General features: G+C 50.0%; 1 protein-coding gene across 2 annotated transcripts; it reads left to right on the top strand.

Annotated features, from left to right (window-relative positions):
• Nucleotides 1–23,117: 23,117 nt before the first annotated feature.
• On the top strand, nt 23,118–66,564 carry LOC141229222 (isovaleryl-CoA dehydrogenase, mitochondrial-like). Of its 2 annotated transcripts, XR_012295951.1 has the most exons (5): nt 23,118–23,431; nt 27,732–27,818; nt 57,251–57,326; nt 61,179–61,251; nt 66,075–66,564. XR_012295951.1 is itself a non-coding variant. In XM_073667423.1 (4 exons), exons 2-4 carry the CDS (start codon nt 27,774–27,776, stop codon nt 66,206–66,208), a joined length of 252 nt encoding a protein of 83 aa, XP_073523524.1. In that variant the 5' UTR covers nt 23,123–23,431; nt 27,732–27,773; the 3' UTR covers nt 66,209–66,564. The 2 variants fall into 2 exon arrangements, 1 of the variants encoding a protein (XP_073523524.1); XM_073667423.1 differs by lacking the exon at nt 57,251–57,326 and having other exon boundaries at nt 23,123–23,431.
• The last annotated feature ends 5,525 nt before the right edge of the window (nt 66,565–72,089 follow it).

The raw sequence follows: 72,089 nt of genomic DNA, 5'->3' as shown, positions 1-72,089 counted from the left end.
ACACCTCGAACACGCGCGGCTCCGCTCCGTACACCTCGTACAAGCGTGGCTCCGCTCCGTACACCTCGTACACGCGCGGCTCTGCTCCTTGCACGTCGTTCACGTGCGGCTCCGCTCCGCACACCTTGTAAACGCGTGGCTTTGCTCCGTACACCTTGTACACGCGCGGATCCGCTCCGCACACTGGTACTAGCGCGGCTCTACTCCGTACACTTCATACACGCGTGGCTCCGCTCTGCACATATCGTACACGCCCGACTCTGCTTCGTACAGCTCGTACACGCGCGGCTCCGCTCGGCACACCTCATACACGCGTGGCTCAGCTCCACACACATCGTACACGCTCGACTCCACTCCACACACCTCGTACACGTGCGGCTCTGCTCCACACACCTCGTACACGCGTGTCTCTGCTCCACACACCTCGTACACGTGCGGCTCCGCTCCGCACACCTCGTACACGCACGGTTCCGCTCCGTACAGCTCGTACACTTGCTGCTCCGCTCCGTACACCTCATACACGCGTGGCTCCGCTCCGTACACCTCGCACACGCACGGTTCCGCTCCGCACACCTCGTCCACGGGCGGCTCTGCTCCACAACCTCATACACGCTGGGCTCCGCTCTGCACACCTCGTACACGCACGGCTCCTCTCCCTACAGCTCGTACACGCACGGCTCCACTCCTTAAATGTCGTACACGTGCGGCTCCGCACACCTCGTACACACGCGGCTCCGCTCTGTAAACCTCGTAAATGCGTGGCTCCGCTCCGTACACCTCGTAAACTCGCGGCTCCACTCCGTACACCTCATACACGTGCGGCTCCGCTCCGCACACTCGTACACGCGCTGCTCTGATCCATACACCTCGTACACGCGCGGCTCCGATCCGTACGGCTCGTACACGCGTGACTCCGCTCCGTACAGCTTGTACATGCGCGGCTCCGCTCCGTACACCTTGTACACGTGTGGATCCGCTCCGCAAACTCGTACACACGCTGCTCTGCTCTGTACACCTCGTACACGCGCGGCTCCGCTGTGCACACTCGTACACGTGCGGCTATGCTCCGTACACCTCGTACATGCACAGCTATGCTCCGTACAGCTAGTACACGTGCGGCTCCGCGCTGTACACCTAGTACAAGCGCGGATCTGCTCCGCACACTCGTACACTCACTGCTCTGCTCTGTACACCTCGTACACATGCGGCTCCGCTCCGCACACCTTGTACATGCGCGGCTCTGCTCCGTACACCTAGTACACATGTGGCTCCGCTCCGTACACGCGTTGCTTCGCTCCGTACATCTCGTACACACGCGGCTCCGCTCCAGCTCTGCACACTCGTACACATGCTGCTCTGCTCTGTACACCTTGTACATGGGTGGCTCTGCTCCGCACACATCGTACACACGCGACGCTGCTCTGTACGCCTTGTACATGTGCGGCTCAACTCCGTACAACTCGTAGAAGCGCGGCTCCGCTCTATACACCTCGTACACGCGCGGCTCTGCTCCGTACACCTCATAGACGCGCAATACCCCTCCGTACACCGCGTACACGTGTGGCTCTGCTCCGTACACCTCGTACACGCGTGACTCCGCTCCGCACACCTTGTACACTTGCGGATCTGCTCCGCACACCTCATACACGCGTGTCTCCGCTCTGCACACCTCGTACACGCACGGCTGTGCTCCACAACTCGTACACGCGCGGCTCCGCTCCGCACACCTCGTACATGCAAGGTTCCGCTCCGTACAGCTCGTACACGCGTGGCTCCGCTCCGTACAGCTCGTACATGCGCGGCTCCGCTCCGTACACCTTGTACACGTGCGGATCTGCTCCGCACACCTCATACACGCGTGTCTCCGCTCTGCACACCTCGTACACGCACGGCTGTGCTCCACAACTCGTACACGTGCGGCTCCGCTCCGCACACCTCGTACACGCGCGGCTCAGCTCCACACACCTCGTACACGCGTGTCTCCGCTCCACACACCTCGTACATGCGCGGCTCCGCTCTGCACATTTCGTACACGCGCGGCTCTGCTGCGCACACTTTGTACATGCGCGGATCCGCTCCACACACTCGTACACGCGCTGCCATGCTGTGTACACCTCATACACACACGGCTCCGCTCCACACACCTCGTACATGCGCGGCTCCGCTCCGCACACCTTGTACATGCGCGGCTCCGCTCCGCACACCTTGTACACGCGCAACTCCGCTTTGCACACCTCGTACACGCGTGACTCCGCACACTCGTACATGCGCAGCTCTGCTCCGCACATCTCGTACACGCACGGTTCCGCTCCATACACTTTGTACACGCGCAGCTCCGTTCTGCACATCGTACACGCACGGCTCCGCTCCGTACAGCTCGTACACGCGCGGCTCTGCTCCGTACAGCTCGTACACGCGCGGCTCCACTCCGTACACCTTGTACACACACGGATCCGCTCCAGCTCTGCACACTCGTACACATGCTGCTCTGCTCTGTACACCTCGTACATGGGTGGCTCTGCTCCGCACACATCGTACACACACGACGCTGCTCCGTACGCCTTGTACATGTGCGGCTCAACTCCGTACAACTCGTAGAAGCGCGGCTCCGCTCTATACACCTCGTACACGTGCGGCTCTGCTCCGTACACCTCATAGACGCGCAATACCCCTCCGTACACCGCGTACACGTGTGGCTCTGCTCCGTACACCTCGTACACGCGTGACTCCGCTCCGCACACCTTGTACACTTGCAGATCTGCTCCGCACACCTCATACACGCGTGTCTCCGCTCTGCACACCTCGTACATGCAAGGTTCCGCTCCGTACAGCTCGTACACGCGTGGCTCCGCTCTGTACAGCTCGTACATGCGCGGCTCCGCTCCGTACACCTTGTACACGTGCGGATCTGCTCCGCACACCTCATACACGCGTGTCTCCGCTCTGCACACCTCGTACACGCACGGCTGTGCTCCACAACTCGTACACGTGCGGCTCTGCTCCGCACACCTCGTACACGCGCGGCTCAGCTCCACACACCTCGTACATGCGTGTCTCCGCTCCACACACCTCGTACATGCGCGGCTCCGCTCTGCACATTTCGTACACGTGCGGCTCTGCTGCGCACACTCGTACATGCGCGGATCCGCTCCACACACTCGTACACGCGCTGCCATGCTGTGTACACCTCATACACACACGGCTCCGCTCCACACACCTCGTACATGCGCGGCTCCGCTCCGCACACCTTGTACAAGCGCAACTCCGCTTTGCACACCTCGTACACGCGTGACTCCGCACACTCGTACATGCGCAGCTCTGCTCCGCACATCTCGTACACGCACGGTTCCGCTCCATACACTTTGTACACGCGCAGCTCCGTTCTGCACATCGTACACGCACGGCTCCGCTCCGTACAGCTCGTACACGCGCGGCTCCGCTCCGTACAGCTCGTACACGCGCGGCTCCACTCCGTACACCTTGTACACACACGGATCCGCTCCACACACCTCATACACGCGTGTCTCCGCTCTATACACCTCGTACACGCGCGGCTCCACTCCGTACACCTTCTACACGAGCGGCTAAGCTCCGCACACTCGTACACTTGCGGCTCTGCTCCGCACACCTCGTACACGCGTGGGTCCGCTCCGCACACCTCGTACACGCATGTCTGCGCTCTGCACACCTCGTACACGCATGTCTGCGCTCTGCACACCTCGTACATGCACGGCTCCGCTCTGTACAGCTCGTACACATGCGGCTCCGCTCCGTACAGCTCGTACACGCGCGGCTCCGCTCCGTACAGCTCGCACACGCGCGGCTCCGCTCCGTACACTTTGTACACTCTCGGATCCGCTCCGCACACCCCGTACACGCGCGGCTCCGCTCCATACACTTTGTACACGCGCAGCTCTGCTCTGCACACCTCGTACATGCACGGCTCCGCTCCATACAACTCATACACGCGCGGCTCCGCTCCATACACTTTGTACACGCGCGGATCCGCTCCGCACACCTCGTACACGATTGGCTCCGCTCCACACACTCGTACATGTGCGGCTCTGCTCTGCACACCTCGTACACGCGCGACTCCGCTCCGCACACTTCGTACACGCGCGGCTGTACTCCACACACCTCGTACACGCGTGTCTCCTCTCCACACCTCGTACTTGTGCGGCTCTGCTCCACATACCCCGTACACGCACGGCTCCGCTCTGCACACCTCGTACACGCTAAGCTCCGCTCCGTACACCCTGTAAATGCGTGGATCCGCTCCGCACACTCGTACACGCGCTGCTCTGCTCCGTACACCTCGTACACGTGCGGCCTGCTCCGTACAGCTCGTACACGCGCGGCTTTTCTCTGTACACTTTGTACACGGGCGGATCCGCTCCGCACACCTCGTACACATGCGGCTCCGCTCCATACAACTCATACACGATTGGCTCTGCTCCGTACACCTTGTACACGCATGGTTCCGCTCCATACACTTTCTACACGTGCAGCTCCGCTCTGCACACCTCGTACATGCACGGCTCCGCTCTGTACAGCTCATACACGCGCGGCTCCGCTCTGTACACTTTGTACACGTGTGGATCCGCCCCACTCCGCACACCTTGTACACGATTGGCTCCGCTCCGCACACTCATACATGTGCGGCTCTGCTCCGCACACCTTGTACACGCGCGGCTCCGCTCCGCACACCTCTTACACGCGCGGCTCCGCTCCGCACACCTCTTACACGCGCGGCTCTGCTCCACACACCTCGTACACGCGCGGCTCTGCTCCACACACCTCGTACACGTACGGCTCTGCTCTGCACACCTTGTACACACCTGTCTCCACTCCATACACCTCGTACACGCGCGGCTCCGCTCCACACACCTCGTACACGCGCAGCTCCACTCCGCACACCTTGTACACGCGTGTCTCCGCTCCACACACCTCGTACATGCGCGGCTCCGCTCCATACACTTTGTACACGCGCGGATCCGCTCCGCACACCTCGTACACGATTGGCTCCGCTCCACACACTCGTACATGTGCGGCTCTGCTCTGCACACCTCGTACACGCGCGACTCCGCTCCGCACACTTCGTACACGCGCGGCTGTACTCCACACACCTCGTACACGCGTGTCTCCTCTCCACACCTCGTACTTGTGCGGCTCTGCTCCACATACCCCGTACACGCACGGCTCCGCTCTGCACACCTCGTACACGCTAAGCTCCGCTCCGTACACCCTGTAAATGCGTGGATCCGCTCCGCACACTCGTACACGCGCTGCTCTGCTCCGTACACCTCGTACACGTGCGGCCTGCTCCGTACAGCTCGTACACGCGCGGCTTTTCTCTGTACACTTTGTACACGGGCGGATCCGCTCCGCACACCTCGTACACATGCGGCTCCGCTCCATACAACTCATACACGATTGGCTCTGCTCCGTACACCTTGTACACGCATGGTTCCGCTCCATACACTTTCTACACGTGCAGCTCCGCTCTGCACACCTCGTACATGCACGGCTCCGCTCTGTACAGCTCATACACGCGCGGCTCCGCTCTGTACACTTTGTACACGTGTGGATCCGCCCCACTCCGCACACCTTGTACACGATTGGCTCCGCTCCGCACACTCGTACATGTGCGGCTCTGCTCCGCACACCTTGTACACGCGCGGCTCCGCTCCGCACACCTCTTACACGCGCGGCTCTGCTCCACACACCTCGTACACGTACGGCTCTGCTCTGCACACCTTGTACACACCTGTCTCCACTCCATACACCTCGTACACGCGCGGCTCCGCTCCACACACCTCGTACACGCGCAGCTCCACTCCGCACACCTTGTACACGCGTGTCTCCGCTCCACACACCTCGTACACGCGCGGCTCCGCTCTGCACACCTCATACATGCTCGGCTCCGCACACTCTTACACGCGCGGCTCCGCTCCGCACACTCGTACACGCGCTGCTCTGCTCCGTACACCTCGTACACGTGCGGCCCGCTCCGTACAGCTCATACACGCGCGGCTTTTCTCTGTACACTTTGAACACGCGCGGATCCGCTCCGCACACTCGTAAATGCGCAGCTCTGCTCCATACACCTCGTACACGCGCGGCTCCGTTTCGCACACATCATACACGCTCGGCTCCGCTCCGTACAACTCGTACACGCGCGTCTCCATTCCGTAAAACTCGTACACGCGCGGCCCCTCTCCGCACACCTCGTACACGCGCGGCTCTGCTCCGTACACGTCGTACACACGCGGCTCCGCTCCGTACACCTCGTACTTGCGCAGTTTCGCTCCGTACACCTCGTACTTGCGCGGCCTCGCTCCGTACACATTGTACACGTGCGGCTCCACTCCGCTCCACACACCTTGGACACGTGCGGCTCCGCTCCGTACACCTCGTACATTCGCGGCTCTGCTCTGCACACCTCGTACACATGCGTCTCCGCTCCTTACACGTCGTACATGCGCTGCTCTGCACACCTCGTAAACGCGCGACTCTGCTCCGCACACCTCGTACACGCGCGTCTCCGCTCCTTACACGTCGTACATGCGCTGCTCTGCTCTGCACACCTCGTACACGCTCGACTCCACTCCGCACACCTCATACAAGCGCGGCTTTGCTCTGTACACCTCGTACACCCGCGGCTCCGCTCCGCACACCTAGTACACGCGCGGCTCCGCTCCGCACACCTCGTACACGCGCGGCTCCGCTCCGCACACCTAGTACACGCGCGGCTCCGCTCCGCACACCTCGTACACGCGGGGCTCTGCTCCACACACCTCGTACACGCGCGGCTCCGCTCCGCACACCTCGTACACGCGCGGCTCCGCTCCGCACACCTAGTACACGCGCGGCTCCGCTCCGCACACCTCGTACACGCGGGGCTCTGCTCTGCACACCTCGTACACGCGGGGCTCTGCTCTGCACACCTCGTACACCCGCGGCTCCGCTCCGCACACCTAGTACACGCGCGGCTCTGCTCCGTACACCTCCTACACGCGCGGCTCCGCTCCACACACCTCGTACATGCGCGGCTCCGCTCCACACACCTCGTACACGCGCGGCTCCGCTCCGCACACCTCATACACGCGGGGCTCTGCTCCGCACACCTCGTACATGCGCGGCTCCGCTCCACACACCTCGTACACGTGCGGCTCTGCTTCATACACCTCGTACATTGTTGAGTTGATCAAAAATGTTGTGACGTTTGGTGTTTTCACGTCAGTTTTGCCCAGCTTCACCAAAATGGGCAGAGTTGGGGCAGGATGGAAGTGTGGCACCACAGCTTGTCTAATTCATAGCGAACTGTGGCTTCCCTTACACCAGAAATCTTACTCCAGTCCGTGACTGGAGTAAGATTTGTGGCAAGGTGCACACACCACTTGTCAGAAGTGCATAATTCATGCTCCACTTAATGAATCTGTACCGTGTGACTCCAGCACGCTCCCTCATCAAGAGCAGCTTGAATATGGCCAGTCTTAATGAATCCGTGTCCTAAGTGCTTTATTAGTTAAGGAATAACCGTTGTTTTAATTTTTGTTTTGTAAATTAATATTACACATGAAAATAAGTAATTTTATAATCTTATCAGAGAAGTCTTCTTTTTCCTGCTGGATTGATCTTTCAGTCTCAATTCGCGGTAACATCTGTAAAATCTGTATTCAGTGAAGACAAACTTTCCTATTAGTGAGATAGATGACAGTTAGTGCTATTAATACTCTTTACAGAAGGAAGGGGAGGAGCTAGCGGAAGGGGGAGGAGCTAGCGGAAGGCACAGACCTTCTGCTGCAAGTTCTCCTGAAACCACAGTTACTTCTCCATGGAAGATTGCAGCTGGTGTTTATACATAGAATCCCAGAACATTAGAATTGGAGGAACCTCCAGGGTCCTAGTGTCCAACCCCTGCTCAATGCAGGATTCACTAAACCATCTCAGACAAATGTCTGTCCAGCCTCTGTTTGAAGACTTCCATTGAAGGAGAATTCACCACCTCTCGTGGCAGCCTGTTCCATTGAAAAACGCACCAAATCTGCAGCGTGTGCACACAGCCTTGTTGTTCTTTTGGTCACAGGCAGGTCTTTGCACAGTCCTGAATGATAAGTACAGCACATACACGCTAAGGCTATGTGCCCACGTAGCAGATTTACATGCATTTTTTCTGCCAGACAGAAGTGTTTTTTCAGCATTTTTTCAGCGTTTTTTCAAGCACTTTTCCAAGTGATTTTGAGCATCACCTGGAAAAGTGCTTGACAAGTTGGTCACACAATATAAATCCATGGAACCGGCATGGATTTATATTGTGTGACCAACTTAGATGCTTTAAATGCTGCATCTATAGTAACAAAAAAAAAGAAGTTAAAAATAAAAAAAACCCTGTATACTCACCTCTCCAGTCTCCTCCCGGCGGCGTTCTCTCTCTTCAGCGTCCCGCGGTGTACTGGCAGGACCTGCGGTGACGTCATTTAGTCAGCTGATGGTCACGCGACCATCACCTGACCTCTGACGTCAGCGGTCGAGTGACCATCAGCTGACTAGATGACGTCACCGCAGGTCCTGCCAGTACACCGCTGGACGCCGAGGAGAGAGGATCACCGCCGGGAGCAGACCGGAGAGGGGAGTATACAGGGTTTTTTATTTTTAACTTATTTATTTCTTTTTTTCACCGCTTGGTAGCCGGGATGAAGAGGAGTTGTAGTCTCTTCTTCATCCTGGGTGCCACACGCACCCCGATTACGCTGCAAATTCTCGGCCATTGAATTTAATTGAAACGCAGCAAATCCACATATACCTGCGGGTTTGCTGCTTTTCAATGGCCGCGTAATCGCGGTAGAAATGGTCATGCTGCGTTTTGCAACGCAATGCGAATTCGGCACGCTAATTAGCGCATCATGTGCACAGCACATCCCAATTCACATTGCTTGGCATGGCAGACGGTTTTACATGGGCACATAGCCTAAGAGCGGGGAGCGGCTCTAGTGTCACCTGCTGGGATGGCACAATCACTGTCAGCAGGATACAGGGGACATTATCAGAAAGGAGGAGATGACGTCTCTGCCCTCTCGCCTATCAGAGAATAGATGGCTGTATACGGGGGGCCTTATCCTCCTCTATTACACAGCACTCAGCTCCTAAAGGGAATGATTTGACCATAATACAATATATTTGAGTGGGGCCAGTGCTCCAGGTTTACCTTCATAATGTTGAATGGAGATTGATCAGTTCCAGTGTGTCTGAACAGGGTCCGAGCCCACATCTCCTGAGCTCAGGCTTTACACTGAGCATCACTGTCACGGAGGTCAGATTAGAAGGGCATGGAGCACGATGTGGATGGTTGCCTCCGTATCCGCCATTACCTGGACTGCTAGCTTTCCCTGGACACTCTGGATCAGCTCCTCCGTCTTGTCGAGACCTCTAAGGGCCTGTTCACACAAGCAGATAAAATATCATTCAGAGTTTCATCCAGAAAAGTGGGAGAATTCTTTTCTCACTTGTCGTCCATGTGCAGTCCAGATCTAATCTGGCTTTTTAACCATTTACAGTTTCCAGGGCTACAGGATTGCAATGTATCTGTAAAAAGCAGATTTTTTTCTGTACCCATAGACTTGAATGGGTGAATCTTGTCTGACGGATGAAACGAGGACATGCTGCCATTTTCTTTCTTTATTTTTTGCTCACACACAGATTCGATCAGTGACAAAAAAGAAAAATGACTCCTCTGCACTTTCCCATTGAATCCCATTGGTCTGAGTGCCGTCCATTTGTTCCACAGACAACTTTCCTACTGAAAATACATTCGTGTGAACGAGTCCTAAGAAAGACATTGGAATTGGTTATTAGATGTTGACTGAAGTTTGGCTCTGAAAATGCAGGGCTCTTAAAGACGTTCTCTAATACTTTAATGCAGATGATTTATGCATAAAATAGGTGGTCTATATCAGATGGTTGTAGGTCCGACTCTTGGCTCCCCACCAATAAGCTGTTTATAGCTCTGGCAACGGCCGGATGTAACTTGTGAACAGAACGCACCCCAGTGGCCACTGCCTGGTGCTGCAGATCACCTCCGGTACTCCTCAATAGCTGGTCTGCACCCGGCAGCGGCCGCAGTGTACGGAGCGGTTTTGTTCCACTTTGAACATTGCCTGCATCTTGCCAGAGGTGATGACAGCTGATCATCGGGGGGCCGATGGTTGGACCCCCACCTATCTTATATTAATGACCTATCCAGTGGAGTATAAAAGTGTTTGATAAATCTTGTTTCCATCCCATTGTCTTATACAGCGTGTATCTGTGTTCTTTCTGTAACCAGATGGGCCTGACCTCTGATGGTTCTTCTAGGCTTCTATTACAGCTCTTACAGCCCCAGCATGCATCATTTGTGCTGGAGAGGAATATGAAGACGCAGGAGCAAATAGAAGAACAATTAGGAAAGCTTGGATTATTAGAAGAGCAAAAAATGCTCATAGTGGAGGTGAGCCGATTATTTTTTTTTATTTTTATTTTTTAACTTTTTTTTATATTTTTTTATTTTTAGGACATTTGTTTCCTCTCTTCAGAAAATAACAGTAGATAAGATTGATTAAAGCTTCTGGAAAGGTGTTCAATAACGTCTGATCAGGTGGCTGGTTTGTAATGGTTGTCCCATCTTACCAATCCCTCTCTTCTACCATGAATGGGACATTGTGGGATGAATATATATATATATGTGTATGTGTGAAAAGTTGTTTGCCCCTTCCTGATTTCTCATTCTTTTGCATGTTTGTCATACTTAAATATTTCAGATCTCAAAACAAATTTTAATATTAGACAAAGATAACACAAGTAACCACAAAATGCAGTTTTTAAATGAAGATCCTAATTATTAAGGGAAAAAGAAATCCAAACCTACAGGGCCCTGTGTGAAAAAGTGATTGCCCTCTAAACCTAATAACTGGTTGAAGCACCCTCAGCAACAACAACTACAATCAAGTGTTTGGGATAATTGGCAATGAGTCTTTTACAACACTCTGGAGGAATTTTTGCCCACTCATCTTTGCAAAATTGTTGTAATTTAGCCACATTGGAGGGTTTCCAAGCATGAACCGCTTTCTTAAGGTCAGGACTTTGACTAAGCCACTGCAAAGTCTTAATTTTGTTTTCCTTAAGCCATTCAGAGGTGGACTTAATAGTGTGTTTTGGATCATTGTCCTGCAGCATAACCCAAGTGCACTTCAGCTTGAGGTCATGAACAGATGGCCGGACATTCTCTTTCAGGATTTTTTGGTTAACCAGCAGAATTCATGGTTCCATTTACCACAGCAAGTCTTCCAGGTCCTGAAGCAGCATAACAGTCCCAGACCATCAAGCTACCGCCACCATATTTTACTGTTGGTATGATGTTCCTTTTTTGAAATGCAGTGTTACTTCTACGCCAGATGTAATGGGACATACGCCTTCCAAAAAGTTCAACTTTTGTCTTGTCAGTCCACAGAGTATTCTCCCAAAAGTCTTGGCGATCATCAAGATGTTTTCTGCCAAAACTGAGATGAGCCTTTGTTCTTATTGCTCAGCAGTGGTTTTCGTCTTGGAACTCTGCTATACGTGTCATTTTTGCCCAGTCTCTTTCTTATGGTGTAGTCATGAACACTGTCCTTAACTGAGGCAAGTGAGACCTGCAGTTCTCTGGATGTTGTTGTGGGGTCTTTTGTGACCTCTTGGATGAGTCGTTGCTGCGCTCTTGGGGTAATTTTGATCAGCCGGCCACACCTAGGAAAGTTCACCATTGTTCCATATTTTCGCCTATTGTGGATAATGACTCCCACTGTGGTTCGCTGGAGTCCCAAATCTTTAGAAATGGCTTTAGAACTTTTTCCAGACTGATAGATCTCAATTACTTTGTTTCTCATTTGGTCCTGAATTTCTTTGGATCGCAGCATGATGTCTAGCTTTAGAGGATCTTTTGTTCTACTTCACTTTGTCAGGCATGTCCTATTTAAGTGATTTCTTGATTGAGAACACGTGTGGGAGTAAACAGGGCTGTGTGGGGCTACGGAAATTGAACTCAGCTTCCCAAAGATGTGACAAATTACAGTTAATTTATGTTTTAAGGAGGGAGGTGCATCACTTTTTCACACAGGGCCCTGTAGGTTTGGATTTCCTTTTCCCTTAATCATAAAAACCTTCCTTTTAAAAACTGCATTTTCTGTATACTTGTGCTATCTTTGTCTAATAGGAGTCTGCTGCTGACATTGGTATTGGGGTAATGTCCCCCAATTCTGTTAATATCCTCCATCCTGGTATGTATGGTCCCTCCTTCCTGGTTATATGTGGCTCCCATCCCATCTTGGTATACGTGGCCCTCATCCCCATCCTGGAATGCATGGCACCCCTTGATCCCCCATCCTGGTATTCATGGCACCCCTTTGATCTACCATCCTGGTATGCATGGCACCCCCTGATCCCCATCCTAGTTTTCATGGCACCCCTTGATCCCCCATCCTGCTATGCATGGCACCCCTTGATCCCCCATCCTGTTATGCATGGCATCCCTTGATCACCCATCCTGGTATGCATGACACCCCTTGATCCCCCATTCTGGTATGTATGGCACCCCTTGATCACACATCCTGGATATATACAGTAACAGACCAAAAGTTTGGACACACCTTCTCATTTAAAGATTTTTCTGTATTTTCAATGACTATGAAAATTGTACATTCACACTGAAGGCATCAAAACTATGAATTAACACATGTGGAATTATATACTTAACAAAAAGTGTGAAACAACTGAAAATATGTCTTATATTCTAGGTTATTCAAAGTAGCCACTTTTTGCTTTGATGACTGCTTTGCACACTCTTGGCATTCTCTTGATGAGCTTCAAGAGGTAGTCACCGGAAATGGTTTTCACTTCAGGTTTAATAAGTGAGATTTCTTGCCTTATTAATGGGGTTGGGACCATCAGTTTTGTTGTGCAGAAGTCTGGTGGATACACAGCTGATAGTCCTACTGAATAGAATTTGTACTATGGCAAGAAAAAAAGCAGAAAAACACGTCCCCAATATGAGACACCCATTCAGGGCCGATGTAAGGGCAGGCAGACTAGGCATCTGCCTGGGGCCTCCAGCCCGTGGCGTGCCGCTATAGGGCCCGTGAGTTCGTTCCCCCGCATTGGGCATTGAACTGTATCGGTAGCGGGGGAATGACTGTGCCTGCAGAGTGGAGCTGCTGAGACGCTCTGCAGAGCATGGAGCAGCTGGAGAACGAGGAGAGGTGAGTATTGTATGTATTTGTTTTTTATACGTGGTGACCATAATACTGCAGAACTGGGGGGCTGCATTATACTGTATGGAGTGGCTGAATTATACTCTATGGTTGGGGCCGAATTATACATTACGAGGACTATGGGTTTCATTATATTATATGTACTATATGTTTGGCTGCATTATACTATAGGGAGGCTGCATTATACTCTATTAAGGACTGAGGAGAATGCATTATACTATATGAAGGACTATGGGGAGTGCATTATACACTATGAAGAACTATGGAGAGTGCATTATACTATAGGGAGGGCTATGGGGAGTGCATTATACTATAGGGAGGGCTATAGGGAGTGCATTATACTATATGGAGGGCTATAGGGATTGCATTATACTATATGGAGGACTATGAGGTGCATTCCATTATATGGAGGACTATGGGAAGTATATTATACTATATGGAGGGCTATGGGGAGTGTATTATACTATATGGAGGACTATGAGGTGCATTCCATTATATGGAGGACTATGGGGAGTATATTATACTATATGGAGGGCTATGGGGAGTGTATTATACTATATGGAGGACTATGAGGTGCATTATACTATATGGAGGGCTATGGGGAGTGTATTATACTATATGGAGGACTATGAGGTGCATTATACTATATGGAGGGCTATGGGGAGTGTATTATACTATATGGAGGACTATGAGGTGCATTATACTATATGGGGGGCTATGGGGAGTGTATTATACTATATGGAGGGCTATGGGGAGTGTATTATACTATATGGAGGGCTATGGGGAGTGCATTATACTATATGGAGGACTATGAGGTGCATTCCATTATATGGAGGACTATGGGGAGTAAATTATACTATATGGAGGACAATGAGGTGCATTATACTATATGGAGGGCTATGGGGAGTGTATTATACTATATGGAGGGCTATGGGGAGTGTATTATACTATATGGAGGGCTATGGGAAGTGTATTATACTATATGGAGGACTATGGGGAATGTAGTATACTATATTGAGGAATATGGGCCACATTATACAATATGGAGGGCTGTGGGGCACATTATACTATATTGAGGACTATTGGGAGTGCATTATACTATATGGAGGACTATGGGGAGTATATTATACTATATGGAGGACTATGGGGAGTGCATTATACTATTTAGAGGGCTATAGGGAGTGTATTATACTATATGGAGGACTATGAAGTGCATTATACTATATGGAGGGCTATGAGGAGTGCATTATACTATATGGAGGGCTATGGGGAGTGTATTATACTATATGGCGGACTATGAGGTTCATTATACTATATGGAGGACTATGAGGTGCATTATACTATGTGGAGGGCTACGGGGAGTGTATTATACTATTTGGAGGAATATCGGTCACATTATACAATATGGAGCTCTGTGGGGCACATTATACTATATTGAAGACTTTGGGGGAGTGCATTATACTATAGGGAGTGTATTATACTATATGGAGGGCTATGGGGCAGTATATTATACTATATAGAGGGCTATGGGGCAGTGTATTATACTATATGGAGGGCTATGGGGCAGTGTATTATACTATATGGAGGGCTATGGGGCAGTGTATTATACTATATGGAGGGCTATGGGGCAGTGTATTATGCTATATGGAGGGCTATGGGGCAGTGTATTATACTATATGGAGGGCTATGGGGAGTGTACTATACTATATGGAGGACTATGAGGTGCATTATACTATATAGAGAGCTATGGGGAATGTATTTACTATATTGAGGAATATAGGCCACATTATACAATATGGAGGGCTGTGGGGCACATTATACAATATGAAAGACTATGGGGAGTGCATTATACTATATGAAGGACTATGTGGAGTATATTATACTATATGGAGGGCTATGAGGTGCATTATACTATATGGAGGACTATGAGGTGCATTATACTATATAGAGAGCTATGGGGAGTGTATTATACTATTTGGAGGAATATGGGCCACATTATACAATATGGAGGGCTGTGGGGCACATTATACAATATGGAGGACTATGGGGAGTATATTATACTATATAGAGGGTTATGGGGAGTGCATTATACTATATGGAGGGCTATCGGGAGTGTATTATACTATATGGAGGACTATGGGCCTCATTATACAATATGGGGGGTTGTGGTGCACATTATAAAATATGGAGGACTATGGCATGTATTATACTAAACAAGCAAAATGCTGCCTATTCATCGAGTAATTGGATTGTTTATGCCAGAACAAAAATCCTTGTTCTCAGCAGCACATCGGCCGGTGTAACCTGCAGATGTGCTGCTGATAACATGATGCTGTATGGGGACAGATTGATCTATTAGTGATTGTTCTGTATCCATCATTCTTCCTCAGCTGGTGTAAAGAGGTCGGGAAACAAGCGTTGAACGGCTTCAGTATTGTGGATTGTGCTCGTTTAGCGGCCTGATCTCAGCGCATGTACATACAAGCTAAATGTTTGTGTGGTGCTGTATGTCAGCATTTGGGACCCCACTTTAAACTTTTCCCCAGGGCCCCACTTTATCTAAAATCGACCCGGCACCCATTTAAATGGTTCCCGTCCGCTGCACAGACTGGGAGAGAGAGGGGAGACTATTTGTGGCTTATGTAGTGGCGCTCAGTTTTGTGGACATCGGAGGGAAAGTTTTCTTTTAATTTATGAAATTCAATTCATGTGATAAATGTAAAAAAATATTAGTAACAATTCAACTTTATTTTAATGCTTAGGTTATGGGTGAGGATCTTTTGGCAGAAAGAACAGAGGAAGGACAAACGGACACAAAAACCACTCAGACATTGGCCTCTTACATAATGCCGTCTGACGCCGAGTTCAGAGTCAAATGGTTTCAGAAAGCGACCACTTTCCTAATGAGCAGCGAGTAAAGATGGTCAGCTCTCCGCCATCACTGACTGTCTGCCAACTGGAGCTTGTCCATCTCTAATCATTCCTGCTCAATGGGGGCCACAATATTTTGACTTCACAGTAATCCCTGACATCTTTTCGGAGTATATTGTATACATAGTGATCTTTATACGGCTGGAGCACTTACAGTAGCCAATCAGATGGCGTGCAGGTAGCGTTGTGCGAGATCCAGTATGCCGTCCTGCTTCTATCATTAGAGGGTCCTGCTAGAGAACAGCGGCCACACTATTATACTGTGTCCAGAGTTACAGGAGTCGGTCAGATGGGGACTGCTACGTTCCAAAAAATGCTTAATGAGTTATTTTTTTTCAAACTGGATTGATATGCAAAATATTTTTAATAAAATCATTTTCTTATACTTGCAGGGTTTCTGTTTATTCAGTAATGTTGTAGCTGTTTTCTCTCATGCTGTGGATGATTGTAAATGAATACAGTTTCCTACATAATCATTGCAGCGGATCAGTTAAAAACGGGTGCCGTATGTGTTGTACCCAGGGCCGGCATCACCACCCGGGCAAGTGCCTGGGTCCTGAGCGAGCAGGGGGCCCACTCACCCTCTGGGACACCAGCACGCTATGGGGCCCATGAGTCAGCGGGGCCTGATGCCAGCGAATGGGCACTTGCACTGGGACTTCCCCAGTGCTTTAAACTGTTTGCAATACTTACCTCTCCCTGTTCCTCTGCTGCTCCTCTGTCTTCTGCGTCTTCTTACTCTGTGACATCTCAGGGCAGAGGGCGCAATGACGTCACTACAGAGCGCCCTCTGCTGAGCAGTCCCAGTGCAGAGAGTCAGAAGACGCTGATGAGACAGGCCTGCTTCCAGCAAGGAGCGGTGAGTATTTGATTTTTTTTTTTATGTTATGAGTATTATATGGGGCTCATTATCTATTGAACAATATATGGGGCCCATTATGTATGGAGTATTATATAGGGCTTATTATCTATTGAACAATATATGGGGCTCATTATGTATGTAGTATTATATGGGGCTCATTATCTATTGAACAATATATGGGGCCCATTATGTATGGAGTATTATATAGGGCCCATTATCTATGGAGCATTATATGGGGCCTATTCTTTATGGAGCAATATATTGGTCCCACTATTTATGGAGCAATATATAGGGCCCATACTGTATGGAGCAATATTTGGGCTCCATTATTCTGTATGGAGCATTATATGGTACCCATTATGTATGGAGCAATATATGGGGCTCATTTTACTTTATGGAGCAATATATGGGATCCATTATACTGAATGGAGCAATATATGGGGATCATACTGTATGGAGCATTATATACGATCCGTTATTCTGTATGGAGCAATATATGGTGCCCATAGTACTGGATGCAGGACCATGTGGTGCCCATAATACTGTATATGGAGGACCACGTGGTGCCCATAATACTGTATGGAGGACCACGTGGTGCCCATAATACTGTATATGGAGGACCATGTGGTGCCCATAATACTGTATGTGGAGGACCACGTGGTGCCCATACTACTGAAAATGGAGGACCACGTGGTGTCCATAATACTGTATATGGAGGACCACGTGGGGCCCATAATACTGTATATGGAGGACTACGTGGGGCCCATAATACTGTATATGGAGGACTACGTGGGGCCCATAATACTGTATAGAGGACTATATTGTCTGGTCTGAACTGTGCGCTGGGAGGATTCGCCGGTTTCTGAGCTGTTGTAGACTTTACAATAGATATCACTCATGTAATGTGAGAAGTCAGTGAAATCTTTAGCATTGTACTATACCTATATTTCTGTGCATCATGAATCGTGGTAGGTGTGAAAGGGGCCCACTGAGACTTTTGCCCGGGGCCCATGAAGTCCTGGAGCCGGCCCTGGTTGTGGCATCTATTTCTTTTTGTACTGTATGCATGAGTTTTAATGGCGAAATTCTTTCAAAAAACAGTGGGATAAACAGTCATCTGAACTTGTCCCTTAACTTACATTGGTCTGTGAGGTGATCTGAAAGCAGAAAATCCAGTGCTGACTTCTAGAACATTTGGGGTAACTTTCCCGCCTTGGTCTCTACATGATCTGTGAATTCAGGGAACTGCTAGATCTGCGGCAGATAAAAGAGGGATTATATCAAAATGACATCATGCAGACCAGCAAGTGACACATCGCTGGGATAAGGTCCTCTGCCCCGACTTGTTGCTTTTAGATTACATAGCAAAAACCTGATGACAGTTTCCCTGTAATAAAATCCCAGAGCTTCTCACATGGGAAATCCAGCGGGTGGCAGATACTGGCCTGGAATCCTGCAGATACACAGCACTGCCGTCGCCTATACACTGCATTGTGAAAGGATTTGGCCCCCTTGAACTTTTCTACCTTTTGCCACATTTCTGGCTTTAAACATAAAGATATAAAATTCTATTTTTTGGGGGAAGAATCAACAACAAGTGGGACACAATCGTGAAGTGGAATGAAATTTATTTGCTATTTTATACTTTTTTAACAAATTAAAAACTGAAAAGTGGGGCGTGCAATATTATTCGGCCCCCTTGAGTTAATACTTTGTAGTGGTAGGGGTATGCCTCTATCAGTTTTGCACATCGAGTGGCTGAAATTCTTGCCCATACTTCCTTGCAAAACAGCTCGAGCTCATTGAGGTTGGATGGAGGGCGTTTGTGAACAGCAGTTTTCAGCTCTTTCCACAGATTCTCGATTGGGTTCAGGTCTGGACTTTGACTTGGCCATTCTAACACCTGGATATGTTTATTTTTGAACCATTCCATTGTAGATTTTGCTTTATGTTTGGGATCATTGTCTTGTTGGAAGATAAATCTCCGTCCCAGTCTCAGGTCTTTTGCAGACTCCAACAGGTTTTCTTCCAGAATGGTCCCGTATTTGGCTCCATCCATCTTCCCATCAATTTTAACCATCTTCTCTGTCCCTACTGAAGAAAAGCAGGCCCAAACCATGATGCTGCCACCACCATGTTCGACAGTGGGGATGGTGTTTTGAGGGTGATGAGCTGTGTTGCTTTTACGCCAAACATATCGTTTTGCATTGTGGCCAAAAAGTTTGATTTTGGTTTCATCTGACCAGAGCACCTTATTCCACATGTTTAGTGTGTCTCCCAGATGGCTTGTGGCAAACTTCAAACGAGACTTTTTATAGATATCTTTGAGAAATGGCTTTCTTCTTGCCATTCTTCCATAAAGCCCAGATTTGTGCAGTGTATAACTGATTGTTGTCCTATGGACAGACTAACCCACCTCAGCTCTAGATCTCTGCAGTTCATCCAGAGTGATCATGGGCCTTTTGGCGGCATCTCTGATCAGTCTTCTCCTTGTTCGAGATGAAAGTTTAGAGCAGTGTTTCCCATACTCCAGTCCTCACAGACCCCACAGGTCATGTTTTCAGGATTTCCATAGTATTGCACAGGTGAGAAAATTCCTGATGCCTTGATGATACTTCCATCACCTATGCAATACTAAGGAAATCCTGAAAACATGACCTGTGGTGGTCCGTGAGGACTGGAGTTTGGGAAACACTGGTTTAGAGGGACGGCCGGGTCTTGGTAGATTAGCATTGGTCTGATACTCCTTCCATTTCAATATGATCGCTTGCACAGTGCTCCTTGAGATGTTTAAAACTTGGGAAATCTTTTTGTATCCAAATCCGGCTTTGAACTTCGCCACAACAGTATCTCGGACCTGCCTGGTGTGTTCCTTGGTCTTCATGGTGCTCTCTGCACTTGAAACAGAACCCTGAGACTATCACAGAGCAGGTGCATTTATACAGAGACTTAATTACACACAGGTGGATTCTAGTTATTGTTACCAGTCATTTAGGACAACATTGGATCAGTGGATTCTAGTTATCGTTACCAGTCATTTAGGACAACATTGGATCAGTGGATTCTAGTTATCGTTACCAGTCATTTAGGACAACATTGGATCAGTGGATTCTAGTTATCGTTACCAGTCATTTAGGACAACATTGGATCAGTGGATTCTAGTTATCGTTACCAGTCATTTAGGACAACATTGGATCATTCAGAGATCCTCACTGAACTTCTGGAGTGAGTTTGCTGCACTGAAAGTAAAGGGGCCGAATAATATTGCACGCCCCACTTTTCATTTTTTATTTTTAAGTTTAAAATATCCAATAAATTTCATTCCCACTTGTTGATTCTTCCCCAAAAAATGTGAATTTTATATCTTTATGTTTGAAGCCAGAAATGTGGCAAAAGGTGGAAAAGTTCAAGGGGGCCAAATCCTTTCACAATGCACTGTATCTACCACTCGCTGACCTCCCTCTGTGAGAAGCTGATGGTTATTAATGATGGAATACAATGTTTTATTATAGCGGTGAGTGCTGCATTCACTTCTTACACTCATTCATGTGGATTTGTCTGATTAGTGACCTGCACCAGCTTATATCATGGGGCTGCTCAGAGTATAAAAATTTACCAAAAAGGTGTGTTCTGTTTATTTTCTTTTGGTTTCCATTTTTTTTTACTTTTCTTCTTTTTTTTCTTTACGTGGATCTTTCTGTAAAAAATAAATAAATAAAAAATAAAATATAGTCAACCTCTGGTATGCTCTACTACCATGAGATCCCCATAATAAAGGCAGAATTTAATAAAGGGTTACACATTTATCCAAGACATTGAAAGTTATGGTTAAAAAGGTAAAAAGACTTTTCTTTTTTTGCAGCAAAATTGGCTACAATTGCCCAGACAGGTTATATTTGCCCACAGCGTCGGACTGGGGAGACTGGGGCCCACCCTACAGCTAGATGCTGATACCTGATAGCCGTTATCCCCGTTATAGTGGGACCTCGACTGTAAAACACAGGCGGCTCCTGCACATCTACTGTGCGCACAGCACAACTGGGATGGACAATTACGGTCGTTTGCATTAAAGGGCTTCTTTGGTGAAAACAAGTTATCACCGATCCATGGGCTCCTCAGGATTGGTGATAACTTAATGATCGTTTGGGTCCGACCATTGGAAACCGCACTGATCAGAATTGGGAAGTTTTATCCCTGACAGGACACTTTTATCCCCATTTTAAAATGCAGCGGCAGGTGGGATGTCTGACCGCAGATTCATTCATTCTCTTTGGGGCTTCCAGAAAAAAACAAGAGCAGCGCTCGCAGCCATTGAGGAAATCAATGGATCAGTGGTGAAGTCGCACATGCTGCTCCAGTCTAGTGGGGATAAAAGCTCCACATTCTACCAATCGGTGCGGGTCCCAGCAGTCAGACCCCCACCAATCAATACCTTATCACTTATCCTTTGGAAAGGTGATTACTTGTTTTCACAGTAGAATTCCTGTAAGTGCATCTTGTTCCAAGTATTTAATCACAAATCTAAATAAAGATTATTCTCCTAATATCAGAGAGAACAATTGACTGCTGTACACAACACACTCCACTTTTTCAAGACCAATAATACCACATTCAAGGGAGAACTAAAGTGACACTGTGACCAGACCACATATTACCAGCATAAAGCGACCGAATAATCCCACGTAGAAGGGAGAAATACAGCCACACCGTGACCAGACCACATATTACCACCACATAGTGACCGAATAATACCACATATTGTATAAGGGACAAATATTGCCACACCATGATCAGACCAGATTTTAGCAGCATATAGCGACCAAATTATTCCACATAGAAGGGAGAACTACCGTCACACCGTGAGCAGACCACATATGACCACCACATAGTGACCGAACAATACCACATATTGTATAAGGGACAAATATCGCCACACCATGACCAGACCAGATTTTAGCAGCATATAGCAACCAAATTATTCCACATAGAAGGGAGAACTACCGTCACACCGTGAGCAGACCACATATGACCACCACATAGTGACCGAACAATACCTCATACTGTAAAAGGGAGAAATATCGCCACACCATGACCAGACCAGATATTACCAACATATAGCGACCAAATAATTCCACATACAAAGGAGAAATACCACCACACCATGTCCACACCACATAGTGACCAAATAATAACACATACAGGGATAAATACCACACCATGACCGGACCAGATATTACAACATAGTGACCGAATATTACAATACTGATCATTAATGAAATGTCCTCGGATGCACATTCAGTTGAAACCAGTGGGCCCCCTCTACGTCCTGCTCAGGGTCCTGCCAAGGACCCTGGCCCACCGGATAATCGTCCAGTGTCCCGGTGCTCCAGTCAGACCCTGTTTGCCCACCAAACTCATCCATTTAAATGTCTGATTTTAGAGTTTGCATTGTGTTCCTTTTCTTAGCTTATAAAAACATAATAATTATAGTCTATGGACCTTTTCTGATGCTGATGGTTCACAAAAGAAATTTGAGACATGTTTGATTGTAATCTGATTTGCAGATAAAACTGGCCCATTCAAATGATTGGATTGCCAAAAAAAGATCCATTTGCATCCTTGTTCTGTATGTTTTTCACTGACTAATGTTAGAAGTTTGTAAATCTTCATCACTTTTTTTCTCTCATCAATAGGTGGCAGAAAATGTCATTTTACAACATGAGGAGAGAAAACTTCATTCCATCACTTTACCTGATGGGCCCATGCAGGTTCGGACTGGCCTGGTGTGATAAATTCCCGGTGGGCCCCGATGAGAGAGTGAGAGAATTGGTAACGGGGGCTCTTAAAAAGTGCGGGCCCTTTAAAAGCGCAGCCGAAGGAAATGTAGCGTCGCGTGCGGCGCTCCTACTATTCAGTGGTGACAGCGGGTGACGCGCATAGTCACATGACAGGAGGACGTGATCTTGGTGGGCGGTGACACGCACCGCGCTCTGCTTTCCCGCTGGTGGCTGGCAGTTGTGTGGTGTCAGGTGACACGCTGACGTCACGCTCTCCTCTCCCTGCTCCCCTGCCGGTTTTTGATACGCCGACGCCGCGCTCTGCTCTCCAGTCCCGGCTCCTGCTCCCTTGGAATTGGCCTTGTAACACCGGCTTCCGTCCGGGTATGTAACACCGCACCAGCACCGCGCACCGCCCTCTTCTCTCCTGCTCTCTTGGCCTTTTAAGCCGGCTCCTGGGCTGAGTATGCGGTGACCTGCACTCTGCTCTCTCACCATCACCCTGGAAACAAGACTGCAGGCCTGGCTACAGCTCTCCCTGCTTCAACTTCAAGTCAAGTGCAATAGCCACATTTTTCTGGGTGAGTGTTCCCAGCATTGGTCATCATCCATATATGGAGGGGTCGCAGGCTGGTCACATGGGGACATGGATGGAGACATGGGGCTGAAGGGGGGGCTGGATGGACCCGTGGGGACATGTATGGAGACATGGGGCTAAAGGGGGGGGTCTGGCTGGACCCGTGGCGACATGGATGGAGACATGGGGCTGAAGGGGGGGCTGGTTGGACCCGTGGGGACATGGATGGAGACATGGGGCTGAAGGGGGGGCTGGTTGCACCCGTGGGGACATGGATGGAGACATGGGGCTGAAGGGGGGGCTGGCTGGACCCATGGGGACATGGGGCTGAAGGGGAGGCTGGCTGGACCCATGGGGACATGGGGCTGAAGGGGGGGCTGGCTGGACCCATGGGGACATGGGGCTGAAGGGGGGGCTGGCTGGACCCATGGGGACATGGGGCTGAAGGGGGGGCTGGCTGGACCCATGGGGACAGACATGGGGCTGAAGGGGGGGCTGGCTGGACCCATGGGGACAGACATGGGGCTGAAGGGGGGGCTGGCTGGACCCATGGGGACAGACATGGGGCTGAAGGGGGGGCTGGCTGGACCCATGGGGACAGACATGGGGCTGAAGGGGGGGCTGGCTGGACCCATGGGGACAGACATGGGGCTGAAGGGGGGGCTGGCTGGACCCATGGGGACAGACATGGGGCTGAAGGGGGGGCTGGCTGGACCCATGGGGACAGACATGGGGCTGAAGGGGGGGCTGGCTGGACCCATGGGGACAGACATGGGGCTGAAGGGGGGGCTGGCTGGACCCATGGGGACATGGATGGAGACATGGGGCTGAAGGGGGGGCTGGCTGGACCCATGGGGACATGGATGGAGACATGGGGCTGAAGGGGGGGCTGGCTGGACCCATGGGGACATGGATGGAGACATGGGGCTGAAGGGGGGGCTGGCTGGACCCATGGGGACATGGATGGAGACATGGGGCTGAAGGGGGGGCTGGCTGGACCCATGGGGACATGGATGGAGACATGGGGCTGAAGGGGGGGCTGGCTGGACCCATGGGGACATGGATGGAGACATGGGGCTGAAGGGGGGGCTGGCTGGACCCATGGGGACATGGGGCTGAAGGGGGGGCTGGCTGGACCCATGGGGACATGGGGCTGAAGGGGGGCTGGCTGGACCCATGGGGACATGGGGCTGAAGGGGGGCTGGCTGGACCCATGGGGACATGGGGCTGAAGGGGAGGCTGGCTGGACCCATGGGGACATGGATGGAGACATGGGGCTGAAGGGGGGGCTGGCTGGACCCATGGGGACATGGGGCTGAAGGGGGGGCTGGCTGGACCCATGGGGACATGGATGGAGACATGGGGCTGAAGGGGGGGCTGGCTGGACCCATGGGGACATGGGGCTGAAGGGGGGGCTGGCTGGACCCATGGGGACATGGATGGAGACATGGGGCTGAAGGGGGGGCTGGCTGGACCCATGGGGACATGGGGCTGAAGGGGGGGCTGGCTGGACCCATGGGGACATGGGGCTGAAGGGGGGCTGGCTGGACCCATGGGGACATGGGGCTGAAGGGGAGGCTGGCTGGACCCATGGGGACATGGATGGAGACATGGGGCTGAAGGGGGGGCTGGCTGGACCTATGGGGACATGGGGCTGAAGGGGGGGCTGGCTGGACCCATGGGGACATGGATGGAGACATGGGGCTGAAGGGGGGGCTGGCTGGACCCATGGGGACATGGGGCTGAAGGGGGGGCTGGCTGGACCCATGGGGACATGGGGCTGAAGGGGGGCTGGCTGGACCCATGGGGACATGGGGCTGAAGGGGAGGCTGGCTGGACCCATGGGGACATGGGGCTGAAGGGGGGGCTGGCTGGACCCATGGGGACATGGGGCTGAAGGGGGGGCTGGCTGGACCCATGGGGACATGGGGCTGAAGGGGGGGCTGGCTGGACCCATGGGGACATGGGGCTGAAGGGGGGGCTGGCTGGACCCATGGGGACATGGGGCTGAAGGGGGGGCTGGCTGGACCCATGGGGACATGGGGCTGAAGGGGGGGCTGGCTGGACCCATGGGGACAGACATGGGGCTGAAGGGGGGGCTGGCTGGACCCATGGGGACAGACATGGGGCTGAAGGGGGGGCTGGCTGGACCCATGGGGACAGACATGGGGCTGAAGGGGGGGCTGGCTGGACCCATGGGGACAGACATGGGGCTGAAGGGGGGGCTGGCTGGACCCATGGGGACAGACATGGGGCTGAAGGGGGGGCTGGCTGGACCCATGGGGACAGACATGGGGCTGAAGGGGGGGCTGGCTGGACCCATGGGGACAGACATGGGGCTGAAGGGGGGGCTGGCTGGACCCATGGGGACAGACATGGGGCTGAAGGGGGGGCTGGCTGGACCCATGGGGACAGACATGGGGCTGAAGGGGGGGCTGGCTGGACCCATGGGGACATGGATGGAGACATGGGGCTGAAGGGGGGGCTGGCTGGACCCATGGGGACATGGATGGAGACATGGGGCTGAAGGGGGGGCTGGCTGGACCCATGGGGACATGGATGGAGACATGGGGCTGAAGGGGGGGCTGGCTGGACCCATGGGGACATGGATGGAGACATGGGGCTGAAGGGGGGGCTGGCTGGACCCATGGGGCCATGGATGGAGACATGGGGCTGAAGGGGGGGCTGGCTGGACCCATGGGGCCATGGATGGAGACATGGGGCTGAAGGGGGGGCTGGCTGGACCCATGGGGCCATGGATGGAGACATGGGGCTGAAGGGGGGGCTGGCTGAACCCATGGGGCCATGGATGGAGACATGGGGCTGAAGGGGGGGCTGGCTGGACCCATGGGGCCATGGATGGAGACATGGGGCTGAAGGGGGGGCTGGCTGGACCCATGGGGCCATGGATGGAGACATGGGGCTGAAGGGGGGGCTGGCTGGACCCGTGGGGCCATGGATGGAGACATGGGGCTGAAGGGGGGGCTGGCTGGACCCGTGGGGCCATGGATGGAGACATGGGGCTGAAGGGGGGGCTGGCTGGACCCGTGGGGCCATGGATGGAGACATGGGGCTGAAGGGGGGGCTGGCTGGACCCGTGGGGCCATGGATGGAGACATGGGGCTGAAGGGGGGGCTGGCTGGACCCGTGGGGCCATGGATGGAGACATGGGGCTGAAGGGGGGGCTGGCTGGACCCGTGGGGCCATGGATGGAGACATGGGGCTGAAGGGGGGGCTGGCTGGACCCGTGGGGCCATGGATGGAGACATGGGGATGAAGGGGGGGCTGGCTGGACCCGTGGGGCCATGGATGGAGACACGGGGCTGAAGGGGGGGCTGGCTGGACCCGTGGGGCCATGGATGGAGACACGGGGCTGAAGGGGGGGCTGGCTGGACCCGTGGGGCCATGGATGGAGACATGGGGCTGAAGGGGGGGCTGGCTGGACCCGTGGGGCCATGGATGGAGACATGGGGATGAAGGGGGGGCTGGCTGGACCCGTGGGGCCATGGATGGAGACACGGGGCTGAAGGGGGGGCTGGCTGGACCCGTGGGGACATGGATGGAGACACGGGGCTGAAGGGGGGGCTGGCTGGACGCGTGGGGACATGGATGGAGACACGGGGCTGAAGGGGGGGCTGGCTGGACGCGTGGGGACATGGATGGAGGCACGGGGCTGAAGGGGGGGGCTGGCTGGACGCATGGGGGGACTTATGGATGGAGGCACGGGGCTGAAGAGGGGGCTGGCTGGACGCATGGGGAGACACATGGAGGTGAAGGTTGCCAAGTTGGGGACCTGGATGGACACATGGAGGTGAAGGGCGGCAAGCTGGACACATGGGGACCTGGATAGATATATGGGGTGGGGTGGGATGCATATATGGGGGGGACAGGGTGGACACATGGAGGCCCGGATGGATATATGGGAGGGGCAGGCTGGACACATGGAGACCAGAATGGATATATGGGTGGGGGGGGGGTCAGGATGGATAGATGGGTGGCCTCGCTGGACAAGGGACTTTATTACTGTTTAGTGGCCAGATTGAGGAACTTTATTAGTTTATGATGGCGAGTGGGGAACATTATTACTTTAGAGTCCAATTAGGGACATTATTACTTCTGTAATATAATTTACTTTTTAGGAAACTGTTTTCCATAAGAGGGGACAAAAGGGGGGTCCTGTTACTGTGCAGGGCGCCACTATGTCGCTTTATTTCTTCAACTGGTGTAGTGTAGAAGCCTGGGGAAAAGTGGGAATGTGCTCTAAAAGAGATCAGTTATTGATAACTGTGTGTTATTTTCTGCAGAGATGATTCCTCGCTGGAAGAAGTGATGGCGGACTGTGCCAAATGAAGAAAAGCGAAGATGAAGAACTTCACCTAGAGACATCACTGGTGAGTCAGTGTATTACTGTACACTTACACTATATAGTATATTCAGAGCTCCTGTGTATGTCACTGGTGACCAGTGTATTACCTATACACTATATACAGAGCTCCTGTGTATAATGTCATCGGTAATCACTGTATTACCTGTACACTATATACAGAGCTCCTGTGTATAATGTCACCGGTGATCACTGTATTACCTGTACACTATATACAGAGCTCCTGTGTATAATGTCACCGGTGATCACTGTATTACCTGTACACTGACACTATATACAGAGCTCATATGTATAGTGACAGTGTTGTTAGTATTGTGGTTTGTATTCCTGATCAGTATTGTAGTATTTGGTCACTATGTGGTGGTAATATGTGGTCTGGTCATGGTGTGGCGATATTTGTCCCTTTTGTATGTGGTATTATTGGTGTTATTATAGTGGATTATGTTGTGTATGGCGGTCATTTGTTCTCGCTGAGATTAACTAGGAAAAGATTTTTTTCCATGAGGCCACGGCTTCACTATCAGTATTTGGTCAGTATTGTTTCTCAGTAGTGAGAGGCAAAAGCAGGAGTGGGTGATAAATCCAGAATTGGTGACTTGTTTCTATTATACCTTTTCTCTGATTGTTCCTCACCTGGTTTTGGCTCCCACTCCTGAGAATAATCCTGACTGAATACTGATAGTGGGGCTGTGGCCTTAGAGATGAAATACTTGGAGCAGAGCGTCAGAGATGCACTTACAGGGGTTCTCCGGTGAAAACAAGTCATCATCTCTCCACAGGATCAGTGATAACTTATTGATTGGTGGGGTCTGACTACTGGGACCTGCACCGATCGGCAGAATGTGGAGCTTTTCTCCCCATTAGACTGGAGCTCATGTGCGACTCGACCACTGATCCATTCATTCCCTCAGAGGCTGCGAGCGCTGCTCTTTTTTGGAAGCCCCCAAGAGAACGAATGAGGCTGTGGTCAGACGTCCCACCTGTCGCTGCATTGTAAAATGGGGATAAGTGTCCTGTCAGGGATAAAACTTCCCCATTCTTCCAATCAATAAGTGATCACCTATCCTGTGTAGCCCATGAATCTGTGATCACTTGTTTTAACCACAGAAGCTCTTTCATGCAAACTCCAGAAATTGTCCATCCCTGTTCTAGTCTGTGCACAGTAGATGTGAGGAGCCGCCGGTCACTGCTCCACTATAACAGGGAGAGCAGAGAAAAGAGATCTGCATATTGCTGTAGGTGGCCCCTAGAGTCACTGTCCCCTGTGGGCCCCAGACACCCCAGTCCGACCCTGCTGACATCTGATTAAGGCCTAAGGCCCTGTTCACATGTCAGGTTTTAATCAGTGTTTTTTTCTCATTTTCATCTGATTTTGGTCAGTGTGTCAGTTTTTCTCCTCAGTGGGGCATATTTTCTATATGTAAAGTAAAAAGCTAAAGGTTTCCTAGCCTCGCTTGCCCGGCCTATAGACCCTGGAAAACAGGCAGTACAGGCAACATGGTTGGTTCTGGCCATTTTTCTGACAGACTCATTGACTTCAATAGATGATCTTTATCTACAAATCGGATGAAAATCGGACCGGTCTCAGTTCTGATTTACAGATCAATCGTCCACAAAAAATAGAGCTGTAAACCTGTCCCAGGTCTATAACGGAGCATATTCTACCTGTTAGAGAAATAACCAGACGTGAAAAGAGCCGTGTGCTATTCTTACAGGGAAGGGGCCACCATTTTATGTTTTGTATTAATAATTATTGATTATGTAATCAATTATTTTTAATACAAAATTAAATGTCCGACTTTATTAGTTTTTTAGTTATTTATGCTGACATTGGCCACTGGGGGCTGCCATTTTTATTTGGGGGGGGGTGTAAAAAGTGCTCTTACACACCTCATTTACAGCAGCCCTGGCCATAAGAGACAGTAGTCTGTCACCGACCCCATCTCTAACATTAGAGGCCGCTCCTCCTGCCTCTAGCTGTGACCTGGGCACGCCCCCTTGGCTGTTCAGGTCGCAGCCGTGGGAGGAGATTGCAGCCATCTTTGTGGAGCCTGCAGTGTAAGCTGCACATTCCCCCTGTCGTCGCACGCACTGCTCAGTCAGAGCGTGCCATGACAGGAGCTGCCAGGGAGGAAATGCCTGGGAGTGGACGTCCCGAGTGAGTATCTGCGGCGGCGCCGTGCGGTGATCTCAGCTTCTCTGCTGTTATCACCGCCGACATCTTCAGGCAACACAGACACAGCGCTGCGTGGGAACGTGGAAGGTGAGTAGAAGCGTTTATTGTTTTGTTTTTTTCTCCTTTGCATTGAATATATGGGGGCATAAACCCACCAGGATGGAGGAGGAGTCATAAACCCACCAGGATGGAGGAGGAGTCATAAACCCACCAGGATGGAGGAGGAATCATATACCCACCAGGATGGAGGGGGGGCATATATCCACCAGGATGGATGGAGGGGGGGCATATACCCACCATGATGGATGTAGGGGGGGGGCACATACCCACTAGGATGGATGGAGGGGGGGCATATACCCACCAGTATGGAGGGGGGGATATACCCACCAGGATGGATGGAGGGGGGCATATACTGACCGGGATGGATGGAGGGGCATATACACTTACCCAGGATGGATGGATGGAGGGGTATATACACCTACCCAGGATGGATGGATGGAGGGGCATATACACCTACCCAGGATGGATGGATGGAAGGGTATATACACCTACCCAGGATGGATGGATGGAGGGGCATTTACACCTACCCTGGATGGATGGAAAGGCATTTACACCTACCCAGGATGGATGGATGGGTATTTACACCTACCCAGGATGGATGGAGGGGCATATACACTTACCCAGGATGGATGGAGGGGCATATACACCTACCCTGGATGGATGGATGGAGGGGCATGTACACCTACCCAGGATGGATGGAAGGAGGGGCATTTACACCTACCCAGGATGGATGGATGGAGGGGCATTTACACCTACCATGGATGGAAGGATGGAGGGGCATTTACACCTACCCAGGATGGATAGATGGATGGAGGGGCATTTACACCTACCCAGGAGGGATGGATGGATGGAGGGGCATTTACACCTAGCCAGGATGGATGGATGGAGGGGCATATACAGTATAGACCAAAAGTTTGGACACACCTTCTCATTTAAAGATTTTTCTGTATTTTCATGACTATGAAAATTGTACATTCACACTGAAGGCATCAAAACTATGAATTAACACATGTGGAATTATATACTTTACAAAAAAGTGTGAAACAACTGAAAATATGTCTTATATTCTAGGTTCTTCAAAGTAGCCACCTTTTGCTTTGATGACTGCTTTGCACACTCTTGGCATTCTCTTGATGAACTTCAAGAGGTAGTCACCAGAAATGGTCTTCACTTCACAGGTGTGCCCTGTCAGGTTTAATAAGTGGGATTTCCTGCCTTATAAATGGGGTTGGGACCATCAGTTGTGTTGTGCAGAAGTCAGGTGGATACACAGCTGACAGTCCTACTGAATAGACTGTTAGAATTTGTATTATGGCAAGAAAAAAGCAGCTATGTAAAGAAAAACGAGTGGCCATCATTACTTTAAGAACTGAAGGTCAGTCAGTCCAAAAAATTGGGCAAACTTTAAAAGTGTCCCCAAGTGCAGTTGCAAAAACCATCAAGCGCTACAAAGAAACTGGCTCACATGAGGACCGCCCAAGGAAAGGAAGACCAAGAGTCACCTCTGCTTCTGAGGATAAGTTTATCCCAGTCACCAGCCTCAGAAATCGCAGTTTAACAGCAGCTCAGATTAGAGACCAGGTCAATGCCACACAGAGTTCTAGCAGCAGACACATCTCTTCAACAACTGTTAAAAGGATACTTTGTGCAGCAGGCCTTCATGGTAAAATAGCTGCTAGGAAACCACTGCTAAGGACAGGAAACAAGCAGAAGAGACTTGTTTGGGCTAAAGAACACAAGGAATGGACATTAGACCAGTGGAAATCTGTGCTTTGGTCTGATGAGTCCAAATTTGAGATCTTTGGTTCCAACCACCGTGTCTTTGTGCGTCGCAGAAAAGGTGAACGGATGGACTCTACATGCCTGGTTCCCACCGTGAAGCATGGAAGAGGAGGTGTGATGGTGTGGGGGTGCTTTGCTGGTGAGACTGTTGGGCATTTATTCAAAATTGAAGGCATACTGAACCAGCATGGCTACCACAGCATCTGGCAGTGGCATGCTATTCCATCCGGTTTGCGTTTAGTTGGACCATCATTTATTTTTCAACAGGACAACAGGCTGTGTTAGGGCTATTTGACCAAGAAGGAGAGTGATGGGGTGCTACGCCAGATGACCTGGCCTCCACAGTCATCAGACCTGAACCCAATCCAGATTGTTTGGGGTGAGCTGGACCGCAGAGTGAAGGCAAAAGGGCCAACAAGTGCTAAGCATCTCTGGGAACTCCTTCAAGATTGTTGGAAGACCATTTCCGGTGACTACCTCTTGAAGCTCATCAATAGAATGCCAAGAGTGTGCAAAGCAGTCATCAAAGCAAAAGGTGGCTACTTTGAAGAACCTAGAATATAAGACATATTTTCAGTTGTTTCACACTTTTTTGTAAAGTATATAATTCCACATGTGTTAATTCATAGTTTTGATGCCTTCAGTATGAATGTACAATTTTCATAGTCATGAAAATACAGAAAAATCTTTAAATGAGAAGGTGTGTCCAAACTTTTGGTCTGTACTGTACACCTACCCAGGATTGATGGAGGGGCATCTACACCTGCCCAGGATGGATGGATGGAGAGGCATCTACGCCTACTCAGAATGGATGGATGGATGTAGGGGCATATACATCTACCCAGGATGGATGGATGGAGGGGCATATACATCTACCCAGGATGGATGGATGGAGGGGCATTTACACCTACCCAGGATGGATGGATGGAGGGGCATTTACACCTACCCAGGATGGATGGATGGAGGGGCATTTACACCTACCCAGGATGGATGGATGGAGGGGCATTTACACCTACCCAGGATGGATGGATGGAGGGGCATTTACAACTACCCAGGATGGATGGATGGGCATTTACACCTAGCCAGGATGGATGGATGAAGGGGCATATACATTTACCCAGGATGGATGGATGGAGGGGCATATACACCTACCCAGGATTGATGGAGGGGCATCTACACCTGCCCAGGATGGATGGATGGAGGGGCATCTACGCCTACTCAGAATGGATGGATCGATGGAGGGGCATATACATCTACCCAGGATGGATGGATGGGGGGGCATATAAACCTACCCAGCATGGATGGATGGAGGGGCATTTACACCTACCCAGGATGGATGGATGGAGGTGCATACACACCTACCCAGGAAAGATGGAGGGGCAGATACTCCTACCCAGGATGGATGGATGGAGGGGCACATACACCTACCCAGGATGGATGGCGGGGCACATACACCTACCCAGGATGAATGGAGGGGCATATACACCTACCCAGGATGGATGGATGGAGGGGCATATACTTCTGCCCGGCATGGATGGAGGGGCATCAACACCTACCCAGGATAAATGGAGGGGCATATACACCTACCCACAATGGATGGAGAGGCATCTACACCTACCCAGGATGGATGGAGGGGCATCTACACCTGCCCAGGATGGATGGAGGGGCATCTACGCCTACCTAGAATGGATGGATCGATGGAGGGGCTTATACATCTACCCAGGATGGATGGATTGGGGGGCATATAAACCTACCCAGCATGCATGGATGGATGGAGGGGCATATACACCTACCCAGGATGGATGGAGGGGCATATACACCTACCCAGGATGGATGGATGGAGGGGCATACACACCTACCCAGGAAAGATGGAGGGGCAGATACTCCTACCCAGGATGGATGGATGGAGGGGCATATACACCTACCCATGATGGATGACGGGGCACATACACCTATCCAGGATGAATGGAGGGGCATATACACCTACCCAGGATAGATGGAGGGGCATATACTTCTGCCCTGGATGGATGGAGGGGCATTAACAGTTACCCAGGATGAATGGAGGGGCATATACACCTACGCAGAATGGATGGAGAGGCATCTACACCTACCTAGGATGGATGAATGGAGGGGCATCTACACCTGCCCAGGATGGATGGATGGAGGGGCATCTACGCCTACCCAGAATGGATGGATCGATGGAGGGGCATATACATCTAGCCTGGATGGGTGGGCATATAAACCTACCCAGCATGGATGGATGGATGGAGGGGCATATACACCTACCCAGGATGGATGGATGGAAGGGCATATATACCTACCCAGAATGGATGGATGGAGGGGCATATACACCTAACCAGGATGGGGACCATATACCATATACGAAGATGTGGCCATATACAAGTATGGGGAGGGCATATACTGTGGGGCATATATGGGACCATTACGCTGTAGAGCACTATATGGGGCCATTACGCCTTTGGCTCACCATATGCGGCCATTACGCCTTTGGCTCACCATATGTGGCCATTACGCCTTTGGCTCACCATATGTGGCCATTACGCCTTTGGCTCACCATATGTGGCCATTACGCTGTGGCTCACCATATGGGGCCATTACGCTGTGGCTCACCATATAGGTCCATTACGCTGTGGGGCACCATATGGGGCCACTGAAGTTCTCCACCGAGGGGGTTAGAAACTCCTATTACAGTTACTGATGATTACTGCACGGCTCCTGTCACACAATTATGTTATAGCCTACTGACTTTGTACTTATATATAAAGATGATAATCATAGTGTCTTTTCAGCAGGGACAGATGTTACAGACTTTGCAGTAACTAATAAAAATGATGCCTTAAAACATTCTCTCATTATTCTGGCATTTAGCAAATATTAAAAATTATGGTAATCCTAATTGACCTAAAACGGGAAAGATTTATTCTGATTTCATGTCAGATATTGAGAAAAACATGCAGATGTGTCTATTTATACAGTGTATGGAAACTTCTGATTTCAACTCTGTGTGTGTGTATATATATATATATATATATATATATATATATACATACTAGCTATTGAACCCGTTCTACGCCCGGGTGGTGAGCATTTTTATTGGTATATCGTCTCCCATGCTGGTATGTGCTGCCCCCATCCTGTACCCACCATCCAATCCCGGTATGCGTGGCACCCCTCACCCCCAATCCTGGTATGCATGGCACCCCTCACCCCCAATCCTGGTATGCGTGGCACCCCTCACCCCCAATCCTGGTATGTGTGGCACCCCTCATCCCTATCCTGGTGTGTATGATATCCCTCATCCTGGTATGCATGGCACCCTATCCCTCACTCCCAATCCCGGTATGCGTGGCACCCCTCACCCCCAATCCCGGTATGCGTGGCACCCCTCACCCCCAATCCCGGTATGCGTGGCACCCCTCACCCCCAATCCCGGTATGCGTGGCACCCTCACCCCCAATCCCGGTATGCGTGGCACCCCTCATCCTTATCCTGGTGTGTGTGGTATCCCTCATCCTGGTATGCATGGTACCCCATCCCTCATCCCTATCCCGGTGTGTATGGTATCCCTCATCCTGGTATGCATGGCACCCCATCCCTCATCCCCAATCCCGGTATGCGTGGCACCCCTCATCCCCAATCCCGGTATGCCTGGCACCCCTCACCCCCAGTCCCGGTATGCCTGGCACCCCTCACCCCCAGTCCCGGTATGCGTGGCACCCCTCACCCCCAGTCCCGGTATGCGTGGCACTCCTCACCCCCAGTCCCGGTATGCGTGGCACCCCTCATCCCCAATCCCATTAAGCTTGGCACCCCTCATCCCGGTATGCATGGCACCCCTCATCCCTATCCTGGTATGTTTGACACCCCTCATCACTATCCTGGTGTGTATGGTATCCCTCATCCTGGTATGCATGGTGCCCCATCCCTCATCCCGGTATGCATGGCACTCCATCCCTCATCCCCAATCCCGGTATGCGTGGCACCCCTCATCCCCAATCCCGGTATGTGTGGTACCCCTCACCCCCAATCCCGGCATGCGTGGCACCCCTCACCCCCAATCCCGGTATGCGTGGCACTCCTCACCCCCAATCCCGGTATGCTTGGCACCCCTCACCATCAATCCTGGTATGCGTGTTACCCCTAACCCCCCAATCCTGGTATGCGTGTTACCCCTAACCCCCCAATCCTGGTATGCGTGTTACCCCTAACCCCCCAATCCTGTTATGCGTGTTACCCCTAACCCCCCAATCCCGGTATGCGTGGCACTCCTCACCCCCAATCCCGGTATGCGTGGCACCCCTCACCCCCAATCCCGGTATGCGTGGCACCCCTCACCCCCAATCCCGTTATGCTTGGCACCCCTCATCCCGGTATGTGTGGCACCCCTCATCCCTATCCTGGTATGTATGGCACCCATCATCACTATCCTGGTGTGTATGGTATCCCTCATCCTGGTATGCATGGTACCCCATCCCTCATCCCGGTATGCATGGCATTCCATCCCTCATCCCCAATCCCGGTATGCGTGGCACCCCTCATCCCCAATCCCGGTATGCGTGGCACCCCTCATCCCCAATCCCGGTATGCGTGGCACCCCTCATCCCCAATCCCGGCATGCGTGGCACCCCTCACCCCCAATACCGGCATGCGTGGCACCCCTCATCCCCAATCCTTGTATGCGTGGCAACCCTCATCCCCAATCCCGGTATGCGTGGCACCCCTCATCCCCAATCCCGGTATGCATGGCACCCCTCAATCCCGGTATGGGTGGCACCCCTCACCCTCAATCCTGGTATGCATGGTCCCCTCACCCCCCAATCCTGGTATGCGTGTTACCCCTCACCCCCCCCAATCCTGGTATGCGTGGTACCCCTCACCCCCCAATCCTGGTATGCGTGGTACCCCTCACCCCCCAATCCTGGTATGCGTGGTACCCCTCACCCCCCAATCCTGGTATGCGTGGTACCCCTCACCCCCCAATCCTGGTATGCGTGGTACCCCTCACCCCCCAATCCTGGTATGCGTGGTACCCCTCACCCCCCAATCCTGCTATGTGTGGCACCCCTCACCCCCCAATCCTGCTATGTGTGGCACCCCTCACCCCCCAATCCTGCTATGTGTGGCACCCCTCACCCCCCAATCCTGCTATGTGTGGCACCCCTCACCCCCCAATCCTGCTATGTGTGGCACCCCTCACCCCCCAATCCTGGTATGTGTGGCACCCCTCACCCCCCAATCCTGGTATGTGTGGCACCCCTCACCCCCCAATCCTGGTATGTGTGGCACCCCTCACCCCCCAATCCTGGTATGTGTGGCACCCCTCACCCCCCAATCCTGGTATGTGTGGCACCCCTCACCCCCCAATCCTGGTATGTGTGGCACGCCTCACCCCCCAATCCTGGTATGTGTGGCACGCCTCACCCCCCAATCCTGGTATGTGTGGCACCCCTCACCCCCCAATCCTGGTATGCGTGGCACCCCTCACCGCTCAATCCTGGTATGCGTGATACCCCTCACCGCTCAATCCTGGTATGCGTGATACCCCTCACCGCCCAGTCCTGGTATGCGTGGTACCCCTCACCCCCCAATCCTGGTTTGTGTGGTACCCCTCACCCCCCAATCCTGGTATGCGTGGTACCCCTCACTCCCAATCCTGGTATGTGTGGTACCCCTCACCCCCCAATCCTGATATATACATGGTCCCCTCACCCCACAATCCTTTTATGTGTGGCCCCCTCATCCCTTTCACACTGTACACAAAAAAAAACAAAAAAAAAAAAGTTACACTCACCTTTGTAATAAAGGTAACCAAAAAATTAGAGAAATATTACAAAAATACTGGTACATACTGAGACAAGATCCCCTTCTACGGGATGTACTACCAGAGAGACCAGGCATCACCTTTAGAAGGGGTAAAACACTCAGAAACATTATAGCACCTAGTCGCTTGAAAAAATCTGTAGTGAAAAGCTCTGGAAAAAAACAAACGTCTCTCCAATCTAAAACTACTAATCCTATAATAAAAAAGACAACCAATACACTCAATGGCACTTTTAAATGCAACCAGAAAAAGTGCCAATGCTGCCAAACAATAACCCATGGCCATCAATCTATCACCTCCAATAGTACAGGAGAAACCTTTCCCATAAAACATCACCTGACTTGCACTAGCAGCTATGTTATATATGTAATTACATGTAGTTGCGGAATGCAATATGGTGGCCGGACGACACAGATGGTCAGATCACGTTTAAACGCACACCGACATAATGCAAAAATTGGGCTACTATCACATAGCCTATCGAGACATCTCTTACTAAATCATAATAAGAGCTTTGAGATAAGTTTGACTCCTGTCGAAGAAATTCCGCAGAATATATCAAACAGAATCCATCTACTGAACAAGAAAGAGGCTTTCTGGATGTACAGATTGCGCTCTCTACATCCGGACGGCCTCAATGATAAACTGGAGAACATATAGAACATCGAATTAGATCAGGGCAGCGTTGCTGACCAATAGAAATATATAGAAAGAATGGAATATATGGTAACCCAGGCTAGATATTTTTTATGATATATTCTTGGGTTTGCCCATAAACCCCTGACTAGTGAAGCCAGCATCATGAGGACATCCACAGCATAGAAGTAAATACCAATGAGAGAAACACAATAGACCCTGGAGTGTGGACTACACGAGTTCAATCCCAATAGAAAAAACTAACTTATCTAAAAAGTTCCCACAGCAATTAAAGATATAGAACTCACAATATGATTAGATTAATGTAATATGATTATTCTTTTTATTTTTTAATTATTTTTTTTTTGTGTTGTGTTTTCTCTCATAAGAAAAGTTTTTCTAGTAAAAGAAGTATAATATAATAGTCCTAATATGATCATTGAATATATGCTGTATGTGTGGATAATGCTATAGATTTACATTTTTTTATACATCCACTCATGCTGTACACTAGTGTTGAGCCACCCCCGTAGTGTTCGAGTTCGGTTCGGTTCGTCGAACACCCGTGTGTTCGTCGAACACCTTCGAACACCGTTAAAACCAATGGCAGGCAAACAAAAACACATAGAAACACATAGAAAACACCTTCAAAGGTGTCCAAAAGCTGACAAACTGCTCAGAAGACACAACTAACACATGGAAAAGTGACAAGTACATATAGTCATGTGAAAAGAAAAGAGGTGGAGGAGTAAAAGGAGGGGGAGACACAGATATAGGCATGTCATGCCCTTCTAAAATCCAAAAAGTGAGAAGCCGACACGGCCAGTCCGTTCCTGCCTGTGCCACCTCCGTGTCGCCGGGTTTGTGCCACAGCCGCGGTGGACCCTGACGGCCAGCCCCCCTATCCCAATACTGGTGCCTGTCCGCCGGTGGGTCGAGGCCCCCCACGGTGGGGGGGGGAGTAACATCTGCAGAAGAAAGACCATCTTCCAGCCAAACTAAGATGTCGACTTCTTTTCGTGGACAATGTGATACGATCCCATTCTTACGGACACGCCCATCGCTACAAATTCTAGATGAGGCACAAAAACAGCAGGTGCTTCAACGGATATCAAGTGCTCCTTCAAGTGGGCTCTCCATCACCTCAATTTCAACATCACAAATACTCCAGTCCTCAGAGGTGTCACCCCAATCGCACTTGCTTCCTCACAGCTCCCAAGTCTCCAGCTGCCCGTCTGAGTATGGGATAACACAGATGGCTGAGTCTGCCCAGCTGTTTACTCATACTATAGCCTGGGAAACGGAGGTCTGCTCCAGAGCTTCTGTTAATCCAGATGAGGAAATGATCTGATCCGATGCCCAGAATCTTTATAAGTTGGATCCAGGACCAGATGAAGAAGGTTCTGAGCATAATGTAGACCCTTGTTCCCAAACTGTAACTCCTGTTGGTGGAGACAATGATGAAGACGATGATGAGACTCAAATACCTGATTGGAGCGACAACTTGACTTTTCGGTCAGGGCAGGAAGAGGTTGGCTCTGAGGGCGACGGGTGTGATAACACACAGGGTGATGATGACGAGGTTGGAGATCCCACTTACTGTCAACCCACAGTCAGACAGTCGATGAGGTCAGCAGAGGAGGTGGAGGAGGATGTGACTAGCCCTGGGGATGGGGATGACTCGGTACCCGGACATTTGCCTGGCCTTGGGGATGTCGCGGTGGTCGGCTCCCTGGCCCGTACCCTGGGGTGTCTCTTTAAAAGGGTGGATAATTGTTAATTTTATAAGAGTTCATGACGCCACCTGTGGTATCTGGTGACAAGCACCAGCGCTGCAGCAGTCCACTGAGGCCGGTGATAAGGCAGCTCGATGGTATAGCTCCCCACAGGTGGAGCTAGGTCTCAGGGCAGCGTATGCAGGGGGAATGCAGGACAGGCGAGACCCAGCTGGATCAGAGCAAGAACGGGAACGGACACGGTAGTCACTTCAGTACCTTTTACTGGTGGAAATTCAGGCACATCCCGGAGCACTGTAGGGTGAAGGGTGCATATCAGGATCCTCCCCAATGAGCGGGTGTAGGGCCTCCTGTTTCTTGCCTCTGCGCAGTAAGTTTCTGACCTGCCTGGAGCTAGGCCTAACTTTGTCTCTGTCCTGCGCTGGCTGACCTTGTGGTAGGGCCTTCTCTTGGAGTTCACGCTCCCAGTATGCGGGGCCTAAGCGTCTCCTGGCTCTGTTACATATCAGCACCTTAGCGATCCTGGGACTTGTAGTTCTCCAGGGATTCCGGTTATGCCTTACTGGGTCATAGAGATACCGGTAAGCTCGGATCCTGTGTCCGGTAAATGCTTCGGGGTGAGCTGGTTAAGCTCCTCTGCCCCTTATGTACTAACTCGCCACTCGCCTTCGGCCTACTCGGGCCCTCACTAGGCTATACACACTAACGGCAGCTTGCCGCGCTTCATTGATCTTACGGCACCGGCACACCTTAAGCTCTATCTGGGCTCGCTGAATCTAGCAAGCAGGAGCTTCGTGCTCCACTGCTGAACTATTAACTGCGTTCTCTAGACTAGACTGAGCTCCACTGCAGACTGACCTCTCTTAGGCTTCTCTACTGCAGGAACTCTTCAGAGGAACTGAACTGCCTAGCTCCACCTTCCCTATTTATATCCCTAACGGGCTCCCTCTGCTGGACTGAGGTGGAAGGTGGAGATGTGTGAATGTGACTCGCCCCCTGGGCCGTGGGGCACGCGGATCTGGGCGATAGGGAGATGCTGGGAGTAGTAGTGGCGGCCCGGTCCCGCGGCTCAGGGTGGTCAGACCAATGGTAGTCTGCTACTGTACTTTAGATAATGTCCGACTACGCCACCCGTGGATTGCGGTTATTAGGAACCGCCGCTGCAAGGCAGTCCGCTGGGGCTGATGATGGGTGCAGCTGAGGTGATGTGACTCCCCACGGGAAGAGTGCAGCCCCAGGGCAGTGTAGTGGATGGTGGGAGTGATGGTAGTGCGAGTCCCGGTGCTGATAGTGCTGGAGGCGCGAAGGAGCACACAGACAACAAGTTAAAGTCCAGGGTCTTTACTCACAGTTCGTTTGTTCCGGGTCACTTCTGTCAGCAGTGACCGCCCGAGCCGTGCTGCGTCCACCAGGTGAGGGGCTCGGTCAACTCCCAGGCAGCTCAGGAGCATGGCACAGGACCCCCTTTAATCCTTTCTCTGGCCTGCCTTACCAGTGACCCACTTTTGTCCAGCTGCCGCGGACTTGTGCGGTTAAACGTGGGCCCCGTCCTCCGCTGTCCTATATGGTGCCTTCCTAGCAGGTTTGATGAGGTGTCGCACCAATAGATGATCACGACGACCGGTCTTTGGCTGAGGGTTGTTTCTCCTCCACCAACTTGGGATCCGGTACCCTTAATCTGCCTGACCCTGCACCCTGGATTCTCGTGGGTTCTTAGGGTCCCTTCCACCTTCTTGTTCCTGAGCCCTTCTGTTTCTCTGTCTCTCCTTCTTTGCAGTTCCTGTTCTGTTCCTTTCTGTTCCTTTCTCTTGGAGCTGAGATGAGCCAGAATCTCAGCTCCCCTTCACCTCCTCCTCGGCCTCTCACTAGGCCCTCCTGGAGTAGAGCTCCTACAGAGCCTCTACTCCCTGTCTTCTCCTCTGGCTGAACTGACCCAGAACTAAGATGGTGCCCACCTTTTATACCTCCCTCTAGCCATGAGCCCAGGTGACCAGCAACCAATGGGCTCCTTCCTACACTCAGGAACCGCCCCCTATCTGCCCCTACAGTACTGGGTGTTCCACCCCTCCCTCCCCACTCCAGCAGGGACATGGTCGGTCGTGCCTGCACTTATGTCTAGTGGGAGCACCGTTGAGCTGTCCCTCGGAAATGGGGTGTGTGTGCTGCATGCAGCTAACTGAGCCCTGGTCCACACTCCATCCTTACCCGGGAGTGGAATACCACACCTCTGGCAGAGGTGCAATACCCCTGTAGCGGCCGAGCCCTCGGGGCGCTACATTCCCCCCCGGTAAACCACAGCACGTCCTCGGGCTGGAAAAGAGCAAAAACAGATAATTACAGGACATGCAAAAACTTTTTCAATAACTTTTCACATCAGAAAACAGGTAACATGGTTCAATTCCCTTTATGGGAAACACTCCTCTTCTCTTGCCACTACCACAAAACACTTTGCTAATGCCTCTGGAACTCTTTTGTCACTTATCATATAAAACGGTCTCAAAATTATGTAAAACATTTTCTAGCAGCATATAAAACTTTCTCATGTAACACATTTTTAAGTAAAGCACATTCTTGGATTCTTGGCTGCGGTGCAACTTGCAACCAGGTAAAGGTGCAACAGTCCAGTAAATCTTGAGGTAGACGTTGCGGTTTTTGTATAAAACCAGTAGGGGGCGCTTTAGGAAGCGCAACTATATACAAAGGGTTGACCGCTCTCAGTCCTCGGCCAGTTTTGGGAAGGGAATGGCTGCTCACAGTCCTCAGCCTGATAGGGGATGAGGGGCACACAGGTAGCAGTTCAATATTTGTCCCAACGGGGACCACACTTTCAAGACGGGAACAGTCCCAAAAACAGTTCTGATACCCTGACGGGTAACTATGTACACGGGTACTTTGCTACTTACTAGTAGCGGTGTCCTCCATATGCTCCTTCTTCCTCCTCATATGGTTCTTCAGACCCGTCCGGGTCCTCTTGGCTCTCCTCATAGCCGCGGTATTGTAGCTCCTCCTCGGTGAGCCGATGAACATGTAGGGCGTATGGTCCTTTTGCACCCACGTGGCGGGTAAAGGCGACCACATCACCAGGGTACAGGTCACGGCCACGATGCCCCTCAGGTAGATGACTCTCCACGTCCCTGCGGGTCACAAAGACCATCGCCTGCGGTTTCTGGGCCCCTGATGAAGCCCCAGCCGTTCTCCATGTGGAACTTGACTACGGTCCCGGTGATTCGGGGACCACGGGCTGCTTGGGGGTCTTGGCGGGCCTTGCGCTTTTGTTCAGCACTCTGGACTTGGAGCCGTTCCTCCCTGACGCGCCTCTCTCGTTGCTCCCGCTCAAAGGTCGCCAGTTGCTGGTGACAGGCCTCCAGACGACGGACCTCGTCTGTCCGGGTCTCTTGAGAGAACCCCATCAAGTTCTCGCCGGTGGAGTCCCACGCAAATTGGACGTCTTCTAGTGGGGGTAGGGTGACCTCGACGGGTTCAGGAGCCGGTATCAGAGGCTCGCGCGGGGGCTGGGCCTTCCATGGATGATTGCCGGTCACTTCAGCCGGCCACTCCAGCGGCAGTCCATCCGGACCGGTGTGATGGGCAAACAGGTCCACGCCCAGCGATGGTATAGTGGGGGGACCTGATCTGGGAGCAGCGCCCGGGGGCACTCGGCCTTGCGACCAGGCCGGGGGTCTTGTGGCTGCGCTAGGTGGCAGTCCCATCCGGGACAGGGGCGCAGGCTTGGCGATGGCGCCCGGGTCATAAAATGTGGGCACCACATTTTAAAAAAGACATAGACAAACTGGAGCAAGTTCAGAGAAGAGCGACCAGAATGGTGACTGGTCTGCAAACCATGTCCTATGAGGAACGGTTGCAGGATTTGGGAATGTTTAGCTTGCAAAAAAGAAGACTGAGAGGAGACTTAATAGCTGTCTACAAATATGTCAAGGGCTGTCACATTGTAGAAGGATCATCTTTATTCTCATTTGCACAAGGAAAGACTAGAAGCAATGGGATGAAACTAAATGGGAGGAGACACAGATTAGATATTAGAAAAAACTTTTTGACAGTGAGGGTGATCAATGAGTGGAACAGGCTGCCACGAGAGGTGGTGAGTTCCCCTTCAATGGACGTCTTCAAACAGAGGCTGGACAGACATCTGTTTGAGATGATTTAGTGAATCCTGCTTTGAGCAGGGGGTTGGACCAGATGACCCAGGAGGTCCCTTCCAACTCTACATTCTATGATTCTATGATCCAGGCCTTGCGACCGGGCCGATGATGCTTCCTGCTTTACGGCACCCGGGGTCAAGGGGCATGGCGCTGGGCCGGGCGTGGCCGCGGCGCTCGCCGCTTGAGGCCTAGCCGGGAGCAGTGGCGGCGCGGCAACAGGTGCGGTGAGTGGGGCCTCTGGTGCTGCGACGGGAGGCTGGGGCAGGCTTGCGGGTGCTGGGCTTGGGGTGGTGACGTCCCCTTCACTTGCCTCAGTCCTCGTGGCTCCCTCTGCGGCGTCGCCTCCGGTCCTCTCTCCTCCTGCGCCGTCCTCCGAGGCAGGCAAACCGCGGGGTGCGGCTGAAGCCTGTCGCTGGTGGGTCTCGGCCTGCCGGGCCAGTTCCTCTCTCCACTCGGTGAGTGCACTCCGCTGCGCCCGGACCATCCTCCGCTCTAGGTCCTCCAGTGCAGCTTGCGCACGCTCCGGATCTCTGGGGAGCTGCGCCAGGACTTCTGCTAGGCTGCAGAACGGTTCGGCCTGCAGCAGGCTTCGGGCCAGGAGGCTGGTGCTGCTCAGGGCGTCCATTCCCGGGTGCGGTCTGTCTGGACTGATCCAGACCACTCCCTGCCCCGCAGTTTTCTTTCCTATCCGCCCCCATGGGGGGTGGTCCTGGAGCATTCTGCTGACAATCACTCTCAGGGGCAGCCCCCCCACGTTGACGGACATTTCCACAGCAGTGCTCATGGTTGTTGGGGGCGGGCTTCCTCTTTGGCGCCATTCTGGGACCCGGCCCACGATGGGAGGCGGCCTCCTGTGGTCTTTTGGCGCGCACATTATGGCGCTCGTTCTTCTGGGGCGGGCGCCATCTTTAGTACCGTGAAACAGTCTCTTTTCAGGCGCGCAGTACCCGTGGTTAGCGGGCACGAAATCCTGCCGACTACGCCAAAGCTGACTCGCCCCCTGGGCCGTGGGGCACGCGGATCCGGGCGATAGGGAGATGCTGGGAGTAGTAGTGGCGGCCCGGTCCCGCGGCTCAGGGTGGTCAGACCAATGGTAGTCTGCTACTGTACTTTAGATAATGTCCGACTACGCCACCCGTGGATTGCGGTTATTAGGAACCGCCACTGCAAGGCAGTCCGCTGGGGCTGATGATGGGTGCAGCTGAGGTGATGTGACTCCCCACAGGAAGAGTGCAGCCCCAGGGCAGTGTAGTGGATGGTGGGAGTGATGGTAGTGCGAGTCCCGGTGCTGATAGTGCTGGAGGCGCGAAGGAGCACACAGACAACAAGTTACAGTCCAGGGTCTTTACTCACAGTTCGTTTGTTCCGGGTCACTTCTGTCAGCAGTGACCGCCCGAGCCGTGCTGCGTCCACCAGGTGAGGGGCTTGGTCAACTCCCAGGCAGCTCAGGAGCATGGCACAGGACCCCCTTTAATCCTTTCTCTGGCCTGCCTCACCAGTGACCCACTTTTGTCCAGCTGCCGCGGACTTGTGCGGTTAAACGTGGGCCCCGTCCTCCGCTGTCCTATATGGTGCCTTCCTAGCAGGTTTGATGAGGTGTCGCACCAATAGATGATCACGACGACCGGTCTTTGGCTGAGGGTTGTTTCTCCTCCACCAACTTGGGATCCGGTACCCTTAATCTGCCTGACCCTGCACCCTGGATTCTCGTGGGTTCTTAGGGTCCCTTCCACCTTCTTGTTCCTGAGCCCTTCTGTTTCTCTGTCTCTCCTTCTTTGCAGTTCCTGTTCTGTTCCTTTCTGTTCCTTTCTCTTGGAGCTGAGATGAGCCAGAATCTCAGCTCCCCTTCACCTCCTCCTCGGCCTCTCACTAGGCCCTCCTGGAGTAGAGCTCCTACAGAGCCTCTACTCCCTGTCTTCTCCTCTGGCTGAACTGACCCAGAACTAAGATGGTGCCCACCTTTTATACCTCCCTCTAGCCATGAGCCCAGGTGACCAGCAACCAATGGGCTCCTTCCTACACTCAGGAACCGCCTACTATCTGCCCCTACAGCACTGGGTGTTCCACCCCTCCCTCCCCACTCCAGCAGGGACATGGTCGGTCGTGCCTGCACTTATGTCTAGTGGGAGCACCGTTGAGCTGTCCCTCGGAAATGGGGTGTGTGTGCTGCATGCAGCTAACTGAGCCCTGGTCCACACTCCATCCTTACCCGGGAGTGGAATACCACACCTCTGGCAGAGGTGCAATACCCCTGTAGCGGCCGAGCCCTCGGGGCTCTACAAATGTTTATGGGGGCCTCTTGTGGAGGATTCCATCAATGCACTCTTGTAGGATCTGTGATACCAAGCGCAGCGGGGCATCACAGATGCTATTGACGACGAGGTTAGGTTGCGCCTTCCTGAACAGAGACGGAGTACTGGAAGCACGTGAACAACTGCATCCTCAACCACAACTCTGCCTCTGACCACAAGTCGTAGTGGCTCTTCAGGTCACATGGGCTCTAAGCCTTGCATAGCCTGGGCATTTATTCAGATCGATAAGGATGACCCAACTCGTGTTATCTGTAATATTTGTCAGCAAAAGCTAAGTAGAGGCCAAAAAATCCATAGTTTGAGTACTTCATGCATGTACCGTCACATGGATATGAAGCATAAGTTGCAGTGGGAAGCTCACTGTGCTACAATGCGGCCTAGCCGGCTGGGCCAACCACCGTCTGCCCCATCTTGTGCATCCGCAGCCTCTTCATCCTCTGTGACTGGGGGGACAGCAGTCACACATGTTTTTGGACGCAGACCTGCCACCTCTTTACCCGCAACAGCCAGTGTGATTGGCAGGTCGTCAGTTCATTGGGAAGTGGAAACACCTGCTAGTGTTGAGCGCTCTCCGACATCGAGAGCACCACCTTTGGATCAAGGCAACCTAACATGTCCGCCTGCATCTTCCTCACAGATCGGCAGTTGCCGGGGACACCCTACTCAACACCGTCTAAGCACAACAGCCAGCCCTCGGTCCCTCAGATGTGGAAAAGTAAAAGACCATTTCCTCCTAGCCATGAGAAAGCTAAGAGGTTGAATTTCACCATCTGCAAGCTGTTGGCTACAGAAATGCTGCCTTTCCACCTGGAGGACACAGAGGATTTTCAAGACCTTATGTCCGTCACAGTGCCCCAGTACCAGATGCCCAGTCGGCACTACTTCTCAAAGAAAGGTGTGCCTGCACTCCACTAGCATGTCGCACACAACATCACCGCTTCTTTGAGAAACTCTGTGTGTGACAGGGTGCACTTCACCACAGACACTTGGACGAGAAGGCATGGACAGGGGCGTTACATGTCGCTGACTGGGCACTGGGTAACTATGGTGACAGCAGGACAAGGGGCTGCTGTCCAAGTCTTACCGTCCCCACGAGTTGTGTGTTAATCCTCTTTATCTCGAACTTCCTCCACTGCTTCTGCCTCCTCAACCTCCTCTCGGTCCTCCACCTGCACCCAAAGCCTGTCTGGTAATGCCACCTGCTTTCTAACTGCGCAGAAGGAATCCTGCACACCTCCTTACTATGCTGGCAGCTGGGCTCAACGCATCAGTGTTTACTTTGAAATGTCTGGGAAATGTGAGTCACACAGCTGAGGAGTTTTGGTCAGCTCTGGAGACCCAGTTTCATGAAAGGTTGTCTCCACTGGACCTGCAACCAGGGAAGGCCATGTGCGACAATGCTGCAAACCTGGGTGCGGCCCTTCGCCGGGGCAATGTCACACACGTGCCTTGTATGGCTCACGTGTTGAACCTGGTTGTCCAGCAATTTTTAGCCCACTATCCCGGACTAGATGGCCTTCTGCAGAGTGCACGGTCGCTGTGTGCTCACTTCCGCCGTTCGCATCCCGCAGTTCAACGACTTACATCTCTACAGAAGTCGTTGGGCCTGCCAGTTCACCGGCTGAAATGCGATGTGCCGACACGGTGGAATTCAACTCTGCACATGTTGCAGCGACTGTGGCAGCACCGACAAGCCCTGGTGCAATACTTTCTGACGTATAGCCTGGGCCAACGAGATCCAGAGGTGGGGCAAATCACGCTGGAGGAGTGGTCTCAGATCAGGGACCTATGCACCCTTCTGCACAGTCTTGAAATGGCGACGAAGATGTTTAGTGCTGACGATGCCATTATCAGCATGACTATTACGGTGATTTACATGCTGGAGCACATGTTAAACAGAATTCGGAGTCAGGTGGTGGGACAAGAGGAGGTGGAGGAAGTAGAGGAGGAGTCGTATGCGGAAGGGATAACATCTCCAAGGTCCAGACGGTTGGCAGCACCAAGGCGGCAGGCATGGGAGGGTGGGGGAGAGGGATTAACCAGGGCGCATGGTAGCAGCCAAACTGTTGAGGAAGGTGCAGGAGCCGAGGAAGAAGTGGAGGACGAACTGGCAATGGGCATGGAAGACACATCAGATGAGGGAGACCTTGATCACATTTCTGTTGTGCGAGGTTGGAGGGAGAGGGCAGAGGAAGGAAGCATGATTCTTACCTCGCTACCAACACAACAAGGACTTGGTCCTTCTGGATGCGCAAGACACATGAGTGCCTTCTTGCTGCACTACCTGCAACATGACCCCCGGATTGTCAGAATTCGAAGTAATCCCGACTACTGGGTTGCCACACTCTTAGATCCCCGGTACAAAAGTATATTTGCCGAAATAATTCCTGCCATAAAAAGGTATTGACGAATGCAGGAGTATCTGTTGCAGAATCTTACATGTGCTTTTCCACAAAACACCAGTGGTGCACGTAGTGAATCTCACAGTTCTAACTTGCCAACGGTGGGACTGTCGAGTCTTCATCACTCAAACAGTAACAGTAACACAGTATCTGCTGGTAACAGCAATTTTGTGGAATCGTTTCACCACTTTTTTAGCCCATCCTTTGCAAGGCCACAGGAGACAAGAAGTCTGACACATAGTCAATGCCTAGAGAGGATGGTACAGGAGAATCTCCAAGTGAACATCGAAGCCATGACTGTGTCACTGGACCCTTGCTCATTTTGGTATTCCAATCTTGAAAAATCGCCGGAGCTCGCCACTCACGCCTTGGAGATCTTGTCATGCCATGCAGCCAGCGTTCTCTCTGAACGTGTGTTCAGCGCTGCTGGTGGTGTGCTGACAGATAAGCGCACGCGGCTGTCCACTGAGAATGTAGACAGACTCACGTTCATAAAGATGATCAAATCATGGATTCGCAAGGACATTTCTACCCCTGTGTCATCCTTGGGAGACTAAAAGCTTGGGGATTTGGTAAAATCACCTCACCAACCGTTTTAAGCAACAGTGGGGCAATTGATGCCACTTAACCCTAGAACGCATGACCATAAAAATCTACACTTTCACATACCTGGGGCCCTTTAGGCCCGTGTGCAAATAACATGGAATAACTCAAACTCAAATGACAAACAACTATATACATGAAGAATACCTAGAGTTTCAAAATTCTAACTAAAGCAATCTTGCAGAAAATAGAAAACAATTAACTGGGCGGGCCTGCAAGGCCACAGGTATGCGTTCTAGGGTTAAGTGGTGTCTGTGCCACAATTTTGGGAGTCCCCTTGCTGTGTCTTACGTGACGTTGGCATCGTCAATTCCAGGTGGGTTGGGTCGCACCCCCCCTTTTAACTGTAAGAAACTACATACACTATGGCTTGGGGTAACACAGATGGTTGAGTCTGAAGAGCTGTTTACTCAGAGGTCTGCTCCAAATCTTCAGTGTCTGCTAGTCAGCGTAGAATTTTTAACTGTATCTAGCCTAGGCAATACTTTGGGCATAGTAGCCCAGCTGCGAAGCAAGCTGCACCGCCTGTGTATCTAATAAGAATTTTTAAATTAATCTAGGCTAGGCAGACTGTGGGGACCCCCAACCAAACCCAGATGCTCAGCCCCCCTACCGCCCCCCTTTTATGGACAACCCAATAATGTAACTCTTACAACTGGATAGGTGAGGATCGGTCACAGCTTTATTAACTCTTTATACTCATTCCATTAGAAAGGCATTTTATTTCTAAAATAATTCAGCTTGTTGCAGCATGCCCTGGGTCCCCACTCCGGCAAGTTGGCCAACAAGTGTAACTCTCCAACATGTCCTTTCTATTTCCAGGCCACGGAGGATCCAGCGTACTCGTATGCAGGACTCTGACCCCCACCCATCACTCTTAACGCTTGTTCCACTCTGTCCTGGAGTCCTGACAGGAATATGTCCAGTCCAATATTTATTAAGTGAACACCGTCGGGCCGTATGAGGCCTGCTTTATCTCCTTCCAGTTGTCGGTGTCGTATCACTACACCGCCTCTGTCTCTTCTAAATTTTGCCATCCGAATATTTATTACCCGCCTTGTCCATTCGATGGCCGTGATGTCTCGCGCACCTTGCCATACCGCTATCGGCACAATCTCTGACCATACTATAGCTAATTTTGTGAAAAATTCTCTGAAGCGCTCAGTGTCTAGTTTCATTATTGCCATTAGTTATGCGCTCTTGTGATGACCTAGGTTGTTTCCCCCGGCCTGTATAACTAAGATGACCGGACCTCTTGCCTCTCTCCCTACCTTGATTACCTCCATTAGTACCTGTGGCCATAGCAGGCCTCTAATACCTCTCCAGTTGAAATATGTGTTATGAAACTCTAATTTCCTCCCGCCTGGGCGGACTTTCGCCCTTTTTTGTGCCCAATATATATACGAGTGGCCTATCACTCACACTGTTGGCTTATCGTCACCTGTAAAAGAAACAAACCACGTTAGGATGACAAGTCCGGTCTTATGTATCTCGCCAAACACGTGGATCGCCATCTCCCTATCCTCTGAACTTCCGTTTCTGACAGTCCTGCTCTTGCTGCTTCCGTGGCCGCACCTATGCGGAATGAGTGTGTCCCTTAATCTTTGGGGTGGTTCCCTGCCGATGTTATGCATTTATTAAATATAGCTTGGAACAGGTATCTTGATAATGGCGTTCCATCAATGTGTGATACGAAGAAATTACTTTGTGATCTGATGGTTAGATATGTTTTTACTATTGTTACCCGACTCAGTGTACCGTTTGTGGGTTGTAGAAGTACCCAAGTACCCCTGCCCGCTGGAACCGTTTTCGATTGGTGTATGCGTACACGTATTGCATTATTGGCTATGACTACTTCCTGGTGTAATAAGCGTCCACTGGTGGTAAATTTGGATTGAGGGACTAATTCGCTTATACATAGCGCCCCGAAGAAGGCGATCACAAATGCAGTAGACATTAGTGTTGCTTCAAATTGTGAGTGTCATGTTAATGGTGTTAGGGATAAGATGTGAGAAATCAGTTTTAGTGACACGGGACGGGACGTCTACATTCCTGACTTGGCTGACCCCTTTTCCACCCTTTTATGGATTGTCTGATGATGAATCTTTGTCACATCTCCCCAATTCAGTAGTTGGAAGTGAAATGCTACTCCGGTCCGCCACCGCTGCGCTGACGCCCCTGATATGCCCCTCATCATTAGCTGGTGGAGAAATTCTATGGTGACTTGTGATCTGGCTTGTTCACATTGGTCAACCCGTCTGCCTGCTACTAGTCGTGTCCACTCTTCCCATGCCTTACCGTATGCTTGCCACGTTGACGGGGCAACTGACGCTCTGATTAATGGCATCAACTATTCGCCACTAGATCCCATAGGGAGGGTGGGCAACTGTTGCCCGATGGGTGGGCGTTGTGGAAGAGCTCTGTGAAAATCTGCCAATTGAATTGTTATAAAGCGTTAGCAGCAGCTTTATACCCCTCAACATAGTGGCTAGCGCGGACCCATACATTGTGTTTTAGGCACAGGAATACTAGCCTGCGTAGTAGGCCTAGCACTGGGAGAGACGATGATGCCATCTTATTAATGCAGTGCGCTAGGCTGGTGTTTTGTGTTATTAAGCGTATATTTTTGTTAGCCAGGCGCGCGCCCCATATTTCTATTGCTACCACTATTGGGAAAAATTATTTTCAGGGCTAGATGAAGCTAAAAATTATTATTAATTTCAAAGCTGGTGGAGCTTGGTATAGATGGCCTAATACAATGAGTCCCACACACTGCTAGAAGGCCAAATATTTTTTCAGAGCTAGATGCAGATAAAAATTATATTCAATTTGCAACCTGATGGAGGTCAGTATAGATGGACTAATAGAACAAGTCCCACACACAGCTAGAAGCCCAAATATTTTTTCAGAGCTAGATGCAGATAAAAATTATATTCAATTTGCAACCTGATGGAGGTCAGTATAGATGGACTAATAGAACAAGTCCCACACACAGCTAGAAGCCCAAATATTTTTTCAGAGGTAGATGCAGATAAAAATTATTTTTAATTTGCAGCCTGATGGAGGTCAGTATAGATGGACTAATAGAGAAAGTCCCACACACTGCTAGAAGGCCAAATATTTTTTCAGAGCTAGATGCAGAAAAAAATTATATTCAATTTGCAACCTGATGGAGGTCAGTATAGATGGACTAATAGACCAAGTCCCACACACTGCTAGAAGCCCAAATATTTTTTCAGAGCTAGATGCAGAAAAAAATTATTTTTAATTTGCAACCTGATGGAGGTCAGTATAGATTGACTAATAGAATGATGCTATGCCCAAAAGATTTTACTTCACTAGGTGCAGTAAAAAAATTGGTATTCTATACACAGGTGTTATATCTTGCAACACAGATAGGCTACTCCACTGACTAACACACTCTGCAATAGGCCAAAAAGGATTAGCTTTGCTAGATTCAGCCAAATGCTGTGAAAAAAACTTGCACAGCACTGGCACAGACCTGCCTGGCAAAAACTGATAGGAACTGATGTAACCTAGTCCTGAAAAGGACTCCAATTACAATTAGTCTTTACTCCCACAATCTATCTATTTAAGAGCACAGACCTGCCTGATAAAAGTCGTAGGAAATGCTGTAACCTAGTCCTTAAAAGGACTGCAATCACAACTATTCCCTACTCCCAAGCTATCTGTAGATTTGTGCGAAAATTGGCTTGAAATTAACAAGGTATAGCGCACACAGCAACAGCGGTGCCGTCTAACACGCAGCTGCAGCAGTGAGAAAATGGTGGCGACGGGGAAAATGGCTTGGTCTTATAGGGCAAGGACATGTGACATACACTGCCAATGACACATGCCCTTGCTTGTGTGAAAAAAAGCACTTCGCTCCGTGTGTGCGCTGCTGATAGGCTGACAGATTGCACCTCCCCACTGCAAATGCGGGAAAGAGAAAAAAAAATGGAGATCTTCATTGTTCCTGCAGAGATCCATCCCCTGCCCCTCCCCCCGCCCCGCTGTACACTCAAACTGCGTATTAACATTAATTTTCATCATTACTGAGAAAAAATCCAGTTATGATTTTGGTGCACTAACAGTTATCGAACATAACCTCGAACAGCTGAATTTTTCTCAAATTGTTCGTGTTCGCCGAACGGCTCGAACACCGCCCAAAACAGCTCGAATTTGAGATTGGCGAACAGTTCGAGTAGAACACCGCTCATCTCTACTGTACACACGCAAATCAATGTTTGTAATGTTTTTCATGTGTGTGTGTTTTTCACCATATATTTTATCATGTACTGCAAATATACCTGTAACAACAAAAGAAACAAGGATAAGCTAAAGCTGCATACTGAAAACCACCAAGCAGCAATTAAGCTAATGAAGAACCACCAGGTCTTGACCATTTAACCTAATTAATTTATTCAAGTGAACCTATATAGACTATATAACTCTAACAGACTGTAAAGCAATATCTTACCTGAGGAAGGCTATTCTGTACCAATATATAGCCGAAACGCGTTGTTCTATGTATCGTTTTTTTATGATGATTTTTATCTAAGTAAATTTCTGAAGACTTTTAATACCTCCGCCTGGTGCCTGTCTCCTGGGAGCGCTGAACAGACTAGATGAATCCTTTCATTTTCTCCTGACCTTCTCAAGAACAGAGGAATTTTAATTTCATATTTTTTTTAATCAAATCATTCTGAACTTCAATTCCCATAACCCACCCTAAACCCAAATCCCAACACTCCAGAGAACCATTTTCAGAGCAGTTCTAGAATAACGGACTATAGCATTCGTAGAAGGAGAAGAAGATAAAAAAGTGACTAACAAAGGGGTAGCAGCGTTTTAATGTTATCATTTACTGCTTGATGCCTGAGCCGGGGAGTGCACGCTGAAAACTGTTGCAGGCTGCTGTAATCACAGGACACCAGCAAACAGCATGGCATTTCCTATCAGCAGGGAGGAAGTAAAGGGAACAGTAATGAAAGTCTCCTCCTACTCCGCTCCATATTGAAATGAATAGTGTGCATCCTACAAATGAGATGCATACAGCAAACAATTGATTTTCCATACATAGGTTTTGAGTTGACCACTGGATATACACATGTGTATCACTAATTACCAGAACTGGAAATCGAAAAAAAAGACGAGCAAGTTTGGGGTGAATCCTGCCTTCATTACTGCACAGCCGCTCATAGAGGGATCGGTGCTAGGAACAGCAGGAGTGCCGGCAATGTTCACAGATTTACCTGCTGCGGGACTGAAGGAGTCTGATCACGCTCGGCTCGAAGCTTTTTACCTTGTTTACGATAGGAATAATTGAAAGCTGTGCTTCAAAGGCGAGGAAGAAGTTTGCCACAGTCTGCGCTTGAATACCCTTAAGGGGGGAAAAAAAAGATATATACAAATACTGAAACATCTAAATGCATTAGAACATCAAACCTGGTGAAGCGGTAAATGACTTGTCCTCCAGGGATACAGGCTACTGTCATTCAGTAATTATTTAATAGGAATTTTACATTTTATGTGATCACCACGCTAGAATGTAAATGGAGAAAAACACAACACAACTCCTCATCATATGAAGATATTTTGTGTTATAGAACAGGATTTCTGTGGCACAACAAGACTGATTTACTATGTATGTGTGTCACCCTGGCCTGGATGCCACAAGTGTAATTAAAGCTGTGTCTGAGAGCAAGGGGGAGGTTCTCTAGTCAGGGGAACATTAGCATGCAATGCCTCCTGTCTCAGGCCAGTAGGGGGAGCTGGCTGCCCCTATAAAAGCTGGTACTGGGGGCAGGGTTAGAGAGAATGGATGGCCTGTCTCAGCACTGAGACGTGTCCCAGAGTGGAGCAGGGACAGAAAGTTGATTGCACCTAAGAGGAAGTGTGGCAGTAGGAGAGCCACCAGCCAGAGACGAGAGGCGAAGAGAGCCTGTCTTGGCAAATCAGAGACTGACCTTACCAGACTTTGGTGTCTGAGGCTGGAAGGATTCCACATCCCCCAGCAGAGAACCAGTCCGCAAGGGACTGTATATTCCTTGGCCTAAGAAGCCTGGAGGCCCTGCCACAACCGAAGGGACCAGTAAAGCCGTACAAGGCTGGGAGCAGAAAGGAACCCACGTCGCAGGCCATACAGGCGAGAATACACGGAAAGCTCGGAAACGTGGGCTGTTACCCTATCAGGAGGAGATAGCCAGAAGGAGCGCAGAAAGCACGGTAGGCCTACACCCTCACCCTGACCAGGGCCAATTTCCCCGTTGCTCTCAGACATCCAGGTCCCCCTCCTAGCCGGGACTGTTTATGGGTCAATTTACCTGTTCTAGTAAAGACCCTGGACTGCAACCTGTTGTCTGTGTGCTCCTTGCTTCTCCAGCACTATCAGCACTGGGACCCTCACTACCATCACTCCCACCATCCACTATACTGCCCTGGGGCCGCACTCTTCCCGTGGGGAGTCACACTACCCTAGCTGCACACCTCATCAGCCCCAGCGGTCTGCATGCAGCGGCGGTTCCTAATAACCGCAAATCCACGGGTGGCGTAGTCGGACATAAACATCAGCACATAACGGACTACCACTGGCCTGACCACCCTGAGCCACGGAACCGAGTTGCCACTACTACTCCCATCGTTCCCCTACTGCCCGGATCCGAGTGCCCCACGGCCCAGGGGGCGAGTCATATGCACCATAGCCTTCATTTGATGTCACTTACTTAGCACCAACACCTTGCCCCAACTCTGCAATCCCCAATATCAGTCCATGACCTCAATGGGGTCACTATAAAATTATAAAGAGGACTGGTCATGTCTTTATTAGAAAATAGACAAACTTAGGATAGAAACAATATGAACATATACCCTGCTATAAGTAAGTAAAAAGCAATAGGAAATATATATAATATAGGGTACTTAGTAAACATGTTGTTTGATTAAAAAAAAAGCCATCCCACCAGCACCAAGGTGTACCCAGTCAGTTATGTGAAGTATATAATAAAATACACTTTAGTAAAATATTAGTATCTTGTCCCTTTAAATCTGCAGCTACTTCTGTCACCATGGTAACTGCATTCATACTCAGCCAATAGGATTGCTCGGTTTGAATTTGAAGAAAAAAAAAAAGTCCTATATCGTCAGTTTGTTCCATCTCATCTGAGTGTGAAGACAGACACCTGCGATCAGCGAGATTATAGGTATAAGACGTGATATAATATAACGGACGGAGCCGCATCCCATCACACGCACTCAGCGACCACAACTGACAGGAATCAGCACATTTATCAGAGGAGAAGTCATTATTCCCCAACACATGATAAGTGACAACTTCTAGATCTGCTGGGAACCCAACTAATCCCTGCTAGTACCTCCCCGGACCACCGCTCCATTCATTCTCTATGCAGGAGAAAGCTGAGTACAGCGCCCCCCATAGAGAATGAACGGACCGGCGGTTGAACATTTGCACTTCGCTCACTTCTATCTATAAGTGCTGTTCTGCTGATTGGGTCATAGCGGCCAAACCCACCGATCTAAGAGTCATCACCTATCCAGAGATCAGTGAGAACTTGTTCCAACTAGACATCCCCTTTAATTGAAGAGATCACATATCTAACAGCCAATCCTATTCATTCCCAATCTTCCCTGTGCCCAGTAATGCCCCTGGGTATATCGCCAATATGAGCCAATCACCAAACCCTCTGCTGACTGTTCCCCATGTTTTATAGATTTTGGATCCGTTTCTACAAGAGAAGATCTCAGCGGCCACCATGGGGATGGGTTACTCTGCCAGCGATGGAGCAGGTAGTATCCTCCAGCCGGTGATATCTCACCTTCCTCCATATTCTGCTGTTACATGCGTTTCTTCAGCTTTACCTCTTCCCAACAGAACCAATTGATGGTTTTTTCTGTTTTTTCCTTGGCTTTTTCCAAGGGCTATAACTTTTTCATGTCTGTCCACATATGTGAGGTCTTGTTATTTTGTAGGATGAGCGGTACTTATAAATCCCACCATTCATTTACCACATAGTACTAGAAAACGGGAAAAACATTCCAAGTGCAGTAAAAGTGCGAAAAAAAAAGCCTGACCCTGTTTTTCTGGGAAGGGTTTTAACGGCGTACATAGTGTGGTAAAAATGACCTGGTAATAGGATCCTACTCCTCAGTGTGATTACAGCATGACCAAACTTCTCCAAGAGTTTTTCTGAGACCCGTAACATTTTCGTTTTTCGGGTTGATGGAGCTGTGTGGGGGCTTATTTTTTGAAGGGCAAGAGGACTTTATTGATAACATTTTGGGACACATATGACATGGTCATCGCTTCTTACAGGATTTTCTGTAGTATTGTGCCGAACGAAAAAAATGCAATTTTGTCTTTTTGAATTTTTTTCTGTGTTCACTGATCGTTTGTTTTTTATATTTGGATAGATTGTATTTCTCTGAAAGAGACCATACCACAAATGTGTATATTTTTATTATCTTTATTTTTAGTGGGAGGTGAGCTGAACGTGTGGGGTTTTAATATTTTAGACTTTTTTTTTTTTTTTTAATTTTCACTGCATTTGTATACATTATCTGATTGCTTGTGCTATATACAGCGATACCACAGTAATGCTCCATATAGCAAAATCACTTTCTTCTTTACAGCCCAAATGAAGCTTTATGATGACAGGCATGGAGGCTTCAGCAGACCCCCGGATGTCATAGCAGTCCGTGTGTGCCCTGTGATCGCGTCACAGGAGCGCCGGTGGGCGCATGGAACGATGCATCCCAATGCCGGCGCGCTGTTAATGCTGCTGTTAGAGATTGACAGCAGCACTGAACAGGTTAACAGTGGTGGGCAGATCTTCGCTCCACTCGCAGCTCTTAGAGGCAGGTCCTGGTTGTTTGTCACAGCCATTATCTGCCATGTACGGGGCGAGCTGACTCTGCTCCATGCACCCGCTACTGACTTATACCAGACATGTACGGCTGATGTTGGTAAGGAGTTAAAGCGGTTGTCCTGCTTTGCGGCCATTTGTTTTTTTTACTTTAATGCAAGTATTTGGGGCTAAAATTGATTTCCGTTATTGAGTTTCATTAAAAATGTTGCGTTCTGTAGCATCTGTGCTGCACTGTCTATTCCTGGCTGCAAAATTAGCTAACTGAGAATCTATCAGTGAGCTCCTTCTGACAGTCTTAAGGGAGAGTTTGTAGATCTTTCATCTGTTTTTTTTTCCTGAGTGCCTTTTAGCTGATCTATGCCCAAAGAAAACATGAAACTTGAATGTGCAGGGAAGCAATAAGTCTGTAATAACCAGTGAAAAATGAAATCTAAATGTAAAAAATTACTTTTAGTAGTAAATACATGGACATAAGAAAATACACACTGCAATGTCCTGCATTAGGAGGAACTCAGGGCCCACTGCACCAGCATATTGTCTCACAAGGGGCCTGAGGATCTCATCTCGGTACCTAATGGCAGTCAGGCTACCTCTGGCGAGCACATGGAGGACTGTGCGGCCCTTCAAAGAAATGCCACCCCACACCATTACTGACCCACTGCCAAACCGGTCGTGCTGAAGGATGTTGCAGGCAGCAGATCGCTCTCCACGGCGTCTCCAGACTCTGTCACGTCTGTCACATGTGCTCAGTGTGAACCTGCTTTCATCTGTGAAGAGCACAGGGAGCCAGTGGCGAGTTTGCCAATCCTGGTGTTCTGTGGCAAATGCCAAGCGTCCTGCACAGTGTTGGGCTGTGAGCACAACCCCCATGTGTGGACGTCGGGCCCTCATACCACCCTCATGGAGTCAGTTCTAACAGTTTGTGCAGACACATGCACATTTGTGGCCTGCTGGAGGTCATTTTGCAGGGCTCTGGAAGTGCTCCTCCTGTTGCTTCTTGCACAAAGGCGGAGGTAGCGGTCCTGCTGCTGGGTTGTTTCCCTCCTACGGCCCCCTCCACGTCTCCTGGTGTACTGGCCTGTCTCCTGGTAGTGTCTCCAGCCTCTGGACACTACGCTGACAGATGCAGCAAACCTTCTTGCCACAGCTCTCACTGATGTGCCATCCTGGATGAGCTGCACTACCTGAGCAACTTCTGTGGGTTGTAGAGTCCGTCTCATGCTACCACGTGTGTGAAAGCACAACCAACATTGAAAAGTGACCAAAACATCAGCCAGAAAGCACTGGTACTGAGATGTGGTCTGTGGTCCCCACCTGCAGAACCACTCCTTTATTGAGGGTGTCTTGATAATTGCCAATAATTTCCATCTATTGTCTATTCCATTTGCACAACAGCATGTGAATCATAGAATCATAGAATAGTAGAGTTGGAAGGGACCTCCTGGGTCATCTGGTCCAACCCCCTGCTCAAAGCAGGATTCACTAGATCATCTCAGACAGATGTCTGTCCAGCCTCTGTTTGAAGACGTCCATTGAAGGGGAACTCACCACCTCTCGTGGCAGCCTGTTCCACTCATTGATCACCCTCACTGTCAAAAAGTTTTTTCTAATATCTAATCTGTGTCTCCTCCCATTTAGTTTCATCCCATTGCTTCTAGTCTTTCCTTGTGCAAATGAGAATAAAGATGATCCTTCTACAATGTGACAGCCCTTGACATATTTGTAGACAGCTATTAAGTCTCCTCTCAGTCTTCTTTTTTGCAAGCTAAACATTCCCAAATCCTGCAACCGTTCCTCATAGGACATGGTTTGCAGACCAGTCACCATTCTGGTCGCTCTTCTCTGAACTTGCTCCAGTTTGTCGATGTCTTTTTTAAAATGTGGTGCCCAAAACTGTACACAGTATTCCAGATGAGGTCTGACCAAAGAGGAGTAAAGACCGATAATGACTTCACGTGATCTAGACTGTATGCTTCTGTTAAGAACACCAGAATTGGCACCGAAGAGGAGACCCCACCGAAGAGGAGACCCCACCGAAGAGGAGACCCCACCGAAGAGGAGACCCCACCGAAGAGGAGACCCCACCGAAGAGGAGACCCCACCGAAGAGGAGACCCACCGAAGAGGAGACCCACCGAAGAGGAGACCCACCAAAGAGGAGACCCCACCAAAGAGGAGACCCCACCGAAGAGGAGACCCAAGAGGAGGCCCACCAAAGAGGAGACCCAAGAGGAGACCCCACCGAAGAGGAGACCCCACCGAAGAGGAGACCCCACCGAAGAGGGGTCTTATTAAACATTGACCTGTCTTTAGATGAAAAGGGAGCTTTTTTTTTTCTTTCTTTCTTTTATTGTATTCCTACTTCTTCCCTGAACATGATTTTTTATTTTTTTTTAAATCTGCCATACTGTTCCAGAGATATGGGCCTTTTTACTTACTGCTAAATTTTATGATCTATATCAAAGGGGGCGTGGCTCACAGGATCCTCAGGGGCGTGTCTTTAGGCTGCTCTGCATAATTATCCTGTGGGCCACGCCCCCTTATAAAGATTACACACAATCAACACTAAATAAAAAGGCCCATATCTCTGCAACCGTATGGTGGATTTAAAAAAATGAAAAAGTGTAATACTCGGGGGAGCAGCGGGAATAAAGTAAGGGCAAACACTGGTCACTTCTGACTTGGTGACATGTCCTCTTTAAAGTAGAATTTTTGTTCTTCTTCAATTCTGGTTATTGTATGTGATAAATTGGGAACATGTCATTTACTTACAGGATTGTGCTGGCGTTATCCTTTACTCTGCTGAATCTGCTACCCAAGTGGCCCTCGATGGTATTCAGTGTCTAGGTAAGGAGAGTCTAACCTGTGCCTTTTGGCCAACACCTAAATCCACCAGCACTACTGATACATATTTATTCTTCAGTTTTGCCCTCGATGTTTCCAGCAGTCCACAACACAAAGCGATCACCATTACGGCTGTGGGGGTTTTTTTTGTTTTTTTTTTGCCTAATGTTTTCAGCCGATTCATCAATTGAGCAAACTCTGTGCCCGAAAAATATAACCTCCATAATTGATTTTATATGATACATTTCTCGCACAAAATTTTGCGCTGTGTTAGAGGAGCATCCAATTTTTTTTTCATTAAAGTCACAAAAAAAAAAAGATTAAAGACGAAAATAAAGAATTCATTGTACTGTGTGCGCCATTTTGAAGAATTATTTTGGTGCAAAAAAAACCCCATCAAGTAATGATCCAAGATGTAAAAAAAAAAAAAAAATGAGAAAATGACTTTAAATTTTAACTGCAAATGAAACTTGCCCTATGTGTCTTCACCTGTATGAAAAGACTGGGATGGCTCTGGGAGCAAGCGCACCACCACCGCTGTGTTTTCATATATAGGCATCTCCAATGTTTAGGAATTCAGTGTTGACAAGCGTTGCGATTTGTGCAAGTAAAGGTGTCAGGTTTAGATTGTTGCCTGTATTCACTTTAAGGGAATCTTTAAGTAGGTTTTTGTTATATAATCGGAGAGCAGCATGGTGGAGGGGCAGAGACCCTGATTCCAGCGATGTGTCATTTTTGATACAAAAACAGTTTTCTCTGCTGCAGAGCTCTAAATGCTTAGCCCTGTATAACCCCTCCCACAACACTGATTGGCAGCTGTGTATAACACCCGCCCACACTACTGATTGGCAGCTGTGTATAACCCCCGCCCACACTACTGATTGGCAGCTGTGTATAACCCCCGCCCACACTACTGATTGGCAGCTGTGTATAACCCCCGCCCACACTACTGATTGGCAGCTGTGTATAACCCCCGCCCACACCACTGATTGGCAGCTGTGTATAACACCCGCCCACACTACTGATTGGCAGCTGTGTATAACCCCCGCCCACACTACTGATTGGCAGCTGTGTATAACCCCCGCCCACACTACTGATTGGCAGCTGTGTATAATCCCCGCCCACACCACTGATTGGCAGCTGTGTATAACCCCCGCCCACACCACTGATTGGCAGCTGTGTATAACCCCCGCCCACACCACTGATTGGCAGCTGTGTATAACCCCCGCCCACACCACTGATTGGCAGCTGTGTATAACCCCTGCCCACACCACTGATTGGCAGCTGTGTATAACCCCTGCCCACACCACTGATTGGCAGCTGTGTATAACCCCCGCCCACACCACTGATTGGCAGCTGTGTATAACCCCCGCCCACACCACTGATTGGCAGCTGTGTATAACCCCCGCCCACACCACTGATTGGCAGCTGTGTATAACCCCTGCCCACACCACTGATTGGCAGCTGTGTATAACCCCCGCCCACACCACTGATTGGCAGCTGTGTATAACCCCCGCCCACACTACTGATTGGCAGCTGTGTATAACCCCTGCCCACACCACTGATTGGCAGCTGTGTATAACCCCCGCCCACACTACTGATTGGCAGCTGTGTATAACCCCTGCCCACACCACTGATTGGCAGCTGTGTATAACCCCCGCCCACACCACTGATTGGCAGCTGTGTATAACCCCCGCCCACACCACTGATTGGCAGCTGTGTATAACCCCCGCCCACACCACTGATTGGCAGCTGTGTATAACCCCCGCCCACAACACTGATTGGCAGCTGTGTATAACCCCTGCCCACACCACTGATTGGCAGCTGTGTATAACCCCTGCCCACACCACTGATTGGCAGCTGTGTATAACCCCCGCCCACACCACTGATTGGCAGCTGTGTATAACCCCCGCCCACACCACTGATTGGCAGCTGTGTATAACCCCCGCCCACACCACTGATTGGCAGCTGTGTATAACCCCTGCCCACACCACTGATTGGCAGCTGTGTATAACCCCCGCCCACACCACTGATTGGCAGCTGTGTATAACCCCCGCCCACACCACTGATTGGCAGCTGTGTATAACCCCTGCCCACACCACTGATTGGCAGCTGTGTATAACCCCTGCCCACACCACTGATTGGCAGCTGTGTATAACCCCCGCCCACACCACTGATTGGCAGCTGTGTATAACCCCTGCCCACACCACTGATTGGCAGCTGTGTATAACCCCCGCCCACACCACTGATTGGCAGCTGTGTATAACCCCTGCCCACACCACTGATTGGCAGCTGTGTATAACCCCCGCCCACACCACTGATTGGCAGCTGTGTATAACCCCCGCCCACACCACTGATTGGCAGCTGTGTATAACCCCCGCCCACACCACTGATTGGCAGCTGTGTATAACCCCCGCCCACACCACTGATTGGCAGCTGTGTATAACCCCCGCCCACACCACTGATTGGCAGCTGTGTATAACCCCTGCCCACACCACTGATTGGCAGCTGTGTATAACCCCCGCCCACACCACTGATTGGCAGCTGTGTATAACCCCCGCCCACACCACTGATTGGCAGCTGTGTATAACCCCTGCCCACACCACTGATTGGCAGCTGTGTATAACCCCTGCCCACACCACTGATTGGCAGCTGTGTATAACCCCCGCCCACACCACTGATTGGCAGCTGTGTATAACCCCTGCCCACACCACTGATTGGCAGCTGTGTATAACCCCCGCCCACACCACTGATTGGCAGCTGTGTATAACCCCCGCCCACACCACTGATTGGCAGCTGTGTATAACCCCTGCCCACACCACTGATTGGCAGCTGTGTATAACCCCCGCCCACACCACTGATTGGCAGCTGTGTATAACCCCTGCCCACACCACTGATTGGCAGCTGTGTATAACCCCTGCCCACACCACTGATTGGCAGCTGTGTATAACCCCCGCCCACACCACTGATTGGCAGCTGTGTATAACCCCCGCCCACACCACTGATTGGCAGCTGTGTATAACCCCCGCCCACACCACTGATTGGCAGCTGTGTATAACCCCTGCCCACACCACTGATTGGCAGCTGTGTATAACCCCCGCCCACACCACTGATTGGCAGCTGTGTATAACCCCCGCCCACACCACTGATTGGCAGCTGTGTATAACCCCCGCCCACACCACTGATTGGCAGCTGTGTATAACCCCCGCCCACACCACTGATTGGCAGCTGTGTATAACCCCCGCCCACACCACTGATTGGCAGCTGTGTATAACCCCTGCCCACACCACTGATTGGCAGCTGTGTATAACCCCCGCTCACACCACTGATTGGCAGCTGTGTATAACCCCCGCCCACACCACTGATTGGCAGCTGTGTATAACCCCCGCCCACACCACTGATTGGCAGCTGTGTATAACCCCTGCCCACACCACTGATTGGCAGCTGTGTATAACCCCTGCCCACACCACTGATTGGCAGCTGTGTATAACCCCCGCCCACACCACTGATTGGCAGCTGTGTATAACCCCCGCCCACACCACTGATTGGCAGCTGTGTATAACCCCCGCCCACACCACTGATTGGCAGCTGTGTATAACCCCCGCCCACACCACTGATTGGCAGCTGTGTATAACCCCTGCCCACACCACTGATTGGCAGCTGTGTATAACCCCCGCCCACACCACTGATTGGCAGCTGTGTATAACCCCTGCCCACACCACTGATTGGCAGCTGTGTATAACCCCCGCCCACACCACTGATTGGCAGCTGTGTATAACCCCCGCCCACACCACTGATTGGCAGCTGTGTATAACCCCCGCCCACAGCACTGATTGGCAGCTGTGTATAACCCCCGCCCACACTACTGATTGGCACCTTCCTGTGTATAACCCCCGCCCACACCACTGATTGGCAGCTGTGTATAACCCCCGCCCACACCACTGATTGGCAGCTGTGTATAACCCCCGCCCACAGCACTGATTGGCAGCTGTGTATAACCCCACCCACACTACTGATTGGCACCTTCCTGTGTATAACCCCCGCCCACACCACTGATTGGCAGCTGTGTATAACCCCCGCCCACAGCACTGATTGGCAGCTGTGTATAACCCCCGCCCACACCACTGATTGGCAGCTGTGTATAACCCCCGCCCACAGCACTGATTGGCAGCTGTGTATAACCCCCGCCCACAGCACTGATTGGCAGCTGTGTATAACCCCACCCACACTACTGATTGGCACCTTCCTGTGTACACTATATATTGATAGAAAGCTGCTGATCAGACACCTAGTGCTGTAATGATAATATCCTGCTGATTTAAGACTGATTTTATTGATACAGCAGCACACAGCCCTGTAGTAACACATTGCTGGAATCTGGCCGGACATTATTCTGATCTCAGATTACATAGACAATCCTGCTGACAGATTCCCATTAAAAGGTTCTTCCCGTCCTCTGCTCCCCATCCTCTGGCTTCCTGCTTGCTCCTGATGATTGACAGTTCGGACCAGAGGTGCCACCCGTCCTGTGCGCTCTCCAGTGCTGCAATCAGAAGCAGCCTTCCCTCCTGGAGAATCAGAGGACAGAGGCATAATGAAGCCGGCCGGATCCAGAGCGGACAGCACTCCTTCCCTAGGAGACCGACCACCTCTGACAGACTGGCAGAGGTGGCTGGTGACCTAAAAATATCTCTCTTCTCTAGGTCTGAGAGGATTTTTAATAAGAAGTAAATTGAAAAGTTTTTACCGTATTTTGCAATTTTACCCATGAAGACTGAGACCACCCCATGTTCACTGTTCTTTTATAAATGTTTATTTCTCCACAGGGGGCAATGGCTATATAAACGACTACCCGATGGGCCGCTTCCTTCGTGATGCCAAGCTTTATGAAATAGGGGCTGGTACTACCGAGGTTCGGAGACTGGTCATAGGAAGAGCCTTCAATGCTCTGTACAAGTAACCTGCCGACCTTGGAGATCACCGATCATGGCTCTAACTCCGAACTCAATCCGCAAAAATCTCTCTGCACCCGGGTGGATGAGGAGCGATGGGCACTCACTGCCTAAAACACTTACCTCGTAGCTGAGAGCCTCGTGGCCGCACAGACTGGACTGTTAGGAGACCGGACCGGTCCAGTGCTCTGTCTACCGACTCTTTATCAAGTGAATGTGAAGATTCTTATACCGGGGACATGAAACCATGAACCGTATAGTTATATCCAAGAGATGGGGGGCTCTGATCACCCCCACTGATCACTGTTTATGGAGTCTGTGTATTGCTCCAGGAACAAATAAAGCATACGTCAATCATCTGTCATTATTTTCCCCAGTGCTGTCTATAGTGATATCTACAGCCTGTTAAAGGAGTTGTCTGGGACTTAAACATTTAACATTGATGACTTATCCTTAGTATAGGTCATCAATGTCTGATCGGTGGGGGTGCGACACTCTGCACCCCCGCCAATCTGCTGTTCCTGGTGTCAGCGGCCAGGACTGATCAGTTACAGAGCTGCACAGTGGGTGCGACCGGGCACTGCACTCCACCGGGCACTGCACTCCACCTGCTATTGATTTGAATAGGGGGCGGATGTGCAGTACCGGCCGCGGCCACTATACAGGCGCTGTGCAGATCCATAACTGAGCAGTTTTGTGACGCCGCCGACATCAGGAACAGCTGACTGGTGGGAGTCCCGGGTGTCTCACCCCCACCAATCATACATTAGTGACCTGTCACCAATGTAAGTCTTAAAGGGGTTGTCTAAGTGTAACCCACCCTGTAAGAGCAGAGATGCATTACAGAAAGTGGATGCTTCATCTCTTCATTCCTGTCCTGTCTGTCATCCTGCATAGTCCAGTGAAGGCAATGGCAGGAGAAATGCATGCTGGGAGGTGAAAGGAAGTCAGTTCCAGCTCCTATAGTGCTGATGAAATACTGCACATTCAGAGTATGAGAGTTTTTGGACATATTAGACTATATCAGCACCAGTGGCGGTTTTAGCTTATTGTGGTGTATGTGGTCGGCTTCACTCTGCTTTTCTACAGGATTTATGTGAAGGGCTTTAAGAAAATATAAGCTCTTAAGAAAAATTATAGAAAATTTCAGTTAAATTACTTGTAAAAATCACTGATTCTTCTGTGGCAGAATCAGGGGGAGATCTGGAATTTTTACAAAGAATATAACTCAATTTTTTGTTTTTAAGCAAGCGACAGGTTCTCTTTAGCAGTAGTCCTAAATAAAATACACATGGAATAAATGGGGAAAGAGTTGATACGAGGAGTAAAATAATAGAAATATATCCCCCCGGTGGAGGTTTAGTAGATTGCAGGCAGGTGTCACAATGTACTTTAGTGACCCCTGCTGGTAGTGGTGGGGATTTGTTTTCAATTGTATTTTAATTCTATTCTTGCTGCATCTCACAATAAATACTAAGGAGGGAAATTTCCTAAGACAGGCGAGTCACAGTCCAGTCTGATTTGTGCTGGATTTATGAAGAGGGGAACACCATGTAATAAATAAGGTAAAGATTTAGCCGTTCTTGAAGCAAATTGAAATCTCCATCTGCTGTGAGCAGCCATAGAGCTGCTTTATGTGCTGAATTCTGGTATATTATAGAAAGTCTATCAGATGTATAGGCCGCCCCTCAGGCCTAATCACAGACACTTTATAAAAAGAAACAATTGCAAGTTTTAGCACAAGACAGATTTCTAAATAAAACATTTAATAGATCGCCCCTATGGGCATATTATTAAAATCTAAAAGAAAGTTATTCTATCCATTAGCACATATGCTCCTAACATGGGAAATAATCACCACAGAATTGTTTAATATGCAGTAAATGAATAACCTGCCAGACACCCGACGGACTGACCGCGGCAGGGGCAGAAATCACACTTAGGCCACGGCCCCACTATCAGTATTCGGTTAGTATCTTTCCTCTGGAGTGGGAGCCAAAACCAGATGAGGAACAATCAGAGAAAAGGTATAATAGAAACAAGTCACCAATTCTGGATTTATCACCCACTCCTGGTTTTGTCTCCCACTCCTGAGAAAAAATACTGACTGAATACTGATAGTGGGGTCGTGGCCTTAAAAGGGTTATTCCCAAATGGGTATTGTTGGATAGTTCTTGTAAATACAAGTGATTTTTGCAATTTACTGCTTATTAAAATTGTCAGTCGTTCTTGAAATATTAACACTTTATTCTTTTAGTTACAGCTCATTGCTTTGGAGACCGACCACTGCTGCTGGACAGCAGAACATAAGCAGTGCTTACATGCTCTTTTCCATTGAGCTTGTAAGCGCTGTATTGAACCTGTCCCGAAACGCTGAAGCGCACCACAACTTCCTAACCAGTTTCAGCACAAGGTAGACCACAGCGGTGGTCGGTCTCCAAGGCAACAAGCTGTAAACAAAAGAAAAGCGTTAACTCAAGAACGACTGAAAAGTTTAATAAGCAATGAAATGCAAAAGTGCTTGTTTTTACCAACACTATCTGACAGTGCCCATCTATGAAGATGAGGAAAAACCCTTTTAAAGGCCACTGACAAAGGAACAATATTTGCAGCCTGTTTTAATATTTCTCATCTGGAGCCTCCCTCACAGCAGTATATGCCGAATTTGGGGGTCTGTACGTCCATTTCACTGTTGCCTTCACTAGCTCGCAGGTATCTGCACCGAGGTCTCTTCTATAGCGGCCATGTAGTGGTAGATACCAGTTATTTTTCCCTATTACTGTACGTGCTCCTCTCCGTGAGTCACATAGTATTCATGTCCCCGTTGTGCCCTATAGTTGGTAAAATTGCCTTCTAGAAACATGAATGCTACCTGTGGATTCATTGGAAAGTTATCATACCCTGAGTGTCCCTATAGTGTAATAATGCCCTTTAGGTGTCCACTGAACTGCTAATAATGCCCCCCTGAGGATTCCTTTTACAGTTATATTGACACTGTCGCCCACAAAAAATAGGGCCCAAAAATGTAAAATAATTATATATTCACCATAAACCGGATCCTGAGTGATCTGCGTCCTACAACGCAGGCTGCCGTGAGCACTTCTGCCTATCAATGGGTACTGATTGTACAGAAACTCCTCCGTACTCCAGTAGATGTATGTAACATCAAAATCAGATTTAGGCTATGTGCCCACGATGCAGAATAGATGCAGATTTTTCCTGAGCGTTTCTGCCTCTCCCTGGCAGAAAAAAAAACACATGCAGATTTTACATGCGTTTTTTTCTGCCAGGGAGAAGCGTTTTTTAAGCATTTTTGCATGCATTTCCGCATGTAAAAAACGGGTCATGCAACCGCCGACATCAGCGGTCGTGTGACCATCACATGACTAAATGACGTCAGCGCAGGTCCTTTTAGAACACGGCAGGACGCCAATTACAGAGGACACCGCGGAAGAGGTAAGTATAATGTTTTTTTTTTTTTTTACGTTTTAATTCTTTTTTTTTTTACTAATGGTACCCGGGTCGGATGAGAGTCTCCTCTGCTCCAGACCCGGGTACCATCCACGCATTGAACCGCATAACATTCGCATGCATACATGCGGATGTTATGCAGTTCAATGCAAGTCAATGGCGGCAATTACGCACAAGAAATGGACGTGCTGTCGATTTTTCCGCAATGATAATACGCAGCGAAAATTTCTGCAGCATGTGCACAGCACATGCAGATTACCAAGCGTTTTTAATGCACTTTCGTGGTGGAAATGCATTAAATCCGCATCGTGGGCACGCAGCCTAAAACACTTTATGCAATAAAATGAAATTGAATTAAAAAAATAGTTTACTACCTGTTTGCAAATGACAAACTGCACTTTTACTATTTCTAGACGATTTATGAAAAAAATCACGGCCAGACGATATTTATTACGGACACATTGGAAAACCATAATAAATGCTTGTGATTATAAGTGATAAATGTCCACAGCCCATAATCCTGATGTGTAACGTCAGCTGCAGTCACTGTCATCTGTAACATGATGAGAATTACTCACAATAATCTGCAGAAGTTTCTTCAGCTTCAGAAAATGTAATTGTTTCTCCAGAGCGGGCGATAAAGTGCCGTATTGTTCTGTGCTGGAGTTTGTGGTGGGCCGGCGACCCTGGTGCTGGTTATAAGCCCGGTCTATGGACCTCAGCGTTACAGGTCACCTAAACACCTCTACATGGAGCCTGTAACCTGTATTCTCAGGCCGTGTAAGGGACGCCATAATGATAAGGCGCCTGCCTGGTAACAAGTGCAGATTAATGGCCGCTACAGTGAAGAGAATGGCCTGTGGTGAAAGGGTTAATACTGGGGCCCTGCATCAGTAATAGCCCCTGTAGTCACCATGACAACTGTTATGAGGTCATAAACACATGTCATAAAGAAGATTCCGTGAGAGAAGGCCGCGCTGCCACGATCAGCGCCATTACTGATGGACCGAGGACCTGGAGCGCGGCCCCCCACGTAATGTACCCACCTGGGTGTAATATGGAGGTTCTAGCAGGGGGAGGGGTTGTCCGCTTTAGACGCCCCCAGGGTGTATGAAGATAATAGATGGGGGTCCGCAGCAGAGGATAGAGAGACCCTCTACATACAGCCCCTCTCCTCAGGGTGAACATGGATAGACCTATGAATTTCATGGGTGCTGTGGGGAGATGGGTAGAGGGGAGGGGGGATTTATCCTATTAGGGGTCATCCATAACCAACAACCCCTGTAACCGAGTGTCCAACTTCTTGTGACTTGGACCTGGATCTGTAAGGGAGAGTTATAATAATTTCTGTAATGAGTATATCATGTCATCCATGTTGTATATATATATTCACTGTGTCCATTAGTGGAGATTTGAATCCTTAGTTATGTTCTCTATAGTCAGCAGCAAGAATTAATTGTAACTGACTATTATCTGATTCTGCATTGTCTGTATAACCTTGATCACAATGTATTAGGGTCAGACAGCCGCTCAGCTTGTTTGTCTCCTTGTTAACAGGTAAACAGAGTTTTACTTCAGAATTCAGGTGTCGTCTTATCCTCTTGGTAAAAGGTGAAATTCTCCTGTCATCTTGGTCCTTCGAGCCGGAATTCATCATCTCCTCCAACATGAGGTAAGTGCTGATACCGCGCACGAGGAGGGATGGAAATACCCTCTGTGGAACAAGTCCTCCGCCTGAATTGGCGTCAAAAGAGGCCAAGGAGAATTGAGAGTCGACCACATCTGAATTTGGGTAAGAAAAATGGTATTATTATTATTAATTAGGTAATATTATTAGTCCAGTATTAATGGTATTTATAAGTTGCTGCAATTGGGGTTCGTGTGACCCCTGGAAATTGCTGCAATTGGGGTTTGTTTGACCCCTGTAATTGTTGCTATTGGGGTTGTGTGACCCCTGTAAGTTGCTGCAATTGGGGTTTGTGTGACCCCTGGAAGTTTGACCCCTGGAAGTTGCTGCAATTGGGGTTTGTGTGACCCATGTAAGTTGCTGCAATTGGGGTTTCTGTGACCCCTGTAAGTTGCTGCAATTGGGGTTTCTGTGACCCCTGTAAATTGCTGCAATTGGGGTTTGTTTGACCCCCTGGAAGTTGCAAATAGTCCATAGTCTATGTGAGAAGACTACAGGAATAAATAACTCTGTGTGCCCATTAAACGATCTACATGGTGAGGGTCTAGGACCAGGGGGCATTGTTAATAATCCGCTGGGCTAACTTGCAATAATACTGATGGTTGTGTGTGTGTATGTATGTATGTATGTATATATATATATATATATATATATATATATATATATATATATATATATATATATACACATATATACATATATATATATATATACATATACACATATATATA

Source organism: Phyllobates terribilis, unplaced genomic scaffold (assembly GCF_046119375.1).
Source record: "Phyllobates terribilis strain yellow unplaced genomic scaffold, ASM4611937v1 Scaffold_460__1_contigs__length_1441810, whole genome shotgun sequence".
Classification (NCBI taxonomy): Eukaryota; Metazoa; Chordata; class Amphibia; order Anura; family Dendrobatidae; genus Phyllobates; species Phyllobates terribilis.
This window is presented reverse-complemented; position numbering and strand designations above follow the sequence as displayed.

Coding starts and splice junctions, on each gene's coding strand:
- LOC141229222 (XM_073667423.1), top strand. CDS start 27,774: ATGAAGAAAAGCGAAGATGAAGAACTTCACCTAGAGACATCACTG. Junction 27,819..61,178: donor TTCACCTAGAGACATCACTG/GTGAGTCAGTGT, acceptor ATTTACTTACAG/GATTGTGCTGGCGTTATCCT. Junction 61,252..66,074: donor CGATGGTATTCAGTGTCTAG/GTAAGGAGAGTC, acceptor ATTTCTCCACAG/GGGGCAATGGCTATATAAAC.